This window comes from Bicyclus anynana, chromosome 3 (assembly GCF_947172395.1).
Source record: "Bicyclus anynana chromosome 3, ilBicAnyn1.1, whole genome shotgun sequence".
Classification (NCBI taxonomy): domain Eukaryota; kingdom Metazoa; phylum Arthropoda; class Insecta; order Lepidoptera; family Nymphalidae; genus Bicyclus; species Bicyclus anynana.
The window spans coordinates 9,246,029-9,316,122 of NC_069085.1; the positions used below are offsets into that span (position 1 = coordinate 9,246,029).

General features: G+C 36.0%; 9 protein-coding genes, 1 long non-coding RNA gene and 1 other non-coding gene across 13 annotated transcripts; 6 read left to right on the forward strand and 5 right to left on the reverse strand.

Annotated features, from left to right (window-relative positions):
- Window positions 1-8,614: 8,614 nt before the first annotated feature.
- LOC128199888 (uncharacterized) lies at window positions 8,615-9,910 on the forward strand. The gene is made up of 3 exons (XR_008252410.1): window positions 8,615-9,072; window positions 9,154-9,398; window positions 9,762-9,910. It is a non-coding gene; the product is annotated as an uncharacterized LOC128199888 (long non-coding RNA).
- Window positions 9,911-11,332: 1,422 nt separating this feature from the next.
- On the reverse strand, window positions 11,333-13,384 carry LOC112054299 (uncharacterized). 2 transcript variants are annotated; one of them, XM_024094013.2, is made up of 4 exons: window positions 13,046-13,384; window positions 12,778-12,970; window positions 12,478-12,697; window positions 11,333-11,681 (listed from the first exon to the last, which is right to left on the reverse strand). In XM_024094013.2, exons 1-4 carry the CDS (start codon window positions 13,307-13,309, stop codon window positions 11,594-11,596), a joined length of 765 nt encoding a protein of 254 aa, XP_023949781.1. In that variant the 5' UTR covers window positions 13,310-13,384; the 3' UTR covers window positions 11,333-11,593. The 2 variants fall into 2 exon arrangements, with proteins under 2 accessions (XP_023949781.1, XP_023949783.1); XM_024094015.2 differs by having other exon boundaries at window positions 11,333-11,695; window positions 13,046-13,383.
- A 4,051-nt stretch (window positions 13,385-17,435) lies between these two features.
- On the forward strand, window positions 17,436-18,565 carry LOC112054300 (probable RNA methyltransferase CG11342). The gene has a single exon (XM_024094017.2). It carries the CDS (start codon window positions 17,735-17,737, stop codon window positions 18,470-18,472), a length of 738 nt encoding a protein of 245 aa, XP_023949785.2. The 5' UTR covers window positions 17,436-17,734; the 3' UTR covers window positions 18,473-18,565.
- A 101-nt stretch (window positions 18,566-18,666) lies between these two features.
- LOC128199862 (chromatin complexes subunit BAP18-like) lies at window positions 18,667-20,476 on the reverse strand. The gene is made up of 4 exons (XM_052891082.1): window positions 20,263-20,476; window positions 19,733-19,824; window positions 19,103-19,181; window positions 18,667-18,836 (listed from the first exon to the last, which is right to left on the reverse strand). The coding sequence occupies exons 1-4, from the start codon at window positions 20,281-20,283 to the stop codon at window positions 18,729-18,731; spliced, it is 300 nt and encodes a 99-aa protein (XP_052747042.1). The 5' UTR covers window positions 20,284-20,476; the 3' UTR covers window positions 18,667-18,728.
- Window positions 20,477-21,624: 1,148 nt separating this feature from the next.
- LOC112054298 (nuclear FMR1 interacting protein 1) lies at window positions 21,625-26,079 on the forward strand. Its single transcript, XM_024094011.2, has 3 exons — window positions 21,625-22,420; window positions 24,265-24,532; window positions 24,757-26,079. Exons 1-3 carry the CDS (start codon window positions 22,214-22,216, stop codon window positions 25,614-25,616), a joined length of 1,335 nt encoding a protein of 444 aa, XP_023949779.2. The 5' UTR covers window positions 21,625-22,213; the 3' UTR covers window positions 25,617-26,079.
- Window positions 26,080-33,953: 7,874 nt separating this feature from the next.
- Window positions 33,954-37,707, reverse strand: LOC112054293 (60S ribosomal protein L3). The gene is made up of 7 exons (XM_052890977.1): window positions 37,551-37,707; window positions 37,081-37,273; window positions 36,738-36,906; window positions 35,684-36,006; window positions 35,400-35,579; window positions 35,128-35,306; window positions 33,954-34,180 (listed from the first exon to the last, which is right to left on the reverse strand). Exons 1-7 carry the CDS (start codon window positions 37,551-37,553, stop codon window positions 33,989-33,991), a joined length of 1,239 nt encoding a protein of 412 aa, XP_052746937.1. The 5' UTR covers window positions 37,554-37,707; the 3' UTR covers window positions 33,954-33,988.
- On the reverse strand, window positions 37,342-37,423 carry LOC112054301 (small nucleolar RNA U43). Its single transcript, XR_002887438.2, has one exon. It is a non-coding gene; the product is annotated as a small nucleolar RNA U43 (small nucleolar RNA).
- A 1,868-nt stretch (window positions 37,708-39,575) lies between the features above and the next one.
- On the forward strand, window positions 39,576-40,532 carry LOC112054294 (mediator of RNA polymerase II transcription subunit 11). The gene is made up of 2 exons (XM_024094005.2): window positions 39,576-39,911; window positions 40,130-40,532. Exons 1-2 carry the CDS (start codon window positions 39,836-39,838, stop codon window positions 40,456-40,458), a joined length of 405 nt encoding a protein of 134 aa, XP_023949773.1. The 5' UTR covers window positions 39,576-39,835; the 3' UTR covers window positions 40,459-40,532.
- Window positions 40,533-41,470: 938 nt separating this feature from the next.
- LOC112054297 (protein slowmo) lies at window positions 41,471-43,985 on the reverse strand. Its single transcript, XM_024094009.2, has 4 exons — window positions 43,794-43,985; window positions 43,548-43,713; window positions 43,238-43,432; window positions 41,471-42,397 (listed from the first exon to the last, which is right to left on the reverse strand). The coding sequence occupies exons 1-4, from the start codon at window positions 43,823-43,825 to the stop codon at window positions 42,104-42,106; spliced, it is 687 nt and encodes a 228-aa protein (XP_023949777.1). The 5' UTR covers window positions 43,826-43,985; the 3' UTR covers window positions 41,471-42,103.
- Window positions 43,986-45,418: 1,433 nt separating this feature from the next.
- On the forward strand, window positions 45,419-59,306 carry LOC112054296 (diacylglycerol O-acyltransferase 1). Of its 2 annotated transcripts, XM_024094007.2 has the most exons (12): window positions 45,419-45,720; window positions 45,891-46,038; window positions 46,557-46,685; window positions 47,338-47,435; window positions 48,181-48,233; window positions 48,910-49,018; window positions 51,919-52,068; window positions 52,671-52,697; window positions 54,069-54,207; window positions 54,979-55,144; window positions 55,871-56,143; window positions 56,833-59,306. In XM_024094007.2, exons 2-12 carry the CDS (start codon window positions 45,923-45,925, stop codon window positions 57,043-57,045), a joined length of 1,473 nt encoding a protein of 490 aa, XP_023949775.2. In that variant the 5' UTR covers window positions 45,419-45,720; window positions 45,891-45,922; the 3' UTR covers window positions 57,046-59,306. The 2 variants fall into 2 exon arrangements, with proteins under 2 accessions (XP_023949775.2, XP_023949776.2); XM_024094008.2 differs by lacking the exon at window positions 52,671-52,697.
- A 7,488-nt stretch (window positions 59,307-66,794) lies between these two features.
- Window positions 66,795-68,177, forward strand: LOC112054295 (transcription factor MafA-like). The gene has a single exon (XM_024094006.2). The coding sequence runs from the start codon at window positions 66,913-66,915 to the stop codon at window positions 67,819-67,821; it is 909 nt and encodes a 302-aa protein (XP_023949774.1). The 5' UTR covers window positions 66,795-66,912; the 3' UTR covers window positions 67,822-68,177.
- The last annotated feature ends 1,917 nt before the right edge of the window (window positions 68,178-70,094 follow it).

Sequence of the window (70,094 nt, forward strand, 5' to 3'; positions counted from 1 at the left end):
TCTTAATGTGTATGTGTGAAGTCTGCTAATCCGCATTTGGAAGCGTGATGGACTAAAGCCTAACTCCTCACATTCGGAGAGGAGACTCGTGCTCAACAGTGAGCTGAATATGGGTTAATGATGAAGGCCATATGAAAGGCAGATTCCATATATGTCTGTAATTTTATATTCGTCTTTCAACGTCACAATTAAAACTACTGGTCTACCGATTAAATTTTGATCACGTGGTCCTAAAGTAAAATTCTCAGCCCGGAAAATATGAAGTTGGTAGTGGTAATTCCCATAAAAGCTCCATATCTCCTCTCCTATAATGAGGGAGGTCTGTAGTGGGCCATTAAAATAAGGTGGTATAATATTGAACCACAACGTTTTTGGACGGACAGTTGGACGTTGGGTTGCGTTTTGCGGTGGGACGTTCGGGTCCCAAGGTGCTGGAATGGTAACACCGCACTAGAAAGCGCAGTGTTGGTCGACCCCCCACCAGATGGACTGACGACATCAAGCGAGTCACAGGTATTCGCTTGATGACGACAGGCGACTCAGAATCGTGATGTTTGGAAATCTATGTCCTGCAGTGGACGTCCATCGACTAATATGATGATGATGATGATGATGATGATGATGATGATGATGATGATGATGATGAATATTGAACACACTTAAAAGTCGAAGTCGGCTGATGACAATAAACCGGCATATAAAATTTGATATCTCTACATTAAAGCTATAATAACAAATAAATCTCTTTTCTGCCATATAACATGAAGAATGTAGGACTATTTTTCTGGCAAGTTTCCAATAACATGTCAGTTTTATTACTAAAAGTAACTTACGAGATAATTAGGGAGGGAGATGGCTCGGCGTGCACACAAGACGATATCGTAAATTAGTCTGCCTCCACCACTAGGTATAATACTTACCTTCAAGTAGAACCTATCAAATAAACTTAGAGCCTCAATAGCTCAACGGTAAAACGGTTGAACTCATCACCGAGGGGTGGTGGTTCGATCCTTACCCCGTTGGACTATTGTCGTACCCACTCCTAAAACAGTTTTTCCTGGCCAGTTGGAGGGAAATGGGAATATTGAACATATTTGAAATATATGGCAAATAATCTTTTTTTTTGAAGAAGAAGAAGACACTTCATATTTGTTTGAAACTTCATAAGCGTACCTCTCGGTGTCGGTTTGGTTCTTTGTTCTTTATTCGAACTGTGAAAATATGGAATGGCCTTTCTTATCATGAGTATTTATATAAGTCAAAAGAAAAATACTTTGGTAAGTGCTTTTCACCGAAGGCTGCAATTTCGCTTACCATTAGGCATATTAATTCGAAAATAGTATAAAAAAGTGATATGAAATATGGGCACTTGGCCGGTTTTTTTATTATAGAACTTTACCATTTAAGAAGTGATGTTAACAAATCAATTTTGTAAAAATCCGTTTCATTTTGAATTTTCTTTTGAAATCTAACCTTTTAACCTAAATCGCTGTAGTTTAGTCAGAAATTACTTTTGTGCATTTAGAAAATCACAGAGACTAATCACGAACGGAATGAGTCATTCGATATCACAGACCAGTCATTTGGTCAGCGTCGCAAAACTAATGACACATAATGACGGCCGTACTAACGTTCAGAGGGTGGCGACCAACCAAAATCTAACTGCGACCCAGATGGAGAAATTTAAACCTTATTGTAAAGTACAAAAGGCTTTGAGATGGGTCATGCATCAGTCAAGGTCTGTTAGCTAGCCTCCCAGGGAGGTCTTCGGTCCAGTCGCGACGCGACGGCCACCTGAACACCCTAGCCGCAGCTAATTGAAGCTCCCCACGGTAATCCGGCAAAATATTCTGAAATACGTAATCAAATTCATCCGAATCTAACTCGTCTGTAAAACATGTGCATGCTTTTTGGATAAAAGCATTTTCGTGACACTGCTTTAAAGGAAATGTGTAAAGTTTAATTAGTTTGAAGTAACCGAAGTGTAGGCAGTATTATAAGTGATGAGTACTCATATTACATACATTTTACAATATGCAGATTCAGTGGCGTGCAGAAGGTTTTGAACAAGCGTATGCACTATACGTTTTTGACGGCCTCCGTGGCGCAGTGGTATGCGCGGTGGATTTACAAGACGAAGGTTCTGGGTTTGGTTCCCTGGCTGGGCAAATTGAGATTTTCTTAATTTTGTCCAGGTCTGGCTGGGGAGAGGCTTCGGCCGTGGCTAGTTACCACCCTACTGCCAAATACGTACCGCCAAGCCATTTAGCGTTCCGGTACGATGCCGTGTAGAAACCGAAAGGGGTGTGGATTTTCATCCTCCTCCTAACAAGTTAGCCCGCTTCCATCTTAGACTGCATCATCACTAACCATCAGGTGAGAATGTAGTCAAAGGCTAACTTGTAAAGAATAAAAAAAAAGCATTATTAAGTTTAAGCAAGCAGTGCATTTTTGCATATATGAAGTGCCTGAAGGATGCCTCATAATTATCACGTTCATAAAATCCCTCAAACGACATAAGCTGTATAGCGTGCTCTAGATGTTGATATAGATATACTATCTGATGCAAGTAAATTAATAAAGCCAGTCGTGTGTTTCGAAGCAGCTAAACCACTTATTGATTTTATCTATAATATTTTTTTATAAAAAAAACTGTGCGTGTATCCAATGGAAAGTATAATATTCAAAATACCTAAGTAGGTAGATATACAATAATAAACCACCACACGCGATTTTATCCGCATAAAATGTCTACGAAAATTTTACTGCTTTATATATATTATATATAGTACCTACGATACCAGGGATTAAGTATAAATAAATAAAATAAATAAATATATCCTATGCTACACGCTGATATTGTAGCTTTCCATTCATGAACATATTTTTAACTAGCGGACGCCCGCGACTACGTCCGCGTGGAATTCGGTTTTTCACAATTCCCGCGGTAACCATGATTTTTTTCGGGATGAAAAGTAGCTTATATGTTAATCCAAAATAATATATATTTGCTTATCAAATTTCAGCCAAATCGCTTCAGTAGCCGCATCGCAAAGGAGGAACAAACATACACACTTACACACAAACTTTCGCCTTCATATAATATCTAGATTAATATTATAAAACTGAAGAGTTTGTTTGATTGAGAGCGCTTATCTCAGGAACTACTGGTCCGATTTGAAAAATTCTTTCAGTGTTAGATTAGCCCATTTATCGAGGAAGTCTATAGGCTATATATTATCCCTGTATTCATACGAGAACGGGAACCACGCGGATAAACGCGCGGTGTCAGCTAGTTAGTTATATCAGTTTTAACTTGGTACAGCCAAAATCAAATTTAAAGATGCACAGTACTGGCCCGCACAAAATGTGCATAAAAATATATAATAAATTACCGCAAAACATTAAGAAAAAGGAAAACATTAATGAGTTTTTATTAACATTAAAAAACTTTTTGCTTGAAAAAGTATATTATAAAATTAGTGATTTTTTGACCGAAAAACGATAAATCCGCCTCTCTACTTATCTTATCTTATGTTATGTTAAGTTAAGTTAAGTTTTACTTTGTAGTTACAACACCCTCACAGGGTTCCATTTGTAATAATTATGAAATTTTATTTATGACATGTGGAAATGTAACTTAAATGAATAAATAAATAAATAAATAAATAAATAAATAAATAGTTTAGGCGTGAAAGCGTAAACATACAAACTCGTATAATATTAGTTAGGATTATGTGTAAGAGGATAGTAAATTAATCAGCTAATTAAGAGATGTGTTGAGTATATTGCTGCACGCATGATTGCTCATTAGACAGTGATCGAGTGGCCCACTGATCTTGTTACTATGCGCCAGCGCCGTGCGTGCGCTTGTAGAAAATACACACACTTCCACCCGGCGGCGAAACCGTTAGGATAATATTATACTTATTAATCACCGTTGCAACTAGGTACATTGCAATAATGCATAGAACTTTTGAGTAAATAGGCTAGTTGACTTTTTAAATGGTCTTAAAATAGTTCATTATCGTTCTACTAGATTGAAAAAAAAACCATATTCTTTTGAGACGTGATTTGATATGAAAATTTGAGTTTTTAAATATATTTTTGACGATACGAGCAAAAACGCCTGTCGGCCATGATGGTCTATATTTCAACTGTTTCATGACAAATCTCTTACAAACGGATCGTTTGACAAAAATATTAGTTAACAAATTAGTTTGTCGTTTAGTACATCACGTTATTACGTGATTATCACTTTATCACGTTATGACGTCACAAAATGGACGACAGCGTTTTTGACGTTTGAAAAATTGTAAAAAATACATAACTATTAAATTAAGTTTTATAAGAAATCTTTAACTTTTATTATTATGTCCGAAATATATATTCCGATGTACGAGTATTTCGGACCTTTATTCCATTTACTATGCGAAATTAATATTGTTTATATTAAATTTGATATGAGTCAACTACCCTATCAATAAGGTTTAATAGTAAGTACCTTATAGTTAAACCAAAAACACTATGACCCACTTGGAGAAAAGCCTAAAAGACGTCACAATTCAGGACACTTTCGCTAGGAACACGTGTCGTGCGACCCGAAACCTGAGGTATAATTCATTTCACCACCACCATTCCTTCAAACTGAAACATAGTGGTGTTGCTTTTAGGAAAACCTTAGTTTTCTAGACAAGCTCCTCAAAATTCTTGTCTGAAAATATCTGGATCCCTGAAACCTGCTTCCAAAACCACTACGGTCTGAGAAAGTTCCAACCTAAAAGTAAATGTCTGCTGCAGGCTAATTTATTTATATTTTATTTATATATACTTTATTGCACAAAAGAAAAACAAAGCAAAAAGCAAACGAAAAAAAATAACAAAGAAAATAGAAGAAAACATAGTAAACAAACCAAGTAGGTGCGGCCTTTGCTTAAAGCAATTTTATTATAAATATTATATTTTAAAAATTTATTTTTTTACTTAAAGACATTTCTATAATATCAACAACCATCATTTGGTTTGACACGATCTCTTATATTTATACTTTTTTAACAGTAACTGTAAAAAGAAGAGTCTTATCTTATCTTATCTTACAGGAAATACAATCACAATCTTTATATTTAATAAAACTTATTATAAACTAAATAGTTCCTGCTAGTAGTTAGCAGATGTAGAGCATGTAGGAAACATAAATAAACTATTTAACATACTGTTTAGTAAATACAGTGACATATTAGGAACCCGTTCTTTAACTATTTATTTAAAAAAAACTCTTGAGGAAATATCAATGCTACTGTTTAAGTTAGGCTTGAGCGATTTCAGTTACAAGTTTTCTTATGTTGTATAAACGTTATAATCTACCGTTTATATAAAAAAATGAGTTCGTTTTAATTACGAAATCATAAAATGGGGTAAATGATGTTCCCTATTTAAAATTAAAAGAATGAGTGCGAATTTAATGTGAAAGTACAGGAATAATCGCTGTAACCTAAGTGGTTGCTTACCAAAATTCACTATTCCATACTGTACCTATGCTAGGCTTTAGACTACACTGAGTATGTAAATGTATATAATCAATATGTACTGGGCGGGGCACATAGTTCGAAGAGCCTATGGTGGACTGACGGCATCAAGCTAGTCGTTGGATCCAGGCGGCTCAGGATCGAGATGTTTGGAAGTCCCTACAAAAGGTCTATGTCCTGCAGTGAACGTCCATCGGCTGATATGATGATGATGACCCACATAATTTTCAGTTAGCTAGACCTATATGTCTATACATTACTTATACATTCAAAGCTAAATCTGCTTCCGATAATTTTACTAATATTATTATTAATATTTATTTACGAGTGTATAAACGTTAACCTTACCTTAACATTAACCCAAATTAAATACTCAAAATCAACTAAATTACCTAAGCTAAATTTTATTCTTGAAAATATTTTCATAATCTTAACCTGTAAAAAATTCTTAAACAATAAACTAATAAATTGAACACAGCTAATTAGAACATTAGTGTCGTCATTTGATTTATCATCTCATCAAAGTAAGTTTTTCCTACTGGAAAAGAACGCAGTGAAAGTAACCGACCGACACGCTCGTCTATGGAAATAGGATTACTGTAAAGAACATTTCAAACTGAATAATAAGTGATTACTTTCTAATTTTCACTTTAGAGAAAAATTGGAGAGCTGAAAAATATTTGGTTCAGACAAAACTTAGTACGAGTAGATGTTTGTAAGTTTTAATTGTATTGTGAAAAGGCACAAGAACTGTACGACGATTCGCTATTACCTCCCATACAGTTATTGAAAAGTGCTTATGGTATTTTAGAATTAAAATAAGTTGCTGACGTCTGCTAGTAAAAAAAATCGTTTTTGGTAATATGTATCTTTAAAATTATTTGTACACCATCCTAGCTACTTTTCTTAGATTTTGACATCGGGGGCTGCCCTTAAGATTGTGGTCAGTATATATATGTAACATGGCAATTTGTCCTTTATAGCTTACACAAAATATATTAAATTACGACCATATGTTTTGTGCAACGACCAAAATTTAATCCAGACAACATAGACAATTGTCGAGGGAAAAATAAACCGCATAATCATATAAATTGTGTTAATTTTCCTGATTTTCAGCGGAGGCCACTGCGGTTTGTGTACTGAAATTAGGATGCAGGTGAAACGTGGGCCAACTAGTTGATTAGGTAATGAGAGAATATGTGTCATATTTCCACAGCAACGTGAACTACGGGAGTAAAATTCTTGGGGCGCGGCTTATAAGATACTTTACAGTATTTCACAAATCCCGCTGGGACTTACACACTTAAACAAAAACTTTCGCCTTTATAATATTAGTGTGATATAGTGAAGAAAAATTTAATTACAAGTCAAAGTACGTAAAAGGCGGGTCAGTACATATCAAGTTAGTAATATGTAGCGCGGGGAGAGAGAGCGCTGGACGTGTGCGAAGATAGAAATGAAATTGATGAACTTTTCTCGCAGCAATAATGGCTTTGGCACGTACCAACATAATTCCCAACAAAACTTCCTCACGGCCCGCCCAAACGTGCAGGGTTGTGCATGATTCATTTATAATGCATTTATTTCGACGTGAAGATGTCTGTACCTAACTTCTTTTATTAGAGTAGTAGACACCCGTCGGATTCACCAGTTCCCGTTCAATAAAAATATACTTATGATACTCACAAATAACGCGGCTTTATAGTGGTAAAATAATTTTCAGAATCGGTTCTAGATATACTATATATACTCCTACTTCAACCTCTTTACTTTTACCTCTTCATAATATTATCACAGAAGTATCCACGTCTTACATTTTAAAGAATAGCACCTCAAGCCATGAATTACAAATTACATGGCTAACTATGTATTTAACTCGTATTTTAAATTATTCTGTTAGTTTGTAAATAACTAGAAATTTCTTTATAACTTATTGCAGTCTGCAAGATTTCATATGCTCATTGCTCAGTAATATTATACGAGGATACGCCATATCATGTTATACTTTCTGTTTTCTAACGGTATCATAATAAAGTAGCAAATGGAAAGTTTGCAACATAACCAAACCTGCTCTCAATGTTCAAGGAAACTATACATATAACAAACAGTAAGTATAAGTATTAAGTACCTACAGTGATTAATAAATTCCGCGGTAAATTTAATGTGCACAAATAATAAACTAGCAGATGCCCGCAAATTCACCCGCGTGGATCCCTTCTATAAAAACGGAAAATCACGTCGTGCATTGTTTAAGTAGGTAAAATATCACAAAGGCATTAGGCACTGATTTCGATGAAAAGAATGAAGACTTATTTCAATATTTCCACATTTATCTCGTCGTAACTGATATTATTTGAAACAATTTACACAAGATATAAGTCGGTATTATGGCTTGAGACCTGATGGATTGACGCTGGTTCCCTGGGAAATGTTGTTACGTATTTGTATCTTTTGCCGTGGAGACCCTTCCGAGAGTCGCAGTGCCAAAAAATTTCATCGAATAATTTCACCGGGGCAAAATGAGCCAGCCCTTTTGTCACCAGTCGAGGTCTCAACTGGTCACGGGGTTGGCTCATTTTTTGCGCAAAGGATCAGACTGGCTGGCCATCGAGGAAATTCAGTCAGTATTCTTGCCACAATTTCGCGTGGGCATGATTTGTATTGTTATCTATTAGGATAAGTTAGCATAATTATGTTCCCTATTGTACCTAGTCTTTCTCAATAAAATAAAAATAACAATATACCTAAAAAAATACACAAAACTTTGATAACCTTCCTCAATAATCACTCTATCTTTGCATGAACCGTTCAGTAGTTTTCAAGTTCAAACAGATAGAAGACGCGGTGAAGGACTTTGTAATGTGTTTAAATAATTGAAAGTACAAAATAGCAGCTATAAGCGACATGTGAAAGCTGTTAATGGATTAAGTCTCAGTATACCTAATCATATTAATGCTCGGACGGTGACACTGAAACCACAGTTCTAAATTTCAAAAAAGCCTGCAGTTTTCTTGCTTTTTCCTGAATTCACTAAATCTAAAAATCTTGTACGTCTAATATTTTTCATAATTCTTTTCCAGGCAGCCCTGCGTCAAAGGACAACGGTCGATGGCGCGGCGGCTGAAGAAGGGAGCGTATATCCAATATAAGAAGAGAACAAAATAGGTTTATGTCGGATACTTTGACCATTCGCCCGTAAAGTAACTTCGCTCTACGACTGACGCCCGCAGCCTCATATGTTATATTATATCCTTATCCTATCTATACGATAAAATATTACATCTCCGATGTTCTTCCGGGGATAAAATCCTGTTAGGTATTACATTATTATGTTATTTTTGAGGAAAGTAAGGTAAGGATTTATGTCATTTTGACGAAGGTAAGGTTGCGGTACCAAGGTGCTGGAATAGCGACCCCGCACCGGGAAGCGCAGTGTTGGTCGACACCCCACTAGGTGGACTGAGACATCAAGCGGGTTGCAGGGAGCCGCTGAATGCTGGCAGCTCAAGACCGTGTTGTTTGGATGTCCATTTAGGAGGCCTAGGTATGTCCAGGACGTCCATCGGCTGTTAATGATGTTGATGAAGAGAAGGATGTGTAAATAACTTAATTTACCTTTTTTTAGTTTATGATCAGCTACGTTTTACTTTGCATAGACGCAGGGAGCCACGAGCAGCCCATGGTGAAAAGAGATTGCCTAGAAGACACCCATGTTTTAGGTGGTAGGGAAAAGGGAAGTTGGAAAGGGCATTCCATAACTTCGCAGTGCGAATTAGGAACGATGAGCAGAAACGCTTCGTACAAGTCCAAGAAACATCAACCACGTATAGATGCAGAACTCTACTATGCCTGCGTTCTATGGTAAAAAGGGTTAGTATGATAATGTTGAACTGTTTTCGATCACTACTAAGATGTTAATAGATAACCGTAGCACGGTGGTGTGACTCCACCAACATCCTTACTGCGGACTGAGAATTTATACTGAAAATCTCTTGGAAAAAAGAAAACCTAGTACTTCACAGTTCGACTCAGGACTCTAACCCCTGGACCTCGTGATCCGAAGCCATATAGTCTAACTGGTGTAACGGGGCAGTTTTATAACCATTATAGTAATCTATTTTGAGACATGTTCTATGAATTATTCAATGTTGACGGACGTCTGAACAGAGCAGGTAGTTACGCGTTACTAACAGCTAATGCACCAGACGCCATTGCGCATTCTGTTGTCCTCAGGAGACCTGACACCTACGGTACCTACGTACGTTCATATCGGAAATAATTATTATACACCTATAAATGGAATTCCTCGTCTAACAGACCCATCAACAGTAAATAACAGTAAAGAATTCACTGTATATGAAACTTTTTAAAACTGCACATCGCATCACGAATAAACTCTTTAAAAAACTTTGTATAAATAAACATTAATTTTTTTTTTCAAACAATCAACAAATAATCAATCAACAGAAATGAGGTTGTAGGAAACTAATATTTATAAACGAAATATACGGCTACACATTGTGATCACGAATAAATTCCTTGCGAGAAATACCTATTTACTTTCTCCTATTTAGTTATTTACGGTATTTAGTCATAGGTATTAATAATAACAGTTTAAAGCATTGTAAAAAATCACCTTAAATCAGATAGTTATATGTAGCAGGACAGGTGGCAATATAGAACCTACTGACAATTTACCGTGTCATTAAATGCGAGAGCCTACTTAGCGTAGCTTCGACCTACGCAAACCCATAGCTACGTACACAAAGGCCAAATACTGATTAAACAGGCTGAATTTACTACAAAATTCCGTGAAAGTAATCAAGTGTAACGTAGCTCCTAAAACAGAAATGAAGCCAGCATCACCGCCAGCGTACCGCTTAATCAGAGCTGGACCGCCCGCCCTATATTTGCGTATGCAAAGAGACTAGAGCCGCATTAACTATGCCATATAGCCAACGTACCGTGCAGCGATTGGGCAAACACATATCTGCATTATAAACAGCGTTCGGGCGCACAAACGTGCAATGTGGTCGGCCTTTACCGGGGCCCGACTAATCAACGCGCTGACCTTCCGAAGCCTAACACAGGCCACACCACACTACTCTGCATCAATGCCCTTCAGCACTGATGAGGTGATCCGCTTCATGAGGTGAACATCTACATAATTAGTACGATCCCTTCAAGTTGATATTTATCACACTATCACACTGAAATTTGGAATGGAAATAGATTTTACTCTGGATTAACACACAGGCTACTTTTCATCCCGGAAAATCCATGGTTCCCGCGGGTTTTATGACAAACAATGTCGCGGGTGTCCGCTAGTTTGACATATTTTCTGAAAAATGTGATTTACTCTCACATATTCCTATCTAGAACGAGTTCCTGTGATTAAGAACTTTCATTGATAAAATGAAATTCTGTGGTTTAAATTTCTGCTACTTGATAAAGATTATGCTTATACTAAATATTGAAAATGTTAAACACAGTGGAACAGAAAAACCTAGGCATTCAAGCAGTGTCTATCTGTGCATGCATGTGCAGTGAATCGATTATAACTTTCTACTTTCCACGTTCATAGCCACTGCACCCGCATTAATGGAAAATCTCAACATATTTCTTGACTCTTCCCTACTAGAGCGTGTAAAGAAAGCGGATCAGAGAGTTCAATTAATTTTTCTCATTAATAAGATATTTTACAGTACAGATATGTTGATAAATCGATGTACCAAAAAGTTCGTTAAATCCTAACGAACTTTTTGGTACATTATGATAAGGGTGATGGGTATTCAAAAATAAGACACGGTTTATAATTATTTTTATTATCTCCTAAAATAATTTATTTAACAATTAAATATACCTACAACCGTAGTCACGAATAAATAAATAACATTAAAATATTAACTGACGTAGATTCGAGTACGAAGGTGGACATCGGGTTGTTTTAGAGTGTCCGTTAGGTGGACGGTACTTTGGCTTGAGGTTATTTTGTATGGGTTCCAGCGCAGGGTCGAGCGGCGGCCGGAGGGCCGGAGTAGCGAGGTAGGCGGAGGCTCCGGCGGCTACGCACTAGCGTCGTGGAGCTCCGCGTAGTAGCGGTAAGGGTCGACCGCGCCCGACCTCGCTGGCCTCACCACATATAAGTTCCGCCTTCGAATTAAAGACTAGAATTGAAAAATAGAACAGGGTCACACACAACACCAGAGAGATAAAAAATAAAGATCAACATCATCCATCATCATCATCATCATCAGCCAATTTCAATATGCCAACATCAATTCAGCCAATCAATTCACTAACTTTGACGTAAGTTAGCTACATAATAGAAAAAACATCAAATCATTAACAACTGCATGTTTCGTATTCCGTAAAGCCAAAAAGCCAACAAAGCCAAAGTTAACAAAAATCACATGTCAACTAGGAAATGTCATCTACCTACTCTATAAAATCAATGAAGGGTTGTCAATCAGACTGAGTATTCACCGGATAAAATTTTTACCTTTAATCTCAATTATGATCACTTGGCATTAAAAAAATAATGAATACAAAATCACGTGACTTAAGAATTAAACAATAGCTAATTTCGTTATGTCGACTAATTAACGTCAAGGTTAGTGAGTTGGTCTGATACAACAAAAACCACAATAAAGCTTTTTGTTTTATACATATTACGAACATTCTTGCTAATGTACCTACAATCTATATTTATAAAAAATATATACTCTGGATTAAGTTATAAAGGTAGATTTTAGTTCGTCGTTTCCAAGACTTTTTACGGCAAAAAAAAAATTCCAAAAATAATTTCACCTTATATAAATCCTACGTTCAGTAGATAAAATATTAGAAGAAGGAAAGGCAGGGCAAAGATTGAGGCATGCATAAACGGCTTTCATTTAATCTAACTTTACATGCTCTCGAAGATTAAGGATATCCGATTTTAAATTACCTATGGTGGCCATCGGCGTGAACCTGGAATGTTGTCTCCCCTGTGGCTCCATCATGGCTGAACAACTTTTTCAGGGCGATGATACCAGCGATCGTTAGTGCGACTTTACTTGCGATCAGAGCTTTGCCAGCGATTGCTGCTAAAGTCTTCAGAGCCATTCCTCCGACGATGCTCATAGTTGTGAAAATTCCGAGAAGCATATAAGGCAGAACTTTTTTCCCTGCAAGATATTTTTTTATTAGTAAGAAATTGTTAAGTACCACATCACTTAATAATTCATTGAATTGCTACTACACTCACCTCTACCTCTACCTTCGGAAGCGAGATCCATCGAGATTGTGTGAGTGTTCATTAACTGCTCAAATCGTGTTCGTAACATTGTGTCGACCTTGTCTTCGGTGGACATTCCGGGGAAGAAGCGCGGCTCCGCCACTGCACTTGGCGCGTCGGCTTGTTTGACCAACGTCAGACCATCGGCGAGCTGCACACTCTCCTGCGCAACAACAAAACATTAAATTACAATCTTTTCCACTTTGCACATATCACATCACTGTCACTTTCAATTCACCTGCTCCACCGCCTTCGTCAGGGCCGACAGAGCTTTACCCTTGAGGCACATTGTTAAATGTTTTTGCGAACTGCAGTCGTCGTAAACTTTCTGTAAAATGCCGAACTCTGCTGATGGCCACCACGAGCTTTCGTCTGCTCTCCCACTGTCGATTTCATTATCTTCCACATCCATTCTTCGAGATCTTCGTGGTCCACGAACATTGGCGGAGGCGACGACCACACAGATAACTGACACAACGGCTATCCGGAATGAGGCGCACATGTTTGTATAATTATAACACTAACTAAAATTAAATTAACGTATGTGAGGGTGGCCGAACATCGACTGGTGGTCGAGGGAGCCGATCCGAGCTTATAACGGCGAGTCGCTTCACCGACGAGCACCACCAAACATCCGCCATTCCGCACCAATTCTCCTGCACGCGCGCTTACGTAACTGAACTTGAAATGATTGAGAACAATTTTCCAAGCCAATTTCTCCGATAAAATGTACTACAAAAAGAGAGACGATATTCTATCATTGTTAATGTGTGTTTTAGGTTTACGTGTGAGCATGAAAAAGCATAATTGTGGGTGAGTTTGCGTGCACCGTGAGGATAATTCGGTCCCACATTTCACTCGCGGTCGGCCAATTCAGTATAGTAGTAACAGTTCCACTGAATGCGATTGAAGTAATTTTGTCTCTAACATCCATTGTACAGGGTGCAACGTTTGCGTGTTCATGGTCCACGCAAACGCGTGGCTTGGTTGAGGATGCAACATAAGGAACTACGGATATTTACGATTAAAGGAAAGTAAGAGGCGTATCGAACCGTGTCGAAAGTATCCGTAACCGTTTAATATCATTACAGTGATATAATTTTAAAAAGGCAATCATCAATAATATATTCTATTTAGATTACCTGCCTATTGAAAAAGGAAATGAAAATTCATACTGTCTCGAGTCTCGGAACTTATACGAGCCTGGCAGTGGAACATAAGGTATACGATACCTTACATGTTGTGATCAATATTGGTGGGTACGTTTAGGACAATCCAAAAAAAACAACTTTAGAAATACATTCTCATCCAAAACGTCAGTTATGGGTAGTCAGTGCAATGATAATTATAAGCTATGATCGGTAAAGATCGGTTACGTCCCTACAAAATCACCGCAAAAAGTGATCCGAATAATAAGCTATAACAATGAGCACACACATGCACAATTTTGTCTTTAGTTCCTTAATATATTTCTGTATTTAGTTTTTATACTTCCTGAACACACAACTCGACATTGTAGACGATATTTAGGTATTATTTATATAAATAACGTTCGTTGTTGACCAAAATTTATTGAGTTGACTATAAATTTCCTCTTTTGAGCGCCTCATCTTTCATGCACTAGTAACACACCTATCATGTTTAATTTCATTGAGTCAGTGGCTAAAAAGAACCTTCGCATTTCGAAAATCTGACTATTTGAGGGTAGCCTGGTAGCGTAAATGGGAGAGTTAGAAACAAAGTTGTAAAATAAAACCCTTGTATTTCTTGAAGCAAAGGGTTAGTTATTTTTTTATTAGTAGTTATCTTAGTTGGAGGTGCATGCCCCGGACCGGATTCGAACCCACACCCTCCGGAATCGGAGGCAGAGGTCATATCCACTGGGCTATCACGGCTCCTTTTCTCCAACTTTTCAGTTGTGTGCATTTTAAGAAATTAAATATCACGTGTCTCAATCGGTGAAGGAAAACATCGTGAGGAAACCTGCATACCAGAGAATTATCTTAATTCTCTGCGTGTGTGAAGTCTGCCAATCCGCATTGGGCCAGCGTGGTGGACTATTGGCCTTATCCCTCTCATTCTGAGAGGAGACTCGAGCTCAGCAGTGAGCCGAATATGGGTTGATGACGACGAGTTATCTTATGTAGTTTTCAATAGAGTGAACTGGCAGAAATCGTCACCTAACGATAAACCGTTCACATAAAGTCATACACGTTACACGTACAACCGTTAATCGCTGAAAACGGAAATGATATAAGTAGGTATCACCATTTATTCTTCCTATCGTCTTATCTACCAAATGTAAAGGGCCTATCACACACGCACGAGTTGAGTGGGAAGTAGGCAGAGATGTCGTATGGCTACGCTATTGCCACATTTCATAACGCTCATCCTGCCGCCCCCCCCCCCCCCCCCCCCGCTTCCTTTATGGGTTTTGAGTGAGAGTCAAAGGGCTAGAAGAGTAAAGCAGTGTGTGGGTAGATAGAGCAAAATCGCGGCAACGCGAGCAGCAACACGAGGAGCAACACGAGGAACATGGTGTGGCTGTGGCATAATAAGTCCCCACGACACTCGATTAAGACCATCATGATGTGTCTTGATATATATGATGACAGTGTTTTTAATTGTATAAAAAATAAGACTTATGTATGCTAATGCTAATAAGAGTAAAGCAATTTAATAGAAGTAACAGGGTATCTGCGCTTATTCTCGGAGCTACATGCATTTAAAGGATCATATTTGTGGCGCTGATCATTCAAAAACGCTCCAACTAAATAGCACGACAAAATTACGTCGCTGATACGTAAAATCGTTAGATTTGTATGGGCGGTCAAACAAAATTACAAATATCTTTGTTATTTAGGCGTTTATGTTTATACTCAGAGAATGAAAAAAGTGTGAATGTAAGGAAACAAAAAATGTATGATTTTTTATCTAATTAAAGTTAAAATATATTTTGACTGATTTTGAAATTTTATAATCTGATTTATTTTACAAACTCTCGACAATTTTTGTTTTTATATGTATTAATTAGTTAATATTAACCTTATATAATTGCCCGAATATTTCTTAAAAATTAATATATAATTGAAATCTAGTCAACATCCCCATTCGTTTCTAGTTGACACAGGACCAGCAAGATTTTAATTAGGCACTAAGTAATTTGTAGTAGGTATAATTCGTCAGTAGGTAAGGCAGAATTAGTACGAAATTGCCTATGCCGGCTGAGCAAATGTCAGACGATGACGTCACGTACAATAGCGCGACCATTAGCGGGAGTCGATATTTAAGCGAACTTTGAATGCATGTAAAAACATAACTAATTGGTATTTTTAAATGATACAAAAACTAGTGTATCTGTATATATAAAAGCTCTTAAGTAACGTTTCAAATGATTATTTCGATTTTCTCGGTGGTCTCCATGAAAAGTGTTGGTAAGGTATCCTTCGACATAAAAAGCATGACATGACTTCCTAGGACAGACTGACGGACGATGGACCACTGAGCAAGTAATCACTAAGTTATGGACTTTAATTATTATGATTACAAGATGAATACGCATGGTTGTACGGTTTAGTACCTTTGCCTAAACAAAAAACCATTGATGACTGATACTGATATCAAATGCAGTGTTGCCAGATTGTTGAAACCTTTTAGGTGATTTTTTGACTGCATTAATTACTTTTATGTTACACTATTAAAAAGGTTACTTTTAAGTTATTTATTTCAGAATTTTTAGATTTAACTTATATTTTCTCATTATGTGAAACGGAACCGTCATGTTGCTATGCTTCGTCAGCAGTAGGACCACAGCAGCCCTTTATGAATAACCACAGCCGTCTTTATTGGAACAACACGTTGTACTCTTTCACACTTACACCACTTGTATCTCGCTCACTCGCTCTATTAGTAGGATCCCCTGTATTCTGTCATTCACTTAGGACTGCAACTTGATACTTGATTATATTTGATTGATATTCTATAGTATAGTAGGTAATCAAATGATCTTATTTTAAATAAGATGATCTGTTGAAAATAATATTAGTTTAACATATAGATAAATTAATAAACATATTCTGAAAATTTATCACTCTTTAGCCCCGAGCATCGTGTTATAGTTGATATCATCATTAATTACATTTATTAAAATTAAAAGAAAGTAAATTTCAACTAAATAAATATTTTTTATTATTTTTTGGTAAATTAACTGAATTTCCACCATGATTTTAATAATCTGATAAAACTATCAATAATAATTGGTTGCTCTTTATTGACAGATTTTTGTGACAATGATAGTAAATATGGTGTTGCCACACAGCGAGATTGTTAGTTCCATTTTTATTAACTTCTCTTAAATGTCACACTATATCAAAATGAATAAAACAAGAAATGCGGGCAACTACTCCAAAACTCATCATCATCATCGATGTTTCTGTAAGCCAATACAACTAACATCATAATCTATCAACGTTTAATACCTTTCCAGTAAAAAAAATATGAAAGGTAATTTTTTTTACACAAAAAGGTTACTCTTTATAATATTTCAGGTAACTTCTTACAAGACCCGACTGGCAACACCGGTCAAATGTCAATTTGACAGAAGAAAGCGTAATCGCGACATTATTATACTACTCGGCGACATTTCAAAAATAATTCAAAACTTAACCATCTGCGACTAAAATAAAATAAAATTAGAATAAATTCAAAAATTCTTAATAATTCTAAGTTAGGATATGATGAATTCTCGAAATAATTTAATTAAGTTAATTCTGGTTTTGTTTTGTTTGTAATAACAATTGTATTTTCGTTCATATATTTATTTATGAAGTAACTTTATTACTTCCACTTTTGTCTACTATTAACTTGATTTAATACAAGTCAGTAGAACATTACTTAACATTATTCTAGCACCGTCATCTTAATTACAATGTCGAGGCCAGTTCAGGATGTAGCAGAGCTGACATACAATGGCAACAACCCTGGCGCAGTCAAGTTTGGTAATTTCATAAACTATTACTCGTTTCACAGTTCAAAGGAGAGAACAAACAATTTACATCCAAACATGTTTCCCCTGAAAGATGATGAAAGCAACAGTTTTGTATGTTTAGATATTGGTTGTAATACAGGAGAACTGACTAAAGATTTATATTTTTATCTAAAAGAATCATATGGAAACTTGGATGTCAAAATTTTGGCAATTGATATTGATCCAACTTTAATAGAAAGAGCCACAGAAGACAATGATATCACTGATATAACTTTTGTAACTTGTGATATAGTGTCGGACACAGGTCGCAAACTGATTCAAGAATATAAAGAAGCTCACAATAAACAGATGTACGATGTAATTTTTTGCTTCTCTGTAACTATGTGGATACATATTAACAATGGAGATGAGAAATTGATTGACCTATTAAACTTTCTAAAAGATAATGCGAGGTCATTAATCATAGAACCTCAACCTTGGAAATGTTATAAAAATGCTCAGAGAAGAATGAAAAGGTCAGGTAAAAACTTTGAACTGTATGAATTATTGAAAATTAGAGACAATGTAGATAAGAAAATAGAAGAGATCTTAGATAATAACAGCCATACAAAAGTGTATGAGTCTGCATCATCTTCATGGAACAGAAAAATACAAAGCTATCATTTAAAAATTAAATAGGATTAAAAACACTTATATTTATAATTTATGTTATTATATTTGTACATAATCATGTTTATTAATTTAAAAGCAGAAATATAAGATATTTTCTTACATTTGTATAATTATTAAACAGACTAATTACATCAGGAATCACATTTAAAAAATCTAATTTTGATTCAAAAACATTTCTTAATTTAAATAAATATTCCAGCTAACATTTCTTAAATTCTTTTAATACAATTGAAATCAAATCTTCACAGCTTAATGATTTAATTTAAGTTGTAACCTCTTCTGTACTAGATTCAAACTCTAGCTTTACATCATTACCAAGTCCTTCAACATCCATCTCATTTTCAGAAGCATTTAGCATGTTAAGTGTTACCTGAAAAAGAAAATATTATCTTAATTATTTTTATTTATATTTAATTACCCATAATAAACTGTTTAAAATTACTAGCATTTAAACATAATTTATAGAATAAAGATGCTTTAAATTAAATTCTCTCATAATTGAATTTCTCAACACTGAGAGGCTATTTGTTTTCCTGCCCACAGGACTGACTTCTAACATTTTATAGCAACACAATATAGTACAGAGTACTGGTGCTAACTGCCAATCAGTTTTAAGTATATGAATTTAAGACTAACCTGCCCAGAGCTACTGCTGCTAATGGGTGTCATGCGTTCCTCATGGACCTTCTTTTTAACTGGTGTTTTTGACTGAGAGCTGCAATAAAAATATGCATAACATTTTTATTCATCATCACAATAAGAGCCTATCCACAGGGTAAGGTCTCTCTCATTACACTTATTATCAAACTGCTCCAATAAAGTTTGGCAAGCTACTTAGAGTGATAATGTTTGTCTATCAAATTATACTATATAGCAAGTAGTTTATTCTTCAATAATAAAATCAGTTAAGTTTTAATAATATATATATAAAATATAAAGAGCCGTGATATCCTAGTGTATATAACCTCTGCCTCCAATTCCGGAGGGTCTGGGTTTGAATCTGGTCTGCGTCATGCACCTCCAACTTTTAAGTTATGTGCATTTTAAATTAAATATCCTCAAATGGTAAAGGAAAAACATCGTGAGGAAACCTGCAGACTAGAGAATATTCTTAATCCTCTTGTGTGTGTGAAGTCTGCCAATCCACATTGGGCCAGCGTTGTGAACTATTTGGCAAACCCCTCTCATTCTGAGAGGAGACTCGAGCTCAGCTGTGTGCTGAATATGGGTTGGGGATGGTGATGATGATGATTATATAATTTATACCTAGATTGCTGTTCAGCCATTGGGTGAAGCATCATGGTCATTTCTGCCAATTTATTGAATGCAGCACCAGCCTCAGTAAAAATCTCACCAACCTGAAAGTCAACTATTATTTTTTCATTAACTGTAAAATAGATAGTGCCAGAGGTAAATTTATATTTACATAACTGCCTCTTTGACATACTGGCAAATAGCTTATGATACACATTCGGCAGTAAAAAGTATTCATCACCATAAACCAACCAACCCACTATACATAATGATGTGTGTATGATCTAGCCCCAAAAGTAAGCGTACAGCATAGCCCGTGTTGTACTAAGCTAAAATAGCTGATTTTTTCATAGTCATAGGAATATAAATACTCCATATAAATACTGGATGTAAATACATCCAGACACCTATGCTCGTAACACACATATTTTCTATCTTGTACATGAGGCAAGATGCTGTGCCGGCCCGCCCTCTTCTTGAAAAAGGTTGCACTGCTTGTAATTTAAAAAATAACAATAAATTATTATGATAATATCAAGTACCTTTGCAGCAGAATTATTCATTTTATATATTGACGTCCTTTAAAAGACTTTTCACATAATAGGATAATATTATCTTTATTTAGGTGAATGCTGCTTGCTGCTACTGCAAAAGAAAGTGTAAACAATTTTCCCCGCAAAGTTTATAATAAAAAAAATAACAAAACAGCAAAATATTTTTGAAAATTGAAAATTGACTTTTGACACAGAGAAAAAATTAAAATGATAAATTGAAATTCATCACAGATTAAATTAGTATAAATATTTTTTTACAGACCCTAGATACTACAAGTTGTTGAAAATAGGCAGGCTGATGTCGTATTTTCGTTGATTTCATAGACAAGAGAAATATATTTCTCGTTGACAGTTGACACTACTTTGTAAGTAGTGTCAACTGTCAATGTCAATTCAATTGACAGATGACAATCTCTTCTCTTTGTAAACAATTAACAAAAGGTATGAAGACCGCGTGTTAGAATTAGAAAAAAAATTAACTTTAAATTACTAAACGATTTAGACCTGTGTAATTCGATCGTTTCGTAAAACCCGGGTCGATCGCGACCCATACTCATGGAGATCGGGTCTCAATGATTCGATCATTTCGATCATTCGGGTCACGGGTTGTTTGGGTTTTGTGTATCGTTGCGAGGCGGCTTGAAGTAGGTAGGTATTTGAACTGAACACCTGTAAGACCCGAACCGGAACCCGATCCTTTGATTGACCGCCGGATTCAAAACAAAGTTATGCCTACTATCAGTTAAATAAATATTGTGGTTTGTAATTGTATCGCTTTTGCGTGGTGATACAATAATATTAAATGATCATCTATATTTACATTCGAAAAATGGGAAATTTTATTTTATGTTTTTATGAATGTAGATAAAAAAATGTAAATAATTAAAGTTATTATATATTATATCGATAAAACTATTGCTAAAAGTAATACATACCTACATATATATTTTAGACTTTATTCCTTACGAATTTATCACTCAAGTCATCATCATTATCAACTACAGAATAGAGAATGATATCTTTACAAGCCCCGAGATGAAGCCGATGAAACTCATAAATACAGAGTAATACATATCTTCCTTTACATACGAATCAAAGAGACGACTACAGATTGTACTTGCGAATGATGATTCGACATTATAAGCAATTGAGCCAAATAATTATTTATAACACTAATACAATCAAAATAAAGTTCAATTTAGTGTGGTCGGGTCGCGAGATCGAGTCTATTATATGGATCACCAAACGGGTCTCACTAGATCGGGTGTTTTAGTCGTCCGCGACCCGATTATTCACGAGAACTACAAATTTGAGAGTTATTGTATTAAAAATAAAGTTCAATTTAGCGTGGTCGGGTCGAGTGATCGAGTTTTTATATGAATCACAAGATCGGGTGTTTTAGACGTCCGCGACCCGATTATTCACGAGAACTACAGATTTGAGAGTTATTGTTTTAAAAATAAAGTTCAATTTAGCGTGGTCGGGTCGAGTGATCGAGTTTTTATATGAATCACAAGATCGGGTGTTTTAGACGTCCGCGACCCGATTATTCACGAGATCTACAGATTTGAGAGTTATTGTAATGAAAATAAAGTTCAATTTAGTATGGTAAACAAAAACCTTTCGATCTTTTAATCGAGTCTGCGCCCGGGCGGGTCACCAAACGGGTCACATAAGATCGGGTGTTTTTAACGTCCGCGACCCAATTACTCACGCACAAGTAGTGATCGGGTGTCGGAGATTTGATCATTCGCGATCGACACAGGTCTAAAACGATTTAAGATAGTTTGCTTTTGGTTTTGTGTTATGTTGTGAAAACGTAAACCCACGTGTAGCGCAGAATTTTAACAACAAAATTTTAATTCGTTAACATCAACATTGACGTCGGTTTATGTTGTGAAGAATATATCAACCTGCCTGTTTTTGAAGTTCAATCACAATGCAAAGGTTTTCGGAAAGTTGGAATGTAAGGCGGCCTGAATTTAACTATCAAAGGTACAAGGAAAATGTACAATGGAATCGACCACATTCAATGCACATGCGAGGAAATACTCTACAAAGTTGTGATTACCAACACTGGTGTGAAACATGTGATAAAGGATTTACAACTGCACGTTTTCTTGAAACTCATAAACTACAGCATCAGGTAAAAACAATTAGACTAAAGCCATTTATATTTTTATATTTATAGGGTAACTTTTTCTTTTATTTTATTAAACAGGGTTAAATACAGTTTAATATCATTACTTATAACAGAGTATCACATAGCAAACTAGGAGTTGTTGCCATGCCATTGGCTTTTGCTTTACTCAGTCAAGCTTTTTCAGTAATCAAACTGTTTAAACCCAAACAACTTGACGTCTTGAAGGCAGAGATAAGCATGAGGTCTTACTTTTTATTATCTTGTAAACAGTTGGGAAACTGGAAAATATGTGACCCACTCCTTGCATATGCTGCTCATAAGAAGCAGTAATCAAAATTGGTTTAACAACATTTTACTCATTTATAAATAAAATATAAAATATAAAAATAGCTTTATTTCCTTTTAATTACAGACATTTTTTTGAAAATTATTATTAAGGTTTACAAGTCTTATAGATTGTTAGTAGGTTAGTTGATATTATCTAATTTTTATATATTATGTTAGTAATGTTAATTTTTCATTTCATTATTCTTTTTGTAAGGACTGCATAAAGCAGTGAAAGCCTCCTCCAATTGTAGCCATTGTATTCTGTCTCTGGCTGTTCGTTGCTATGTTTTACCTGCAACCCTGACTATATCGTCACTCCACCTTCTTAATGGTCTACCCCGTTTGCGTTTTGAGTCTCGTGGGTACCAGTTTGTAACAATTTGGGACCATCTATCGTCTGATGTTCTTTGTATGTGGCCTGCCCATTTCCATTTAAGGCGGAGAACATGTCGAGCAGCATCTTTAGCTTGAGTTCTTTTCCTGATGACTTCGTTTTTAACTCTGTCCCTTAATTTTAGTTTCAAAAAACTACGCTCCATGCCCCTTTGGCATTTGCTCACTTTGTCCAGGGTGTTTTTATTTATTGGCCAGGTTTGGGCTGCGTATGTCAAACAAGGTGTAAGGCAAATGTCCATTGCTTTTGTTTTTAATTTTGTGTGTAAGTTTCCCTTGAAAACTTCCTTCATGGCCCAGTATTTATTCCATGTGTATTTTATTCTTCTATCTATTTCTTTTTCTGTGCCAGACTTGAAGGAAATTAAATGACCGAGGTATACATAGTCTTCGACATATTCTAATCTAGAGGATGTGATATAGATAGGTACTTCAACTTTGTTTGTCCATAACCTTTGTTTTGTTTTCATTTACTTCCAGTACCCTAGCCGTACTTTCTTGATTGAGAGACTGTAGCATGCTTTCTAGTTCATTTGGGTCTTCAGAGAGTATAACTAAATCATCAGCAAAACGTAAGTTCGACAGACATTTGCCATTTATCATTATTCCCTTGTTTTCCCATTGTAGATTTCTGAAAACGCTCTCTAGAACAGTGATAAATAATTTGGGTGATAACGGGTCGCCTTGTTTTACACCACGTGCTATTTTGAAGTATGGTCCTGGCTCTTCTAGCTTCACTCGAGCTTTGCTAGTTCTGTAAGTTTCTTTTAAAAGCTCTATATACTCTTCATTCAAGCCCTGCTCGTTGAGTGATTGCCATATAGAACTATGATACAGGGAATCGAAGGCTTTTGAATAGTCTATAAAAGCTATATATAATGGTTTGTTATATTCCGTGTATTTTTCTATAATAGTTTTTAAAGTGTGGATGTGGTCGATCGTTGAGTAGTTCTTCATAAAACCTGCTTGCTCAACTGGTTGGTTTTCGTCAATAATCTTAGTTATACGTCGTAGTAGAGTTGTTGCGAAGATTTTATAATATATTTACTCATTTAGTTACTATTAATTCACAAAACACTTCAAAGTAAGTTTGGTGTATCACTAACTATTAATAAATTGATTTTCAGAAATGTAACATAGATGGATGCCAATTTGTTGCTCATCCAAAAATTATAACAAAACACATACAAATGCAACACTCAACTGGATTGTTTCAAAGAATATCAAAACTAAATAATCCAGAAGACATTAAGAAATGGAGAGAAGAAAGGAGAAAGAGATATCCTACATTAGAAAACATTAAGAAAAAAGAAGCTGAAACCAAGGAGAAAATAAATAGAGGTGAAAAAATGGGATTAAAATTTGACAGAAATAGAAGATATGATAATAAAACAGGTAAGAAACTAATTTTTCATTATATTATAAGCTCTTAAAAACCAATACAAACAGCATGTTTATGAATCTGCAGTACTTTATTCATTGCTCTTAAAACTACATGAAAATAACTGTTACCTAATTCAGTGACTCTTAGTAATGTTCTGGTTAAAATAAGTTTGAGATAGCTAAGGAAGACATTTTTACTCTTCCATACTAAACTCATACTTATTATTGTATTTCAGGTGCACAGAATAGAAATAATCAACAGCATTTACAAACACAAAGGACAAGACACTCTCAAGAAAAATATAATAGAAATGTCACTAATGACAGGAAAAGAGTTGCAACAAATGTAACTAAGAGATCAAATTTTTCTAAAAGAATATGTAAAGCAGTTCCTGCTATGGAAGAAAGCAGAACTTTAAAACCTTTTGAGGGTATCAGGTTGTTACAAATTGATGATGATTTGGATGAAGAAACAGAATCAGAAAGTCCAAGCTGTGTTCCTATTGAAGATGATGAGGATACTGCTGATACAGAAACTAAAGAAGTGAAAGATCCTGCAGTTTGTAGTGCCTTAACATCTTTAATTTGTAATTATGAATCTTCTGATGAAGATGATATTGAAACAAAATCTGAGTGTAAAGAGGTAAAGAAACCATCAAATGACAATAATGTTAAGGCCAAAAAAGAAACAAAAAATAATAAAATCAATAATCAAACTCAACCAAAAGTAAAAGCTGCTGAAAATGTAAAAGTTCAGCTTGAAGTTTCCAAAAATAATCAACCTGATTGTAAAAGTGTTAGTGATGATGAGAGTGGTCCTGAGGAGGTGGAAATCAGCAAAGAAGGAATTAATTTGCCTGTTGATGAAACTACAATCTCTAAAACAAAAGCTACTAAAGAGTTACCTTCTAAGAAATCAAATGTGCCTCTAGTTAAAAGAAATGAATTAAGGAGAAAACATAAATTACCTTCAACACTTTTACAGAAATTGTTACATAAAGAAATACAACATGAACGGAATTTGATTCTGCAGTGTATAAGATATGTTGTAAAAAATAAATATTTTGAAAATAGTTCAAGTTGTAAAGAAATATAATAAGAGTAAAATTTTTCTAGAAAGTGCAAAACAAAGCTAATACAATTACAGTAATATAATTGGCTATTATTACGTTTTTCCTCACTGAGAGCAGGATTTATTAATGTAGGGCAGCACAAGCTTCAGTGACAATAATCTTGATCTAAATAAATAATGTGTCACATTGTTTGTCATTGATGGACTCCTTAAGTACTTAACTAATTTTAATTATCACTGTGTGATTGAACTTGAAAGATAGGATAGCTTAGGGGCAGGAGTAGGATACGTCAGGGAGGAAGTTAGTATATAAGTCAAAGCAAAGCGACTGGGTCAGCCACATTATACATTTTTTTTAAAATATGCCTACAATAAAAAAATATAATAAAAAATTGTCCACTTCACGCTTATGTGCTGCTTATGTGTCAGTGCCAATTTTTAGTAAAAACTAGTGATAAAGTGTGAAAGAATAGAAAACATTTCTAAATTTTTTTTAATTTATAGCTAGTAAGAATCGTTATTATCTCTAGGGGCGCTCTGGCCTCTGCGCATAGGTAGGTATTTATTATGAATAATAGTGAAATGAAATGTTGAAATATTATATTCAATACTATACCTACCACATTTCGGCATTAATTCTGTTTCTTTAAGCGTTTTAACAATATAATTATAAAGGTAATTAAGGTTTAATTGAAACATATATTCTGTTTTCGTGATTACTAACGCAATTATTTACCTATATAACTGACTTGCTATCTGAGAATTTAAAGTTGAGTTTTTATCAATATGGTCATCACTCACATTGATCAATCACTCACTCATCGGTTCACAGTCAGAAAATAGTTTTTTTAAGGCAAGTTAAGATTAACATACTTTTACTATAATGGTGTTAAAATTTTATATCGGAAGCAATTTACTTACTTATTTCTCATTTCTATATATAAACTCGGTATACATAAACTACCTTAAGGCTTATTCTTAATTAGAAATATATACCCTTATCTGTTATTTAACAGTGATTTAGAATATATGTTTTTATTGTGGCCAAAAAAATAAAATTATTAATTTTCCAACTGAAAGTTTTTGGTCAACTTCACTCATCATCATAAAAAAAATCGTTCACTTTACTACAGCCTACTCGATGTGTACCAATTATGTACCAAGTGTGTATTTTTACCAACGCTCGCTAGTCATTTTACTATATTTTAATTGTTTTAAGCTTATGGATGGAATTTATTATCACTCATTTAAGAACAAGTTATTATCTATACTAATATTATTAAGAGGTAAAGTTTGTATGTTTGTAAGTTTGTAACATTCTTTAAATGGGGTAATCTTCGGAACTACTGGTCCGATTTCAAAAATTCTTTCACCAGTAGAATGCTACATTATCGGGGAGTGCTATAGGCTATATTTTATATAGGTATCATATATATTAGCCGAGTTATCACAGTTTTGGTCATACAGGTCGGACCGAAAATCCTCTTAAACAGACTTATTCGCATGCGCTGCCTTAACTATTGTGTAAAATTTATATTAATGTATGGAGACTTTATGTGTCTTTAAAAGTTCTACAAAAAAGTCCGCGACACCATATATCTATCTTCGATATATTAGCAGATATAGTACCTTTTGTGTTTTAAAAATTATTAATTTTATATACTTAGGTTTTCGTCATATATACTTCTATACTAATATTATAAAGAGGTAAAGTTTGTAAGTTTGTAACATTCTTTAAATGGGGTAATCTTCGGAACTACTGGTCCGAATTCAAAAATTCTTTCACCAGTAGAATGCTACATTATCGGGGAGTGCTATAGGCTATATTTTATATAGGTATCATATATATTAGCCGAGTTATCACAGTTTTTGTCATACTGGTCGGACCGAAAATCCTCTTAAACAGACTTATTCGCATGCGCTGCCTTAACTATTGTGTAAAATTTATATTAATGTATGGAGACTTTATGTATCTCTAAAAGTTCTACAAAAAAGACCGCGACACCATATATCTATCTTCTATATATTAGCAGATATAGTACCTTTTGTGTTTTAAAAATTATTAATTTTATATACGTTTGCGTCATTATTTATGCTACTTAACTTAAATCCTTATCAAAATAAATTAGCATACATAACCTATGACACTCGCAAATAACGTAGCTTACTACTGGTAAAATAATTTTCTAAATCGGTCTAGTAGATCCAGAGATTACCCCTCTTTAGTTTCTTGGGAAATAGTCCTTTGGTCATCGCACCACGCTCTAAGGGCAGGACCGATTTTGCTAAAGGTAGGGGAAGGGTAGGGGTAAGGTAGGGTACGAGTAGGTTAGGGTAGGGTAGAGGTAGGGGTACGATAGGGAAGGGTAGGGTAGGGAAGGGGTAAGGTACCAATAGGGTAGAGTACGGGTAGGGTACGGGTAAGGGTAGGGTTAGGGTTAGCGGTTGGGTAAGGGAAAAGTAGGGGCACAGTAGGGTTGGATAGGTTTAGGTAGGGAGTAGGGTAAGGTAGGGGTAGGGTAGATGTGTACATAAATAAAAGCGAAAGCATGACCGCTATCACACTAATATTTTGAAGACGAAAGTTTGTGTGTGTGTGTATGTTTGTTTCTCCTTTACGCTGCGGCTGCTAAAGCGATTTGGATGAAATTTGGAATGGAAATAGATTTTATTCTGGATTAACACATATGCTACTTTTCATCCCGGAAAATCCATGGTTTTCGAGGGATTTCTAAAAAAAACTAATTTTACGCGGACGAAGTCGCGGGCGTCCGCTAGTTAACTATATTTTGAATAACTTAATATTACTAGCGGACGCCCGCGACTTCATCCGCGTGAAACTCGATGTAAACTTTCAACTACTCCTACCCCTACCCTACCTCTAAATTACCCCCTAACCTACCCCTACAATATTGGTTTGCAGTACATGCTATGTATCAGAGATGGCGCTGTATATAAAAAAGACTTTCCCGCTTTTCTGTTGAAGTTTTTCCTGAATTTTCTTTGCTATAAACCTCACGGAGCCCAAACTTTTCCAACGAATACAAAACCGTGGAAATCGGTTCGTGCGTCGAATAGGGCTGTATGTAGTATTAGGTAAAAAATATAACAAGCTGACAACGCACAGGTTGCCTAGTTTCAAGACGACGAAACAATGGGTTTACCAAGATTTTGTATTAGTCCAGTTACTATACATACTACTATGTTTGAAATGCAAAATAACCGAAATAGCTGAATTTTTGGTAAGACGTGGGTGGGTTGACTTCAAATTCTTGATAATTTCCAATGTGCATTTTGAATAAAAGAGATTTAAATCCAATCCAGGTTTTTTACAACACGAGTAACGCTGTTCTCCGTTGTGATACGAAAATATTGATTCTAAGCTATAATTTTAGGATCTGACTCTTGACCCTCTGCTGCCTCCCAAAGCCACCAAAACCTAAGCTCGAGAAGGGGTTAATTGCTTTTCTACCTAATTAAAAAAAAACAAATAGCCATCTGACACGAGTTACTTAAACGTGTGCTATTTTGGCGCGCTTCCAGTGTCGTCACTAGCAGAAACAAAACAAGTGCATATTTTTGGCAAAGGTTCTGTCTATTGTTATTGATTATAGGACAAAGACTTCTGCTGAAGAGCAATAACAATAGCAAAACGGTAATTACCCCCAGGGTCTGTGATAGTATACGAAGGATCGTGAAGTGGTTGCACCCAAAGATTTTATACTATTGGATATGTCACTAACGCATCGAAACTGAGGCGAATAAATGTGGCTAATGAATAATGTTAACTATTTTTAAATGTTAGCTTCCTGTATTGTCCGTTGAAAACAAAAAATACTCGTGAAAGAATTATATCGATACGTTAATTAATTCCTGAGATAAAGTTTTAAAGTGAGCGCGCGGTGACCAGCTCGCGTTTAACGCCGTGACGTAATAAAACAACATTTGCTCGCCAGTTATAGGCAATTTTGTACTTCGGCCTTACCTACTGACGAACTAATGGTTAGAATTGAAAAAATCTTTTTGTGTTGAAAAGCCCGTTTAACGAGGAAGGCTTTAAACTACATAACATCACGCTACGACCAATAGAAGCAAAGCAGCGATCAAAAATGTGGCCAAAACGGGGAAAATAATGTTTGGTCGTCGGCTAGTCTTCATAATATATAAATTCGAAAGGTCATTCTCACGAAATCTCGAAAACCGCTTGACGTACAAAGATGAACTTTGGCGGGGAGGTAGTCTATAGTTATAGTTTCCGTCTGTCTATCCGTCCGTCCGCGGTTTGACGCAGAGACTAATACTACTAGAAAGCTGTAAATTGACATGAATATGTACATTGAAAATGTGAAGTCGTAAAATAAAATCTTGAAAAATATTTTTTTAGGGTACCTCCCCAACATGTAAAGTGGGGATGAATTTATTTTTACTCGTCATCTCATAATGTGTAGTTATCATTGGATAGGTCTAAGAGGAGTCTTCTTCCAATACTTTTCGATTTAGGCATTTGTAAATTAACCATTTTTTTGAGAGTCAGTGTCCCCACCGTCTACCGGGCTCACTCAGAATGGTCTCGAAGTTCGGCAGTCTATTAACAGCGATTTTATGATACCCCCATTCCACTGAAAAGCGCTCATAAATCTTGTCTAGCGTGATACGTTGGTGTATCTATGATAGATACTGATGAATTGGCCTTGGCCCTTGGTTTGGTAAAAATGTTCATAATTTTTAGTTTAACCGGCGGACTGACCATGCTGCTCTAATTTGCAACTTGTTGGGGTCAATTGATTTTTTACTAGAATAAATAGACTGAAGGCACGTGCACCAGTAAATCAATCTCCTGGCTGAGAATTTCTCGGCAGAGCAGGAAAAGCTTAATGAGTTCGCAAAGTCCCAACCTCGAACCTTATTTTTATTAACTAGGTAGTAAGAGGCAAAGCAGATGCCAGTTTCACCCATGTATTTCTCATGAAAATACAAAGATAAAATATAGCTGTTTAATGATTACCTATATCAGGGATAATGAAGGATTGTAAGAGTATTTCAATTACAGTAATGGGGATGATGACTAGGTTTAAATATATTGATTTTTATGATACATTCGGGTAAATAAGGTCAATGTTAACTAATCTATACTAATATTATAAAGAGGTAAAGTTTGTAAGTTTGTCACATTTTTTAAATGGGGTAATCTTCGGAACTACTGGTCCGATTTTAAAAATTCTTTCACCAGTAGAATGCTACATTATCGGGGAGTGCTATAGGCTATATTTTATATTGGTATCATATATATTAGCCGAATTATCACAGTTTTTGTCATACAGGTCGGACTGATAATACTCTTAAACAGACTTATTCGCATGCGCTGCCTTAACTATTGTGTAAAATTTAAATTAATGTATGGAGACTTTATGTATCTTTAAAAGTTCTACATAAAAGTCCGCGACACCACATATCTATCTTCTATATATTAGCAGATATAGTACCTTTTGTGTTTTAAAAATTATTAATTTTATATACGTAGGTTTAAGTCATTATTTATACAACTAAACTTTAATCCTTATTAAAATAAATTATTTAATAATCACAAGGATATTATGGAGATAAGATTTGCCCTTTACAGTATGTTAATTAGTTAAATAGTTTCGGAGATAATACAAAATTTCTAAAAGACGCAGACATTCCGCTATATGACGCCCGGCGCTTTCATTTATGTAGTTCCCGTTCCCGTGTGAATATGCGGATCAAACATAGCCTATGACACTCGCAAATAACGTAGCTTTCTATTGGTAAAACAATTTTCCAAATCGGTCCAGTAGATCCAGAGATTACCTCCTACAACCACACGAACTTTACCTCTTTATATTATTAGCATAGAAGTCTCTATTTCTCTTGGTCATACCACCACTCTCGAAGGACTGGACCGATTTTGCTAAGGGTAGGAGTAAGATAGAGAAATTATAGGGTAGGGTAGGGTACGGGTAGGGAAGCGTAGGGGTAGTGTAGGGGTAGGGTAGGTATAGGGCCGGGTTTAGGGTAGTGGTAGGGTAGGGGTAGAGGTAGGGTAGTGGTAGAGTAGAGGTACGGGTAGGATAGGGAAATGGTAGGGTAGGGGTAGGATAGGCGTGAGATAGGGGTACGGGTGGGATAGGGGTAGGAAAGGGATAGGGTACGGGGAGAGTAGGGGTAGGATGGGGGTAGGGGTAGGATGGGGGTAGGGTGTAGGTAAGGTAGGGGTAGGTTTGGGGTAGGGTAGGGGTAGGGGTAGGGTAGATATAGGGGTAGGGTAGGGTAGTGATAGGGTAGGGTAGATATAGGGGTAGGGTAGGGTAGTGATAGGGTAGGGTAGGGGGAGGGGTATTAGTAAAGTTGACATCGAAATTTACGCGGACGAAGTCGCGGGCGTCCGCTAGTACAAATATATAAAGTAAATTATAGATTGGAATAGTATGTCATTGTGGACTCCATAAGGTCTCCTCTGCAACGTTGCCGAGAGGTTTGGGCGCGCATACGGTCTGCCCGAGGGGGAGGATGTGAACCTGGGACGGGAGGGGCTCGTGCACTGAGCCCTGGCGTCTGTGGGCGCAGCTCACGAGTGCGCCAGAGGTCATCAAACTTCGCGATCAAATGAGGTCACACTCACAGCCTTTGACACCTACTCACAGCGCTGTCTGTGTCTGTCTCTACCTCCAACAACGACAACGTACTGCGCCAAAGAAAGTAAACTTTAGACGTGACACGAGGCGTTGACGTACTGTGATGGGGTGGACTAAAACTACACAGCTTACGTTAGTCAACATCATCATAATTATCAACCCATATTCTGCTCACTGCTGAGCACGAGTCTCCTTCCAGAATGAGGGGGTTAGGCTAACATACTGGCCCAATGCGGATCGGCAGACTTAAGACGTAGAGAATTAAGAAAAAAACCCGACCAAGTGCGTTTCGGGTCACGCGCAGTGTCGGGTTCCGTAGATTGAGTTAGCACTTCAAGCATCCCTTGAGCAATCCCTTAAGCAATGCACAAAAATACCGATAACGATACCCACCACTCACGCTATAGGATAGATGAACCCCAAATTTTTTTTTTTTTAATTTTTCTTTATACCATTTTATAGACGTAATTAATATACACACCCTGACCAAACCTCATCTTTCTAGTTTTGACAGACTCTGAGTTATCGTACTGACTACTTTATCTTTTTTATTAACAACGGAATTGGTATGCAATTTTCGATTTCCAATTACGTTTTTTAAGTTGGTCGACTATTACTCTTTAAATAGCAATTTCTAATTAGCCGTTACAGTTTTCCTTATAATTTCGTTATATAGGTATCCTACTTTCATGAATTTTTTCACGTATCCATAAATAACCATTTAGCCAGTACAGGGGGGGGGGACACTTGACTCTAACAAAAATTAGCTCTTAAAAGCTTTAGAGCTAATTTTTGTTAGAGTCTAAAAATTTAAATTGTTATAGACCACAAGTAGGTACCTACATAAAACAAATGTCAAAACTATACATTTTGTAACTAAATTTAAAGTAGGTATAGGGAGTTGAAATTCCGATAAAGCTGGGCAAAAACTGCGTAATTCGATTCCTGGATCAGAAGTATTTATAACTAAGGGCCGCCCGCGACTTCATCCGCGTGGAATTCAGTTTGTCACTAATCGCACTTGTTCAGTTGTCACTGCCCACATACAGAGCTGTAGGTTGTAGGCACACTCGTGCACATTTGCACCTGTCTGCGAACGTCGGCCGAGGCGTCGAGTACTACGGTTCCTGAGAGTTTCATGAATACTAGCCGTTGCCCCGCGGTTTCACGCGGACGAAGTCGCGGGCGGCCGCTAGTTTATACATAAAAAGCAAAGATTGACTGGATATTTGCAAAATAAATGAGATATAAAAAACCCCAATGTATTAAAAATCTTTTATCGTAATTAGATGAAAATTCATATAGTTCTAGCTTACTTACATTAAATGTGTCATTTTTAAATATATGAACTATAAACGTAAACGCACAAATAACAAAGATATTAATAATTTTGTTTGAACGCCCATAAAAATCTAACGATCATTATGTACCTAGACCTAGTTCGCACCATATTGTATGGGGCGTTTTTCAGGGATCCGCGGCAGCGCTGAAAATCTGACCCTTTAAATCCCTGTAGCTCCGAAAGTAATGATCGCAGATACTGTTCCTTTTACAAAATTGCTTTATTAATTTATATACAATTTAAAAAATCATCCCTATTTCAGAGCCTATTCAATGCAAACAAACAAACCTTTCCCTCTTTACTCCCATAGGTGTAATAGCATACATAAATAATAATGGAAATATGTATATAAAGTCAATAACACAGTAGATTTTATATCAATTTATTCAGGCATTGACAGCTTAGGATTGAGTTGCAGTAGGTGCAGCTGTGGCCGCCGCCTCTTCCCGAATACGATCTTTCTTGAGCGTTCCCATGAATGCAGCCTTGTCAGCTGGTGTCTGGAAGCGACCGTGTCCAAATTTGGACGCTGTGTCAATGAACTTCAGATTGATTTTCTCAAGAGCTGCCCTCTTGGTGTGAACTCGCAGAGACTAAAAAAAGAAAAACCATTTGAAGTATAATATTAACCTTTCTTTATATGACAAATACATCCAGGGGAAATTTAGATAGGGTACAAAATGGTTCACTGTATAAACAATTAATGTATTAGGGGTCAAAGTATGAAATTGTCGATTTGTACTGAAAATCTAAATTGTTTTTTTTTAATTTTTAACAAATTTATTTAATCAAAAACCAAAATAGTTGCCATTATTATCTATACATTGCTGCCATCTAATGGGAAGGTCATTAATGCCTTTGCGATAGAACTCCGACGATCTAGACTGCACAAACTGTGTGAAAGCATTTTGTACTGGAAAGAAAACTTCTTGTCACGTAGATCACATCACGAAAAAAATGGTAGTCTGTTGGAGCAAGGTCAGGTGAATACGGAGGATGACGAATAGTTTCTAACTGCAGTTCCTGAAGGGTTAAAATGGTTTCTCGTGCTGTGTGAGGTCTCGCGTTGTCGTGGAGCAATAATGGCGAAGATAGATTCATGAGTCGGGGCTGTCGCAGCATTGATATTGTGGGCTGTTTCTGCCGCGTTAGTTCCGCGTCGGAACTCGTATTCAAAAATCACTCGAATTTTCGCAGTATCCATCTTTCTTGTCTAAATTGAATTTCAAAAACAATTGAAAGCCACAAAATATTCAAATGTTTCAAATTTTTTAAAAAAAGAACATCATAGAAACCATTTGAAAAGAGTTACATTCGAAAACCTCAAACCATGAAGATTCTATGTCAATTCAAAAAACCTATTGCAATAAAACGGCAATTTCATACTTTAACCCCTATTATAAATAGGGTAGAATATGGTTCACTGTATAAACAATTAATGTATTTATAGATATGCACATTGTAGGTTAATTTGATAAACATGGTTATATTTATTTTTTAATCTTCAAAAATCATATTTTCTACAAAATATGAAACTTACTTTTCTTAAAGTGATGACACGCTTCTTGGGTCCCATGCAACATCCCTTGATCATCACAAAGTCATTATTAACTTCACCATAATGAGGGAAGCCTCCCATAGGTGTAATGGACTTTTCAGAAAAATCATATTCAGTTGAAGCATTGTTCTTTATAACCTTCCCATCCTTGGTGTGGATACCTGAAATATTAAGATACTATTAATACTTGAGTTTTGTTAACTCCATAAATCTTATAAGGAAAAATAATTATAGAAAGAAATATTTTAAAATACCTTGACCAATTCTGTAGATTTTCTTATTCATCTCAGTTCTGTGATGGTAGCCCTTTTGACCAGCACGGGCCACTGTAAAAGAAACTCTTGAAGGATGCCATGCTCCAATACAAGCAACCTTGCGTAGACCTTTGTGTGTCTTACGGGGAAGTTTCTTAGTGTGCCAACGGGAGGTGACACCTGGAAATAATTTTTATGTTAGGACATGTACAAAAATTTGAATTATAAAATTTTTATTTTAATATTAATAAGGACATAATCAAATCAAAATAATAATGGGTTACCTTTGTATCCTTTGCCCTTGGTAACACCAATGCAGTCAATCATCTCATCCTGGGCAAATACAGAATCAATAGGGATGGGCTTCTCAAGGTGCTCACGTGCCCATTTCACCTTATCTTCAATAGAGCCTCCATTCACTTGGATTTCCATGATATGGGCTTTCTTCTGGCGTTGCTTAAGAAGTTTCATTTGTGTATGAGCAATGATTCTGATGACGCTGCAGTAACGGATCATCTTCTTGAAGTCTTTCTCAATAGACTTGCGGCCAAGTTCATCTTGCCATTTCTTGCTCGTCTTGGTAAAGGCCTTCTTCTTGCACTTATACCTGGTTGTATGACATAGTTAAGCGGCTGTAAGAAAGAACCTAGCGGCCTCATCATTGAGCGGAGACCACTTGGTAACAATACGCACAGGGCATATTTCAAATGTTACTCTCATCGTTGGAGAGGAGAGCTTTAAAAATATTTATTAGTAATTTTATATTCTAGGATTTAAAATAAACAAGTATACATGCAATACAAATTACAAGTACTTAGTGAAATATTAAATTTGTCAATGTTAAAAACAGTTCGCAAAACTAAAATTACAAGTAATAAACAGATGGGGTCCTGAAGTGCTGTAATGGCAACCCCACACTAGAAAACGCAGTGTTGTCGACCAACACTGCGCTTTCTAGTGTGGGGTTCCCCCAAAAATTGGACTGATGACATCCAAGCAAATTGCAGGGATTCGCTGGCTGCTAATGGCTCAGTATTGTGATGTTAGGAAGTCTCTACAAAAGGTTTACGCCCTGCAGTGGACGTCCATCGGCTGTTATGATGATGAATAAACAACTACTTCAGATCAAGTATAAGTAACCACATGGTATGAAAATTCAACAGCTTGGTAACACAAATAGGCTTAAATAGAGGTCTTGAGTTCAATACCCATTCATTGCCAAACCCAATCATATCACTTCACATTGTTGAAAGGGAAATAAGAAACTGGTCAGTGGTCATATTATATAGAAAATACATAACAAACTCGTACTGGTATCATAAATAATAATCATCTCACCAGTTCTTGTAGAAGCGACGGCGGCAGTCCTCAGACATGTGTTCAGCCCAGACTGTCAGCAGGGCACGCATACCATGTGGAGTCTCAATGTACCCAACAACACCGACACACACCATAGGTGGTGTTTCTATGATAGTCACAGCCTCTACAATTTCCTTCTTATTAATCTCTGTAAAACAAAATTATTAGGTTACTGATAAAATTTTACACACTTACATTAGGTTTAAAACTCGTCCACTAACACAATAGAAACAAAATTAAACTGAGACGTACACAATATGCATTTAGCAGTCGGTAATTGTACATTGTAATGAATTGTCAATGAAGATACAGGATAACTCACTTGAACCAGGACGGTCAGGTTCACGGACCACGTGGGTCATGCCAGCTTTGTATCCAATGAAAGCCGTAAGGTGTACAGGCTTACTGGCGTCATCCTTCGGGAATGCCTTCACCTTACCACGATGACGACGGGACCTCTTCTTGGGGTAGAATCCCATAGACCCATGGCGAGGCGCCGAAAATTTTCTATGCGACTGAAATAAGAAAAGGATTTTTCTATAAAACAGGCAACTAGCACTAAGAAACTATGAATCGCATGGAATAAATCAGTCCGCCCTAGTATAAATCTTCACATTAGAATTCAGGTTCTAACCGTTTATATTATGATATACTTTTATCATCATGTTCACATCAAAATAAATTGATCTATATAATTTAGCATTAATGTGTTTGACACAGTACATAACTTCTTTAAAAATATTTAATGATTTCCAAAATATTTCGAGATTAAACACGAGGCACAAAACTTACCATGTCGGAAGACTATCGCACCAAAAATGGCCGAAGCAAAAAGAAAGTTTTATTCACGCTTATGTGATTTGACAGTTCACAATTCACATTGACATTGACAATTTGACACTTAACTTGACAAAAAAGAAAAGAGTATCCAATGCCCAGTACCAGTACCTATATTTGTAATTACCCTTAAATCAAAGCGAAATTCCCCAAATTGATAGAGAAACGAAATATCTCAACATAAGGTCTTGTATCTTCCAGTGAAGTCCCATTAAAGTTGGTTCAGCAGTTCAAGGGATATAATAAGACATAATTTTTTAAAAAGCTTGATTATTTCATGGAAAAACACATTTAATAAAAAAACACAGTTATTTTGAAATCACAGACAGACACAGATAATTTTTATCTAAATGATTATTATTTCAGTTTATTCAAGTCAAGTCTCTTATTTAAGATTTTGTGTTGTGTGAATGATAGCAACTGAATCAAAAAATCCGCACGCACAGAACCTATCCCCACAATTGGAGGTTTTCTTTTATTTTATTTTTAATCAATTTTATAAAGTTTTACAATAATATTAAAACTACGTCCCTAAATATCTATAACTACATATTATAAAAATTAAAAAGAAAATATACTAAATTTAAATTATATCTAAAGGCTCAGGCGTCGTAGAATTCGTCCGAATCGAAAATTGGAGGTTGGTTCAATGTTTAATTTCCCGCAATTTGGAAAAATTTTAAAAAAAGTTGGCAACGCTGATTAGCAAGCCTAAGTATTTTTTTAAATTATTGAACCTTAATCAGACTTGGATTCAAGATTTTTAACAGCTACAACAACAGTAGATAATAATTTGTACTTATATTACTTACGGCAAAAGAAGATAACAATTTGTAAATGGGAGTTTAGTAAGTAAATGAAAAAAAGGGGTTAGGTACTTTACTTATTTACGGTAGCGAGGCTTTTTAAACTGTTTATTCTACCTAAAAATAAAATAATGGTCTGCGTGTAAAGAAGACTCCAATCTAAGGAAGACACAAACTTGTGGAAAAACAACTAATAATTTTATAACTTTAGCCCGACTACGTAAAAGAAGGTTAAAAGGACGCAACAAGAAAATATTTCAGATAGAACAAAAAAAATCACACTTACAAAAAATGGTGTAGATTAAAAAAAAATAGTCAAATGTCATTCAAATCGTTGTCAAACTGTCAAAGTCAAACGTTTGACTTGGCTTCATTTGTGGTCTGTGGTTGGCAGTGTTGCCAGAAGGTTACTTTTGTAACCTTTTAGGTGATTTTTTGACTGCATTGGTTACTTTTAGGTTACATTAATAAAAAGGTTACTTTTACGTGATATTTCGGAATTTTTAGAAATAACTTACAATTTCGTATACCTAAAACAGAAAGGTCGTTAAATCAAGAAATACGGACAAGTGCTCAAGAACTCTGGGTCAATTCAACTAACATTCTATTAACTTTTAATACCTTTCCAGTAAAAAATATGAATAGATTGTTAAACAAGGGGCTGAACAGACCCATTGTATAAGAGGTGTTTCCTTTTTGTTCAATCTTCAAAATAAGATCACAATTCTCACTATAAATAAAGATGTCACGATTGACGATGTGAAATAAGTAAGTTGCAGTAACATTGAATTTCTTAAAAAAATCAAGTATGAATTATTATTCACGTCAATTGTTTTTTAAATTCTTGCTGTTTAATTTTATTTTTCTTATTCCATGAGGAAAAGGCAAACAATCAGGACCTTACAGAAGATGATTCTATATTTTAGGAGTAACATCTTCTTCGGTATAAAGTAATTTAGTACTTGTGTAGTGGCAAACTTGGCTAGTTTTCGTAACGGACAGATATTAAAAAAAAAATACTTTAGCCCCTAGAGGCTGAAATGGTGGTATAGCCACGCTGTGGAACGCAAAAAGCAAGAGTAGGTAGTTAGTGAAAAGGTTACTTTTTAGACAAAAAGGTTATTTTTTTTAATATTTCGGGTAACTTCTCACAAGACCCATCTGGCAACACTGGTGGTTGGGCTTGTTGGACTTGGAGAAAAATTTTGATTTTCTGCTGAACTGCTGTGCTGTTTATTTTAATAATTTCTAACTAATATTTTTGGAGTTTGAACATTTCCTCTAACGAATTGTTCATTTTTAAAAACGGGTTTCTTGATTTCATTGCAATAACTTGTAAGTTACACTCCCAAAAATTTGAAATCAAGTGTATTATTTGACTATAAAGCAACTGTTGTTAAAAATCAATACGTACCTTTTATTGTTTTCTTTAACATGGCTGGCCCTATGGAGAGAATTCAGGTATTAGATGATATAGAAAAGGATATTATCACATGCTTACAGTGTGCAGGTTAGTACGAACGACACTTTTTCGTGTGGTATTGATTTTCTATAAAGCTACCTGAAGCCCCTTATTTTTAATTTTTATATAATATATAAAATAACGTGTTTGTCTAGTGTTAAAAGAAATTTCGGAATCGTTTTAGTAGATTACCCCCTACAATACCACACACTTTACCTCTTCACAATATTAGTTTACATGTAAATTTATAAAATTTGTTCTTACAGCTCAAGCATTGTTGGAATTGGGGAAAGAGAAGTCTAGCCAAAAACAAGCTGAAAGCAATACCTCTCAATTTTTAAGAACACTGAGTCAAGTTGAATCAAAATTAAGTGACCAAATAAATTATTTGACTCAAGTTTCTACTGGTCAGCCACATGAAGGATCAGGGTATGCTTCCCAGAAAGTGTTACAAATGGCTTGGCACAGATTAGAACATGTCAGATCTTGGGTGAATGAGCTAGACAGACTCAAAGCATCTCATTTGGCTACTGCAAATAGAACAGCAGGTGTTTCAAATGGCAATATGACATCTTCTGGCACAAGTACTCAATAGCTTTGTATTTAAAAAATAAATTTTATGTTTTAGTGATAAAAAATAAAGTACTACTTTTGTCTTGTATGTACTCATTTGACTAGTTTCATTAATAAAAGAAATTGACAGCAGTTTTTACTAATAAATATTTACTTACTTTATTGAACTTTGTGGTCAATATACCTAATACCAGTATGACTATCATGTGACCTGCACCAATTTGAAATTATTGCAATCTCTTTCGTTGCGTCAGGAGGAAAAGTTGATATTTCCAGTTTAGCGCTATTGGTTGTCATATCATCATGAGATCATGTGGGTCACACGTTAGGCCTACAGATATCTATACAAATATTATAAAAGTACAAATTTTGCGAGGTTGTACTTGTTCTACTTTAAATTCTTAATTATGATAACCACAATGGTATAGATTGTATATTTCAGGAATATTGTTTGGCTTAATGTGCACAGACAGGTGTTAAACAGGTGCATTAGTGTGTGAAAATAAAGTAATATCAGGAATACAGAAACAGGTTATTAAATTACTATCTGTAACAGTAATAGGTCTTGATAATCTGACTTCAATGTCATACACAGCCCCTTCTATCACACAGCATTATTTAACATGAGATGTGATAGCCCAGCAGAGAGTGTAGCTTCGAATCCTGTCTGGGGCATGCACTCCCAACTTTTCAGTTGTGTGCATTTTAAGAAATTAGATATCACTTATCTCAAACAATGAAGGGAAACATCGTGACAAAACTCTTGGTGTGTAAAGTCTGCCAGTCCGCATTGCGCAAGTGTGGTGGACTAAGGCCTAACCCTTCTCATCCTGAGAGGAGACTGATGCTCAACAGTGAGCTGAATATGGGATGTTAAAGAAGATGACGATGACCATTATTTAACAACATGTTTCAACTTTCAGCTGAGCTAACATTCCTTTAGTTTACAACCACAAACAAGCTTTTCCTTTCAGTTTACAACTACAACTTAAGCAAATTACAATTCTATAAATTTTTTAAATTAAATGCATGTAGACAGCCAGATACAAAAATTTATTAAATGAAAATATACATGAAAGAATATAGTGAGCAGTGTTTATGGAATAGTTTTGCTTTTTACATCAATCTTCACAACATCAATTATTTTCCTAATACTGTTTAGTAATTATGCTTTAGAAACCTTTCAATATACAACATATTTTACAATGATACATATCTAAAATCAAACTTCAGATTACTTTCATGTTTTACATAAAAACCAATTATATGTGTTTCAAATACTCTAGTTCAAATACACAATGAAATACTCCACACTGTAGAAAAAAAACACATAAAATGCATCTTTTGAGAAAACTATTTTCTCCGTAAGTAAGCTTGTTTAAATCAGAAATACAATTTGCTATATATACACAAATAAATAACAATAATAAAAACTTAAATACATTCCTCACTATAAATAACGATACACTATGGTTAAGATCAATGGTTTAATGCAAACTAATGTTTATTATAGAATCCTTATGCAGTAAAATAAAAAATAGTAAAGTTGGTGTTAAACTCTAAGTAATAAAATTGTTCACATAAGGATACTTATTTAACAGCCAGTAATCAAGTAAAACAAATTTATTCCACCTCTGTTTTCAAGAGTTCAAGGATCACTCCTCCTTTCAGCTTCGTTGATTAGCATTTGCCTTTCTGAATTTTTCAATGTCATCCAAAGATCTTTTAGCTTTGGATGATATATCGTCCATTGATCTTCGTGCTGTGGTAGTTATATCATCTATTGACTTCTTAGTTTGTGATAGAAGCTCATCTGTGCTCTTGCATGCTGAATTGGCTAATTCTTTTATTTCAGAGTCTAGTTTACCTATAACCCATTCAATTGCTTGACGCCCTTTTCCTGCATTTAATGATATTTTATTTGCTAACAAATCTTCCATGTAGCTGCTAAGTGGCACTCCCTAAAAAAATTTACATAAAAATAATTTATACATTACATTTTACATTCTAACAATGGTCAATATACTGCCAACAAAACTTGAAAAATTACAGACTTATTAAATATTTAACTTTAAATTTTTGAAATCTTAGTTTTATAATTGACCTGAAAAATAAAAATCAGCCATTTTTAAGTTATTTTTTTGAAAAATGGTCTATTAAAGATAATTTTTCACAAATAACACTTGAAAATGGCTGACTTTTATTTTGTAGTCAAATTTTAACCCTTATCCCCTAAGGGGACTTTCCATACAAACTTTTCACTCTTATATAGAGATATAGATATAATAGGATTCCCATTCCCTTTTTATTTTAGGGACAAAAAGTAGCCTATATTCAGTTCTAAGGTCCCATTTATCATTACACCAAAATTTATCTTGTTTGGTTTATATGTGACATTTAACAGACAGACAAACTGTCACTTACATCAACAGTATGGATTAATGAATTAAAAAAACTTTATAATGTGGTTCATATCAGTTAGTGATTGAATTTCAACTTTCAAGATAGTGTAAAAATCAGCAAAATAATCGAACAAATATCATTCTTATCAATTTGTAAAAATAAAGCTTAAAGATAAGACAGTGGGCTCAGGGCTCTGACTGCAAGAGTTGAAAGTCAATTTCAATGTTGAGTCTAGTTTGTAATGATAATAAGAAACAACTGCCAAGTATTTAATCATAGATGAACAAAATTCTATCATAATTAATGACAGTAGACTCGCCAATCATTGAGCAATTAACCTAAATAATAAAAATAATTAAACAAATACTCATCACTGATATACAAATAAAAATGCTTACTTGGACAGTGACCACAGCTTCCTGGGTTAAAAGGGTTTTTGAGGGGTCTTCAGGGTCTGGAGTATACTTGACAGTTTCATCAACAGCAATATATCGACAGAATGATAGATTTGTTGTCTTCAATGTCATTTTCCGTTCGTTTGGGTTCACTTCAGACTTTTCACTGGCATAGCATATTTTGGCTGTGCCAATAAGCTGCAAAGTGTGGATGATATTGTAAAAATTTAAAATTAGCCATGCAATAGTTAATGTATACAATGTATTCGATGTATGTAATAATAACATAAAATTCTTGTGACAAAGCACTTACTGCTTGCGCCCAGCGTGGAAAAAACCACTTTGAACTGACAAGTCTGTGAGTGTGTAAAACTCCATCCACTACTTTTCTGTCGACCACATCGATCCCGATGACGGCGGGATTCATGGGATTAGGATATTTCCTCCATGCTGCCTGAGCGACTGTCTCCCAAGGATGGCTGCATTATAAACGATCGAAATTACATATTATTTTTTATTATCATAGTAAAATACGCACTGTTGCGTCATAAACACTTACTGAAATGTATGTTCAGAGGTCCAAATCTTCATTTTTGAGTAATTCTTTATTTCTCTAATTTCAGTATGTCGAGATATTTACCTTATCTCTATAGACATTAATTTTTTGGAGTTTGAACTACAATCGTTACATTACGTTCACAAACACATTACCTACTTTCATCACTACTTCCGACACAAGAAAGAAAAAGAGATGGATTGGTCACATTGGCATTGGCATTTGACATTTAATTTGACTTTAGCTTGACATTTTCCTAGTCCATATCATAGACGACAAATGACAAATCTAAGTTACTTACATTCGGTGTAAATAAAATAAATTAGTGTCTGTGATAGTGAATACAGATAAAATAAACAAACATACGATTTTAGATTTAAGTTTCCATCGCATTGATGTCATTGTCATTCTGTGCTGTGATTTTAATTAGGGATGGCGATTCTTTCTAAAAACATCGAGTTTTTAATCGATTCGAATCCGGACCTCATGGATTCACTAAAAATCGTTTTTTTCAAGTTTGCTTATACAATAAAAATAAAATTTTATATTATGAATAATAATAGTAGATTGTTATACAAGGGGCTAAAAAGACCCATTATATACGAGGTATTTTTAGAGCCCGAGACGAGACATAAGGCGAGGACCGCTAAATAGAAACCGAGTTTATAATGGGTTTAGCCCCACGTGTTACACTCTGCTTTTCACTACGATTGCGAGAAAACAAAATAGTTCAGTACAATATTCAATGATTTATTTTAATTGAAAATTAAATGTACAAAGTCTACAATTTTGGATATTAAGGGAGATGCTTTTACCCGGTAACATAATTTCCGACCACTGTGAAGATGAATAATGAGTATGTGGGGGAAACCTGGGAGATAATAGTTTAAAAAACTCCTTTCGTAAGTGAATCCATTCGTTGTTGTTTTCTCCACTTTACTTAGGTAGGTATTTAAGTAAATGCGTCTCGACTTTAGTGGTAACAGATTGAAAATTTCATCCATCTCCAAATTAGGATCACCATTCTCACTAGATGAAGACAACAATAACAATTAATGTTGAAAAATATGTAAGATCACAAATTTTAAATGAATTTCTTAAAAAAATCAAGTGCGTATTATTCACGCCAATTGTTTTTTAAATTCTCGCTTTTTAATTTTATTTGTTTCACATGAGAAAAAGGTATTACACCGTACATGATGGCCCATGTCTTCAAATCTCTCTCTATTCGCAACTCAATAAAAATTTAATAAAAAATGAACGCATTCCACAGATAAGAACGCTGCATTTCATTCCAATTTAAAGTTTTTTATTTATTTTTCAAAACAATCAGGGCCTTACCTATAATGATTCTATTTTCAAATAAAACCTCCTCCGTTTTATAGTAGGCTAGTACTTGGCTAGTACTCGTAACAGACAAGAATTAAAAAAACAAAATTACTTTAGCCCCTAGAGGCTGAAATGCATGTTTAGCCCCGCTGTGGAGTGGAAATATGACAGTGTTTTTGAGCAAGAGTTGTGAAAAATACATAACCCGATATCCCAAAAAATTTGGATTTAAAGGATCGATTTTGATCCGATACTGAATCGATATGTAGTAGTATTACTACTATATTATACTACTACATATCGATTCAAACGATCGATTTTTTGGCTTGAAAAGTCGATTCTTCGATTAAACGATCTCAGACCGCCATCCCTAATTTTAATTTTTAATATTTTTTCTAGTACGGTTTTCACAATTTTCCGTAATTCGTTTCGCTGCTTTTCGGCATTTCGGCCGCTGCCCGCTTTCGCAATTCGCCTTTTCAGTTCCACTCAGTTACTTGTCTTTCTAAATAATTTTAGTGATTATAACAAAATTAATGATGCGTTGTGTGTATTAAATTGTATCTTTTGAAATTTTTAACAAGTAACCTTCACGGAATAGGTAAGTTAATATGTGTTATTGTTTTTACATAATACATATAAAAAGTACACGATATATCCCTTTGCTCGTTGCTTTAAAATTTTCTTATTAGGTATCGTAAAGTATTGCTTAACTGAAAATTAAGACTTGTGTTTAATATTTATAAATTAATCTTAAATTTTTATTTACAGTTCTGGCTTAAAAACATAGATTGAACTTAACTATGTCTAGTAAGGCGGAGGAAAATGCTCTGCGATACAGAAGAGCTCAAAGTGTAACAACGGCAGAAGAAATCACAGAGAAGGAGAAAAAAGCTCGAAAATCACAATTAGATAAACCGTAAGCCGTTTTAACTATAACAGTCTAATTGAGCACATGTTCTCTCACATAGATTTTAAAGTCTGACAACTTTGCTACAACATTATGTGTATTTTAAATTTGGATTTACCATATCCACACAATTTTTTCTTAGTTATAAGTAGAAGTAATCATTTCCAAGATATTGTTTGTGTATTGAAATAATGTCTTAAGAATATACTATTACTAGTGGGCCCGCAACTTCATTAGTGTGAAATTGTATTTTTACTTATCCTGTGGGAACCTTGGACTTTGCCGGGCCTAGGTTCTGCATCAAGATATATAGATATAAATAGGAATTTATATCTAGACCAAATTTCATCCAAATTGGTAAAGCGGTATGGCCAGACAAAGGTAACAGACAGACATAAATACTTACTTTTGCATTTATAAAATTAGTATTGAAGTATGGCTAACACATTATATTATTTATCAATAAAAATAAAAAGTATTTACTTGAATTAGTTTTTGTGTAACAACCAGAATAATATTTTTTACAGAATACACAAACCTAGAGATTCACTATTTTCATGGAGCTCAGAATTTACAGACTTCACTGGATTAGTCAATTGGGGGTTTCTCCTGCTGACAGTGGGAGGACTTCGACTGTGCCTCGAAAATTTTATTAAGTTAGTACATTAATTTTTTTTTAAATTTATTATTCTACAAAATACATTTTAAAATTAAGCCTAACCATGATGCAACACAACCACAGTTGGTTTTACTGTGTTACATATACAATAATAACAAAATTAAAAAAAAAAACAAAAAGAGAAAAGAAAAAAAAGAACATTGTGCTACGCTATACAGGCTGTCCGTTTGTAAATATATAGTTTTATCTTGTAGAAGATTTTTGTCATAATATTTTTTTTTTACATCTATTGGCATTAATTTATTCCAGTACATAATTTTAATATTATATTTATACAGAATAATTTTGGAAATAAAACTTCATTATGCACTCTTAACTTGGGGAGTAACTGAGTATGAAAAGTATCATAGATCAACATCCATTTCCTTTGATTACACTTTTTAAGAGGAGGAGAGCTAAAGAAGTATTGATCACAGTTCCATGCTTGTATTACTATCCAAGCACCCACAATGTTGCATACAGATTAGAACATAACTTTCATTCAAAATAAATCACTGTTTCTAAGGATTGAGACAAAAACTTCAACAACTTTTGTGTTCAACAGGATACTTAATTATAAATTGATCTATTAAAAAGAATGAAATAATTTTGAGTTTAAAGATATTAATTGTGAATTGACTTTATTACAGATATGGCATCCGTGTGAATCCTATTGAATGGCTAATTGTGTTAACTGGCTACAATGAAGGGGACAATCGCCAGTATCCCTCTGTTATATTACTGATATGTGAGTAAATACCTGGTTTCTGTTTGTAGTTGTTAACATCTTATCATCTTATAATACTACTGGATGCCAACAACTTTGTCCACAATATGTCTGTCTGGACCATCAGGTGACTGGACTATCAGATGGCTACTTTATCTTAAGAAGGTGTGGAGGTATCAAGTTTAAATTAAAACCATAATACTCTAATAGGTCTACAGTCCCTTGATATTGTGAGAATATTAAACTTCCAAGTTAACTTATATTAAGAAACAGCGGTATAAAAACATACAAACTGAAGAGAATCTTGATGAGCTGTGATAGCCCAGTGGATATGACCTCTGCCTCCGATCCCAGAGGGTGTGGGTTCGAATCCGGTCCGGGGCATGCACCTCCAACTTTTCAGTTGTGTGCATTTGAAGAAATTAAATGTTAGGTGTCTCAAATGCTGAAGGAAAACATTGTGAGGAAACATGTATACCAGAGAATTTTCTTAATTCTCTGGTATACAAATACAATATGTGTCCTCTATGAAGTCTGCCAATCAGCATTGGGCCAGCGTGGTGGATTATTGGCCTAACCCCTCTTATTCTGAGAGGAGACTCAAGCTCAGCAGTGAGCCGAATATGGGTTGATGACGACGAAGGGAATCAAGAATTTTAGGGTACTTTCCTTTGGTCTAACTGGAATTTGGCTAGTAACACAGTATTCTAGTACTGGTAAAGGAAAAAATCTAAATAAAAAAATATTGCTTTTCTTCTTGTTGCAGTTTGTGTGGTGCCTGCTGTAGTGAGTTTATTAATCGAGAAAGCTATAGCAGTGGTAAGATAATTCAAGAATGTTGTAGTAAAAGTTTCAACTAAAGTATGAATACTCTAAATTGTAATAAAGCAGCTACCACAGCAATCTCTGTCTGTCTGTCTGTCTGTCTCAACAAAATTAAAAAAATAATAAAATTTTATGATAGTATTGTCATCTCTTGATTGAAAAGTTTAAAGCTAGGTTTCCATTTTGAGCGAAGCAAACCAAGCTTCGCCTTCCCAAACAATGGGTATAGCCTGACCTCATACTATAGTACAGGAAATCCAGGAAATATGACTACAAGAATTACATGACTCGAGATCTTTTAACCATTGGTAGGGAGCAACCCAACAAGCTTAACTTAAGTACATTGACCGCGCTCAGAAACTCAAAAAAGTTTTAGGGTTGCGTTTTTCTCCTAAACTATGAGTTCATTTGTCATTGAGGTACTTACATTGTAATTGCGTTTTAACTTTTGCGTTGTGTTGGGTTGCTCCCTACATATGATAAAAAATCTCGAGTCATATAATTCTTGTACAAATCTTATACGATTTTTTATAGATTTCCTGTACTACTATAGCATTGAATTGTGTTATACTATGACGGCCAATGCTGTCAAACGGACCACTGGCGCTAGAAGTATGCAATGCTCTTTCATACTTAACAATCAAGATTAAAACATTCTGTTGCTTTGCAGGGTATCATTTCACCGAAAATTGGAGTTGGGCTGCAAATATTTAATATTGTTGCGGAGATAAGCCTTCCTGTGATAGTGCTGTATATCAAAGGGTTGGAATTCAGTTTTGGTATGTATTTGAATGTGGAAACAACAAATCAAACCTATTTTTTACTAGCAGACGCCGCGAGGTTCCCGTTTCCGTAGGAATACTGGGATAATATAGCCTATTTTTTTTTTCGTGTTGTGTAAGTGCCGATGGCTCCATGTGGGACCACTACGGCGTCACCGGGGGGTTTGAGCGAGCGCAGAAGCATCGCCTGATGAGACCCGAAGGCTGAAATAAAGATAGAGGACGTAACGGCTCTCTAAGGGCGTCTCCTATGAGACTCGGACCTCAGCTTAGAGGGCCATTCGGGAAGGTGTAACCGTGACCTGAGTGAATCAGTCCGGACGCCCCCGAGATCGTGAGTTAGAAAACCCACGTACGGGTGATGTTAGATACCGGGGACCTCGTATTCGCCGGCGAAGACGCTGTGTTGCTTGTGATTGTGTTGCCCGGAAAATATAGCCTACAGCACTCGGGGGCCAGCGTGGTGGACTATTGGCCTAACCCCTCTCATTCTGAGAGGAGACTCGAGCTCAGCAGTGAGCCGAATATGGGTTGATGACGACGATGACTCGGGGGATAGTGTAGCTTCCGAACAGTGAAATAATTTTTTAAATTGATTTAGTAGTTTCGGAGCCTATTCAATGCAAACAAACATATGATCAAATCTTTCCTCTTTATAATATTAGTATAGATAATTTTGAATAGTGATTTGTATAGGTTGACCTCTGAAAACGACGAGGTCAAAACGCAATGTGTACAATGCTGTATTATGGTAATAAGTATTAACTATTGTGTTGAACAAAGTGTAAAGATATTTTCCTTAATAATATGTTTATTAATAGTGCTCATACTTACGTTTACTTTTTTACAACATAACATTGAAATCAGATGTTAAGTATCATACACCAACTAAAAGATTAAAGTGTACTGCGTAATGCCAACATTGATGTGAAATGTTTATTAATAAACAATAAATTTAAGAATGAAGGTAGAAAACGCATGTCATTTGATACCATCTAGTTTATTTAAGACTAGCAGACTGCTGTAACCAAAAACAAAAAAAATCAAAATAAAATCTTTATTAACCAAAAATAGTTACAAAAACCAAGTATTCGATTGCCTGTGGTCTCCACACAAGATTAACCATTTTCTAGTAAAGAAAAAAGTAGCTTAATACTCTTAATATGTTTGTATCAATGTATGTAAAATGTACATACATTACTTTAATAAAGACATGTATAATGGTGAGACTCAAAAGTATCTCTGTATTTCGAACTAGCGGACGCCCGCGACTTCGTCCGCGTGAAATTTAGTTTTTCACAAATCCCACGGGAACCATGGATTTTTCCGGCATGAAAAGTAATGTGTTAATCCAGAGTAAAATCTATTTCTATTCCAAATTTCAGCTAAATCGGTTTAAAATTGACAAAGTTTCATACAAATTTTCATCCCCTATTTTATCCCTTGGGGGTAGAATTGATCAAAATCCTTTCTTAACGGATGCCTACGTCATAAAATCTACCTGCATGCCAAATTTCAGCCCGATCCGTCCAGTGGTTTGGGCTGAGCGTTGATCACTATGTCAGTCAAACCTTTGAGTTTTTAGATTCTAAAGTGGTAAAGTTTGTGTGGGTAATTTCTGGTTCTGTGATTTTGAAAATTCTTTCACTGATAGAAAGCTACGTTGTTGTTGTTGTTGCGAGAGTCATAGGCAATTTTTTACTCTGTGTTCTTGCGGGAACAGGAACTACGTGGGTGAAACCGCGGAGCGTCTCTTAGCGGCTTTTTTGTGTCTTTTAGAAATTTTAAAACTAATATGACTAATTAACATACTTTGAAAGGCAAATCGTATCTCTATGATATCCTCTTAATTATTAAGTAATTCATTTTGATAAGGATTTAAGTTTAGTTGTGTAAATAATGACATAAACCTTAGTGTATGATTTAATTAATTTATTAAAGTACAAAGGGTACTATATCTGCTAAAATATAGAAGATGGATATATGCTGTCGCGACATGTTTTGTAGAAAATGATGTGTTTTGCAAAGTTGTAGTACATTATTTTATTCTAACATGAATACTTTTTGCAGCGCACGCCATGTAAACAATACTTTTGTACACCTTGGGTTACATTATTGGAGTTTCAGGAAGGATCCCAATTTTTTTTAAAATATAATATAGCCTATAGCCTTCCACGATAAATGGGCTATCTACCACGGTATTTTTTAAATCGGACCAGTAGTTCCTGAGATTAGCGCATTCAATCAAACAAACAAACAAACAAACAAACTCTTCCGCTTTATAATATTAGAATAGATTTTTCATGAAGAATCAATGAATTCATTATAGTTTTGCATATTATATTTTAGTGGACAGGTGCGTGCTTAAGGATTTTGACCAGGGTAAGAATAAGGATTTATTAACTTACCACCACTGCACTGCTACGCTATGCGGGAGTTTTTGTTTTTAGAAAATTGTTATTATTATACTTAGTTGATATGAATTTGTATTTTTGGAATAAATATATCCATTTAATGTTAATAAGTGGAAGAAAATGATTGAATAATGAAGGAATTTGGCCAGGGTAAGCACAGCTTTTGGTCACTATAAATAGCACGCCACTAGTAGTGGAATAAGAGATACACTTCATATGTCGCCACTCACAAGTACGTCTAGCAAGCGACAACGACTTGATTGTCTTGTGAAGAGAAATAGACAAAATGTCACAAATGGCGGCGGAGTAGGCCCTGTCCCGTATGTTTCGTCCTAATGCAATGAAAGAAATATTTCATTATATTTCAGGTTGCGCCGCTATGGTTGCCATTTGTCTATTTATCTTTACTAGATACGTCGTTTGGTCGCAATTTAGACCAACAGTTGACTTATTTATCTAATAAAAATCATTTTCTCTTTTCAGTTGGAATAACGACCGTATGCCTAATATATTTGGTGCTATTTTTGAAACTTTGGAGCTACGTACAAACGAACCATTGGTGCAGACAAGGGATGAAAGGGAAGCAATACAAGAATACTTTACGACGACAGAGCCTATCAGCACCTAACTGGAGTAAGTAGCATTCCATTATTTGTGTAAAGGATTTTGGCCAAAGAATAAATTAATTCTTTTTTTATTGACTGGGTATATATTACAAAATATCGATATTTCGTTACTGTAATCATACTATCAATATTTAGAAACAACATGTACGTTTTACATCAACATAAATTGATCGATATTCAACTAAGATCGATATTTAGATATCAATTACTATCAGGTTTTAACGAGTTCCCTCATAAAATTTCTAGTCTGCTCGGAAGTTGCAACACGCCTAATAGCGTATGTATAATAGCCCCGCCGGGACATGTTTTTGATCAGTGCGCAGCCATACGTCTCGTATTCAGAGCGCTTTGACCAGATTTGTGACGGTGTCCACGCTGCCTAACAAACAACTGAGCTCAAGTCATCAAATACCCTCTCATTTATACCAACACTGATAGCTCCCCTCCACATAAAAAAACAAACTTGTAACTTTACTGAGACATATTCTTTATTAATTGCAAGAATTTATTTAAGTTTTAACTGTGTAATTAATTAATATTATTTAAAATTGTTTTATAGGTAATGATTTAAATTTGCTTTGAAATGAATACTATGCGTTATATTTGCAGATAACCTTGTTAACGCAGTACAGGAGCGTAAGTTAAAAGCAAATATGTACAGCACTTGAATAATATTTGCACCTTTTTGTTTTGCAGTACTTGTATTTTTTTCACGCTGTGTAGTGTTTTTATGACTATTCGCTATTCTACCTCTTTTGTGCTTTGTGTATTTTTTGTGACTAAATTATTAATAGATTTGATTTAGCATTTTTCACTTGCCACTATCAATCAGAAGTGATTTAAATCGCGCTAATTTTTAGAGCTTTTGTAAGCAAATTGAATTTAACGTAACTATTGCTTTTGCGTAATATTTGGAGATCAATTCAATTTGAATAATATTACCAACACTCTCAGATCTAGAAATAAGGCTGGAATGTTCTTTTGTCTTGTTTAAATATTTTTAAATTAAGCTCCTAGTTCAAGCTAGCTCCTTAGTTCAAGACGAATTCACCTAGCTGGTTAATTAATGAAAAGTATTTTATATGAAATGAAATGTGGGAATAAAAATATTGCAAATTAATTAACTAAAAAATTTGACTCCAGGATATGATTATGATGATGTCCAGAATTCAGGAATAATTTATCGCAGACACAATCATGAAAAATTTTACTACAAATTTCAAGATTTAAAAATAAATAGAGAAAATAATTTTCAGAATTTTTGTAACCCGCATTAATAAGTTAAACATTTTTTTTGTTTCGCTCCCTTGTCTATAAATTAAACATAAACAATACAGTAAAAGTGTTCAAAACTGCCAATGAAAACACCTGGAATTTAATTCATATACGGTGCAAGCTGTCAATGTCATGTAATATTGTCAAATGTCAATAAGACAAGTTAAAAAGAAACATTATATTGTAGACAGAGAAGCATTAAACAAAAAATCCTGTATATTGCTTTATAAGCGCCTATACGAACGCTACTACGCGAAGATGACTCACAATCTGTCAGGGTGTTGGTTACAAGCATGTTGCCATGATAAAAATTCTTAATAATTGTTGTCAGCTAATGAAAAAAGTACATTTTATTTAATGAATTAAAAAAAAATGCGGGTTCTAAATTTTTTTTTTTTTTTTGGGTTTTAAGCCCTATATTTTATGTTCTTTCAAGATAAAAATTAATTTATTCTGCTTAGTTGACACTCGGAATAAAGGCCCAGCCTCCATACAAAATTGGGATGTCTTTTTTTTTAAATTTGCCCGGCGATTACAGTTTCTACTTACAGTAGCCAAACTCTAACAAATTATGCTTTAGCTTAGTGTGTGTATTTTTTTCAAGCCAATATTAAGAATTTTCTGAATCACAAAAACTATGCTTACGGTTTGGTGAAGTGTCTCATTTATTATATTTTTGTTATTATCATTGTGTTTCTAATTTAGCCATTATTCGCATGTGCTTGTCTCCAGAAACGGTAGAAGACGAGAAAGCGGAAGGGAAGTCGTCTACTCTGGTGAAATACCCCGATAATTTGAACCTCAAAGACTTGTTTTACTTCCTTTTGGCTCCCACCCTTTGCTACGAGTTGAATTTCCCTCGCACGACTCGGTGAGACCCGCACGTATGATATAGATTCTAGTTCTAGATAAATCCTAAGCATGCAACTATTTTCAAAGTGACCCGCAGCGTTAAGATTTTTTTTAGGGCTAGAGGCCCTGGATGATGCAGGCGGCTCAGGATGTGCTTAGAAGCCCCTACAAAAGGTATATATCCTGCAGTGGACGTCCATCGGCTAATATGATGATGATGACGATGAATAGTGTATAGCAGTTTAGTAGCAGTAGAGCTTTTTGTGATATGGCTCGTCTGGGGAAGTATTACCGCCTTGTTCTGCCGTCTAGTAGCATTGACTTGTTCCGTACGGAAGAGCATGGTTACCGGTGTAATTACAGGCCCATGGCTTAAAACCTACGAATTTTGATTTCCTAGAGAATGTGGAAATATTGTGACGTAAACGGCCGTATCTTTTTAGGTAACTTGGAATCAATCTGTCAAAGAAGTTTAATTTTTACAGGTTCAAGGGTCTATAAAGCTGAATATATGATTTTAATTCCAACTTGATATTCAAAATTCATTTATTTCAATTAGGCTTAGTTTACAAACACTTTTGAAATGTCAGGATTATGTCATAATATAATACATCTACCTACCTCTACGCATTCTACACATTCCCGAGATAAATGGTCTTGTCAAAGCGACAGTGATCTTATATGGGCTCCTTTTTTCCTTTTGAGGAGTGGCTATGGATCCCTAAAAGTATGAAATAGCTACTTGTTTACAACAAGATATAGGAATATATAAAATGCTCTGATGTTTCAGTATCAGAAAGAGGTTCCTAATAAAGAGGATCATTGAAGTGGTATTCGGCGTGAATTTAGTGCTAGCCTTGTTCCAACAATGGATGATTCCGTCTGTCAAGAATGCGGTAGATCCGTTCTCACAGATGAGCGTCATCAAGATAACCGAACGCTTGCTGAAACTCGCCGTAAGTTACGCATTCTGTTCATTAGTATCCATTGTTTAGTAACACTGAAAATAAGTTAACTTGCCATAATTTTTTTAATGATTGTATAAATTTTACGTTATACCATCGATCTCCTATTAAAAAGTGCAGACACGATCAGCGACCAAAAAACGTCCCCACTCAATGAGTGCTAAACACAACTTCTTGGCACTCAATTCAAGTAGTCGCAATTGCAAATTCAACCTTAAACTCAATTTTAAGGTAGAATTTGCTGTGAATTTGGGATTTTATATAATGTTGGACTATATTTAAAGGTTCTTTACCAATAATTCTAAAACTGTCAAAGCAAAATTGGCTAGTTTTTAAATGAAATTTTCTACATGATTGCACCTTTTTGTTTACATTTTTATTGCACCATAATAAAAGGACGCACCTTTTATTATACATTATTTGACGAACGGTAGCAATAAAAGATTTTTATTTGTTGATGCAAATTTCATATGGATACTAATATGTAGTTGTTTAAAATTTATACCATCGTAATTTTTTTTCATTTATTTCCCACCCACATATATGTGCCCTACGCAATTCTGCGGCTTCGGAGGCGTCTCAGTTCAATTTAATTGTAACAAAGCCTATTTTATACCGCATTTAAAATTCACTAATGCGATGCATTTAAAACATACATTTGCAAATGCGAGTCCATCAGAATGAGTAATTTTATGTATAGAACAATTTGTTTTACAGGTGCCAAACCACTTAATATGGCTGTGTCTGTTCTACTTGAGCTTCCATTCGTTCTTGAACCTGATGGGCGAGCTACTGCACTTCGCGGACCGCAACTTCTACAACGACTGGTGGAACGCTAACAACATCGCACAATTCTGGAGCACGTGGAACATGCCCGTACACGTGTGGGCTGTGCGCCACGTGTACATCCCTATCACCGGCCTGGGCTTCAGTAAGGCCTCCGCCAGTATCGTCGTGTTCTTCATATCGGCCTTCTTCCACGAGTACTTGGTGAGTCATTTGTTTTTAACATGTAACTGAGTCCTCACATGCGTGGTACAGGGGTGCAGGATATATATAGGGGAGCAAATGTGTAGATCGTAACTTCTAGAACGACTGGTGGTTTTCTAACAACGTCGCGCAGTTCTGGAGCACGTGGAACATCTCCATCACCGGCCTGGGCTTCAGTAAGGCGTTTTCTTCATATCGGCCAGTTGCGTCTCTGCCAACTTACCAATAATCGATGGTGCCCCTTGTAAGTTTAAACCGTGTTTCAAGAGTATTTTCAATATTTTCGTAATTGTTCATGTTTCTATGAAACAAAATAAAATCCTTTTATCTCGGAGAGCACGGTAAGCCGTCGGTAGGAGTTACTATCACACTGTCCGTCCATCCGCATTCGAGCACTGTAGTGGATCTAATTTAATTTTTTTTTAATTTCTCTAATTCTATGACTGCGATTTCATCTGGTGTTATTGATGATGCAATCAAAGACAAGGTTTAATTCTTCCCATACCTGACGGTTTTCCGCGGAACGCTATATCGCTTGGCGATACTTCTTTGTCGATGATAATTAGCCGCGGCGTATGATACTACCAGACCAGACATGAGCTAATTTAGAACTTTTAAAACTTCAGAGGGAGAGAGATCTCTTGCAGTGGTCAGTTAAAATGTGTACATGATGAAGAAATTGTTTCTAGGTAAGCGTCCCGCTGCAAATGTTCCGTATATGGGCGTTCCTGGGTATGATGGCCCAGCCTCCGCTGTCGGTCATCTCGAAGCTGGTGCAAGCGAAGCTGGGCGCTCGCTGGGGCAACATCATAGTGTGGAGCTCCCTCATCCTGGGCCAACCGCTCGCTATCATGATGTACTACCACGATTATGCGCTCCTACATTTTGCGCCCAAACAATGATTGCATTTCTTTTTTATTGCGTTTCCTAATAGTTTTAAATCTTTATGTATAACCTTAACATTTTATACTTTGGGATATCTATATCTATATACTGTTGAAAATAATCGTCGTGTTATATTCGAAACACATGAATTTTAAGCGCTTTGGAAACTTTCAAACTTTTTGTTTAATCAAACTTGTTTGACAGTGAATTTGAGGTTTTGTTTGAAGTGTTTGTTAAACATTGTTTAATAAATAAAAAAGTCAAGTTTGACAAGCAAGTTTTTGAAGTTTGTCAAACACGTTTGATCGTTTTCAGTGACTTTTATGCAAGGTCATTTTGCGAACGACTAGTTAGCCTTTGATTCTTATACCTGGTGTTGAGTGACTGTCTTCTAATATCGTAGCGCGTTAACTGGGAAGGAGTATTTATTTTTAATCCACATACCTAGTTTATATGATACTAGGTACGGAAAGCTAAATCGCTTGAAGCCGTATTTATGTTTGTCTGACGTGTCGTGTCGTGACGCATTAGAACAGAATCGGTATCATGTATCGGTATCATCATGATGTGCCGCATACAAAATGTGTGATACCGATTCTGTTCTGTTGCGTCACGACACGACACGTCAGACAAATTTAAATCCGGCTTGACGGCCAGTTTGTCAGAGGCAACTAGTCACAGTCAAAATCATCCGACCAAATCTATATCCAAGTAAATTTTTTTTAAAGACGTCATACAGTCCTATTGTGCTTCTTGCAAATGAGCATATTTATTCTGTTTCTTTTGCATTATTTATTTTAATTTTTTTTTATTTTATATTGGCTGCTATAACTTACTAATTAAATTTTAGATAATCAGGTGGTTTTTGTGTTCCAAAGAGATTGCATGACAATTTAATATGGCCATAATTATTTGTACTCAATCATTGTAGTTACTATATGCATTGTTGAAAGGTAAATTATTTGTTGGTTGTATTTCATATTTTATAAGTCGTTGTTGTTATTACTTAGGCGTAAGTATTACATTTTTTTATAATATTTACAAATTTTGAGGTGCCGTATTTAGAAAGACTGAGATTTTAAGAATGGGGATGATGACTGGGTTTGAATGTATTGATTTTTATGATACATTCGGGTAAATAAGGTCAATGTTAACTAATTTATACATAAAAAGCAAAGATTGTCTGGATATTTGCAAAATAAATGAGATTATAAAATTTCAAAATCTGTTAAAAATCTTTTATCGTAATTAGGTGAAAATTTATACAGTTTTAGCTTCCTTACATTAAATGTGACATTTTTTAATAAATGAACTATAAACATAAACGCACAAATAACAAAGATATTAGTAATTTTGTTTGAACGCACTTACAAATCTAATCATCATTACATTAACTACGTCGTCATTAGTTCGTGCCATTTTGTATGGGGCGTTTTTCAGGGATCCGCAGCAGCGCCGCAAATCTGACCCTTTAAATCCCTGTAGCTCCGAAAGTATTGATCGCAGATACCCTGTTCCTTTTACAAAATTGCTTTACTATTAGCATACTCTTAATTTATATATAATTTAAAAAACTGTCATCATCCCTATTTAGAAGATTTATTAATATTTTTTGACTGTTTCTGAGTTTTCCATAAGTTATAGTTTCGCAAAACGAACAGTAAATGTACGTTGTTACGTCCACGAGGCTATTTCTGATAATTAAAAATAAAATAAGTACTACATAATTTTGTATACCTCGAAGTTGAATCTTGATGTAAGAAGTAATAACAAACCTAACAACATACATTCCTATGTAGGATTAAAGAAATATATTTACATAATTTTTCATACGAATTAAATATTTATTTATACTTTCTACTTAAGTCATTATTATTAATGTAAAAATCACAAATGATGTGTGAACTTTTTATATAAAAGCATTAAATTTTAAGAAAATATTTTTTTAGAAAATAATAGAAATATATAACAATTAAAAATGGCGATAGATTTAATTAATGCAATATGGATATATTTATATTTGGAATTTTGATATTACTGGGTCTTAGTATTAAGATTTAATTTTATGTGAGTGCCTTAAATAGATAATAAATATATAACTACAAGCGCCAAAAAAACAAGAATTTAATGAAGTGCAAAACACTGTGATATGCATTTTAGATACAATGTCATTTTATGTATTTTTATATGTGATTTTATACGATAATACAGCAATAATGATTTTTTATAATATTTCCACCATTACTTTTTTCAATAAAAGCATGTTTATTAATAATAATGTTTCATTTACTTTTCTTTTTGACCTGACCAAAATAATAAAAACCTGCAATGTTGAGTTCAACAAACTTTTCTTACCCGGTGGCCAAAATTGGAACTAACATCGCGGCAGTCGCCATTTTGAAAAATATTGTACTAGAGTTCGCGCAAGATAAGTCTGCGCGAGACTGGCGGCGTTAGTGATCTCTTTCACCCGCCAAGAGATAGATAGAGATAGGCGATAAGATGGCAGCACTTTTGACTAGTTCCGATTTAGGCCACGCACAAACTTCTTGCGACAAACCAAACGATAGACAATATTGTTGGTGAATTTGAGTGCTATACAAGCCCAAAGTTAATTGGACTGAGTATAATTAATTACTCCTATAGACCGTACAAACGTACAGTATTTCGGACTACTTTAGTATTTTAGTCGAGTAAGACCAAATTTTGGATTGGATTGGATTGGATGGACCTACGAATTTTTGGTTCGTAGGTACTCGACTAAAATACTAAAGTAGTCCGAACTAGGCCTTATACTCAGACCAATTAGGTACCTTTAGCTTTTTAGGTATATTTCTGCTTTAATATATAATTAGCCACATTATTTGTCAGTGTCATGGATATTTTATTCCCGTATTCCCACGTGAACGGGAACTACGCGAGTGAAACCGCGGTGCGTCTGCTAGTTTAATAACCTACAGTTCTACTTATACATGAATTATTTTGTTTTATTAATTTATATATTTAGGAGCCTCAGGTATATGTGTCATACACAATGATTATAAAAATAAATAAAAAAAAATAAAAAATAAAAAAAAATAAAATAAAAAATAAAAAAGCCTTTTATTTCCAGTACAAACATACATATACAATTTTGTGAGAAATACCTACTTTTAAAAATTAATATGTAACTGTTCTATGGTATTTATTTAAAGAACTATATTTTGCTGGAACCCCCCTCAGGTAAAGGCCTCCTCCAAAGATTTCCATTTTTCCCGGTCTATAGCGATTTGAAGCCTTTGTGGGCCTGCAATTTTTTTAATATCATCGTCCCATCTAGAGTATGGTCTTCCTCTGTAGCGTTTGCCCGCTGGACCTTTCCATGCACAACACAATGATTATTTTATACTATAGATATGTTACGTGGCTACAAAATCACCGCAAAAAAGTAATCCGAATTTAGCGACTCCACAAGCGCACACATACACAATTTTGTGTTTACATAAATTATATATAGTTTTTACAATTCTTAAACACACAGGTCGACATTGTAGACAATACTTAGGTGGTAAGTGTTTAAATAACTTTCGTTGTATTAAACAACGAAAGTTATTTTATAGCGACTAAATGAAGTAAAGTGAATTATGCCCATTTGTCCGCCTCAGATTTGATTCGCAAGTGTCCTATCTCTAGTATAAAATATTATTGGTCATACACAATTATTATATTGTATTTATTAATCTGGTATTAGTAGGTTTGCACGTGGAACCTCTGACTTGGCAAGACATGTGTAGAAGTCAATGAACGATAATCTGATTGTATCGAAGGTCACCGCATATCAGTACAAGATTTCTTACAATGTACGCGTGAGATGGAAAGTGCATTATTGTTTTATTAACCTAACCTTGACTCCTATTGAATTGTGTGCCATTACTGCAGTTGCCGGATGGTCTATATCTTTAATCTTCTTTTAGATCTAGATACTCTAAGTAAGTACCTATCTAAGTTTTTTTACTATCCTGTGAACATTAGCTTACAGTCCAGTGGGTTTTTTAAATAAAACTCGTTTACGTTTTGAGATATTTTTGTAAAATGATTAGTGGAAAATATTAATAGAAGGGAGTGAAATAGGGTTAAAAATTCTACATCGAGTTTCACGCGGACGAAGTCGCGTATGTCAGCTAATTAATAAAAAATAAAAAAAAAGTTTCTTCGCAGTGAACTAATGCGACATGCGATATTATCGCAGTGAACTAAATACTAATGCGACATGCGATATTACACGGTTTACATCGTCGGAGTTATCTTTACTTCTGTCAGCCTTTAAAATTAAGAATGTGTCATCAGCAAACAGTACAATCTCACAGATGCCGCTGAAGTTGTGTGGTAAATCGTTTAAGTAAACTAGGAATAGAAAAGGACCCAGAATTGAACCCTGTGAGACGCCCATCGTGGTAGAAAAACCGCGCGACTTCATATCACTTATGCATACCTTTGGTGTTCTATCACTGAGGATCTTCTAATTAGAAGTCCGTCATTAGCCCTGTAATTAGTCCCCAGGATAGTAGCCATATTGTTTACTATCAAGTACAATTGATTACTATCAAATTAATTTTCCATGGGTAGCTTCATCTTGATAAGACGCTTAAATACCAGGTAATAAATATTTCTTAGCGTCGGAACTAGATAATTTTGAAAAATTGTGTATAACTATTAATTAAGTAACAGTAAAAAAAACATCTGGTTATTAATAACTTTTGGTGAACTCCCCTCCTCGGATCAATAACGAGATTATCAAAATTTGCTACTAACCAGCCGTTTTTTTACTCTTCAACGATCAGGGATCGAATCCATGGACTATTCAAGTTCCCATAACCATCGAGTTAGGAGAGATTCATATACAATGCAAATATTAATAGCACAGACACAGAGTCGGGTGTAGGCGAGGGCGGCAGACGGCAGATCAATTGATGAAGAGGACTCGATAGTCGCGGAACGTGACCGCCGCCGGGAGCGCGCCACTCCACGCTATCGCTCCACCTGTGACGCTTCGCCATTGTTACATCAAGAGATACAACGAACAAAAAACGCATTCGGGATTCTTTTTATCACAAAAAATATGTAGGTAATTTATCATAACGGTGTACCACTCTACGTGAATGAATGTAGGTGTAGGTAGGCGTACCTATACTTACATACTGACCTCAAAATGGCGATCTTCCAGTTTTGACTATCATCCTACGTGCGATGAGATTTGTGCACTTCTTCCATACCCTTACCTACCCTACTATTACCCTATCCCTACCCTACTCCAACCTTACTCCTACTTTAATTTTTTCGTTCGTATTTTTCTTTTGAGGCCATCATCATAATCATTAACAGCCGATGGACGCATGGATGGACATAGTCCTTTTGTATGGAATGGACGGAGCCGTCAGAATCCAGCGGCTCAAGACCGTTGTCATAAAAAGGAAAATATAAAAAGTAAAAATTCCATTTTCAAAATTATCTAACTTGCAACCTAATTAGCGGGTCGTGAAAATTGGGAACAAACAGAGGTATTGTACGTGTCGGTCGGCAGTGGAGACTGGAGAGGGATGCGCGCGCCAGTAATCGTGTAATAACATTTGCGGAGCCCCGAGCCGCTAACAATGTTGACCGTGGCGAGCAAACAGCGCCGTCAGCCCACGGCTCGCCGCACTCGCACGCCCGCGCCGAGCGCTCCGCGGCGCTACGGTAATGCGAATAACTAACTAACAGTGGCGTGCACAAGGGTATTAACTAGGGTAAGCACTACCCTACCTCTGCCTCTGGTTTCGGATCACGGTTACTTAGGATCATAATTAAATTCGGTTTCTGGGTGTACCAAAAGCACTCACTGTTGAGCACCAGTCTCCTCTCTCTTCTGTTAGCTAGTGATCGATAATAATGTTAGTTATGACAATAATGTCACTTGATTTTATTGAGATAGAAAACAAGAGTGAATGTAATGAACACGGTTGAACAATGACTTCCGGCCACGAACAAACACCAATAATGGCGGCAGACGCCATATTGGTGTTGACACAGAGTGGGGCTATAAATGACGACGCTGGCTCATGGCTGTCGTGGCGGCATTCTTTGTTCAACTGTCTTCGCGAGAACACCTATCAAGTTTTAGTAAGTATGTATTGCAATATTGCTAAAATATCAAAATATCAACTAAATAATCAATGTATGTAAATAAGTGTAGAAATTATAGTGTGATAAATTTGTTTGTTCACTTCACACACAGAATTAAGAAAATTCTTAGGTATGCAAGTTTCCACAATGTTTTCCCTTACCGTTTGAGACACGTGAGTTTTAATTTCTTGAACACAACTGAAAAGTTGAAAGTGCATCCATCCCCAGGTCGGATTCGAACATACGCCCTCCGAATTGAAGGCAGAGGTCATATCGACTATGCTATCGGGTCTCATACTAGGTACAACACAATAAAAATTATGGCTCTAATTAACAGTTCATATAGGCTTTTAATTATATCGGATGCGGTAACAATAATGGGCGCATCGTTTCAATTATTTGCGAATAATAAGGAAGGGTTAAATGTAGAGAGCGCAGGTCGGCGGTTAAATGTAATTCGGGATTACGCTGACTTGTTAACCCCTCCGGAATCAGCGACGCGTGAAATCACTTTGTTCTAATGTTAGCCACATAACTGCCACGGTATATTATGGACCCTGAACAGTGATTTATTAAAGTGACATAATTAATCTATTTAAATTTCAATCTTTTTTATTAAAAATGAATATTTGCAATATCTTTTAATATGACCAATATTCCCGTTCTCGGGAATAGTTAGTCGGAAATGAATTTTAGATTAAAATATATAATTCAACGACATTTAAAACCTACTATAGATATGTTACGTGCCTACAAAATCACCGCAAATAGTGATCCGAATTTAGCTACTCCACTGAGCGCACACATGCACATTTTGTATTTAATACCATTTTAACAATGATAAGCCACACGGTGCGGTGCGGCGCCGAGCGGTGTCGCTGCGGCGGCCTGCATATCAATATCAATGATATGCCACACGGTGCGGTGCAGCGCCGAGCGGTGTCGCTGCGGCGGCCTGCATATAAATATCAATGATATGCCACACGGTGTGGTGCGGCGCCGAGCGGTGTCGCTGCGGCGGTCTGCATATAAATATCAATGATATGCCACACGGTGCGGTGCGGCGCCGAGCGGTGTCGCTGCGGCGGTCTGCATATAAATATCAATGATATGCCACACGGTGCGGTGCGGCGCCGAGCGGTGTCGCTGCGGCGGTCTGCATATAAATATCAATGATATGCCACACGGTGCGGTGCGGCGCCGAGCGGTGTCGCTGCGGCGGTCTGCATATAAATATCAATGATATGCCACACGGTGCGGTGCGGCGCCGAGCGGTGTCGCTGCGGCGGTCTGCATATAAATATCAATGATATGCCACACGGTGCGGTGCGGCGCCGAGCGGTGTCGCTGCGGCGGCCTGCATATAAATATCAATGATATGCCACACGGTGTGGTGCGGCGCCGAGCGGTGTCGCTGCGGCGACCTGCATATAAATATCAATGATACAGGCACACTTTCTGCTACGGCGTCGCACAGCGGCTTCCATCTCAGACTGCATCGTCACTTAGCATCAGGTGAGATCGCAGTCAAGGGCTAACTTTTTAAATAAATAAAAAATACTTGTTTTTTTACCACACCAACAGAATACAAAAGTTGTCTAATTGGCACTACCTACATTTCATTAGTTTTCTTTAATACTTAAAAAATAAAGACAAGTTTGTCGTCTTGGTAGTAGAGTCGATGATAGGCGCGATTTACATGCAAAACCGGTGAAGTACGAGTCGGTTGCGCATAGTTTTCTATAATTCTACAGGTTTTGATTCCCTTACGAGAACCAAATATAACCAAGCAGCGGTGTCGTTTAACTGCGTTGAAAGTTTGATTTTTTACTGCTTCACAGGATTGCAGACTGTAGTTAGACTGAAAATTCATTTCAATTTTCTTTTCCTATTCCACTTCTTACTAAATAGTTAAATACGAATATTTTTTTTCCTTATTATTAGTAAATATACAAACTCTTTGTAAGATTTATCTACTGTTTAAATGCTTCTAGTTAGGATATTAGCGTGCACAGGCAGATGATGTAGAGAGGGACCGGATTTTTAGTAAAATTTTTATTCAATGGCAACTTAGGCCTTGACTGCTATTTTACCTGATGTTAGGTGACGATGAAACGAGCCTAGACGAAAAATAGAAGTTTATTCTACCCATACCTCTGACGGTATACATGCGGCATCATGTTGGAACGCTAAATCGCTCTGCATCACGTCTTTGCTTGTAGGGTGGTAATTAGCCACGGCCGACATCATTCAATTTAGAAAATATTAAATCCTAAACAGACCTATACAGAGTTAGGAATCGAACCCTGCATCACCTCTCTGTTGAGATCCACAGCATTATAACTGCGTCAAAGAGGTCGAAACCAAAGAATAATGAATTCCTGGAGTTCGCTTCTGTTATTTTTAGTTTACTTGAATGACGTGATAGCCCAACGGATATGACTATTCAGTTCAGTCAGTTATGTGCATTTTATGAAATTAAGTATCACGTGTCTCAAACGGTGAAGGTAAGACATTATAAGGAAACCTGAATACCTGAGAATTTACTTAATTATCTACGTGTGTGAGGTCTGCCAATCGGCATTTGGCCAGCGCGGTGGATTAAGGCTTCAGATTCTGAGAGGAGACTTGTGCTCAACAGAGAGCCTAATGTGTCGTTAATGATAAATTTTAGTTTTGAATCCTCCGCACCCGGCGTGTCTTAAACGAACACACCTATATTTTTAATTTAGAGTTGTTTATTCTTTACAGTTACTTATTACGATTATTTTATTGACACAGATATAAAGATTTCTTTCAAGAAAGTCCCATTTGTCAATGGTGATCTTCTGTTTTTTGAGAAAATCTAATTTATATTAAAAGAAAATAGACTTTATTAGAGCTCATATAGACCAAACTTTAGTTAGTATTTAACTTGTTTAGGCAAGAGTGCTTTAGTACCAAATAATGTTTACTTTATGAAACCGTTAAAGCCTCGTTTTTTATAATACAAAAAGAAACGTTAGCGTACGTCTGCATATATGGAGATACGCGGGCCTCGCCTCTTGGTAAATCGTTATTGCTAAAACGTTAGCTTTAGCTTTCTATGTTTTGTGGTGGTAGAAGTGTTCGCCCGGGTTAAGTATGCCACGTAACTGAGTACTTTGCTGTGTTCCAGTGTGAAGGGTAGTGTTAGATACAGACAAAAGCAGGTTGAAGATACAGGGCTGCCAGTCTTTGTAAGATGTGTTCTTTGCATGCTCTCTGAAGTTGCTCTGTTTATAGGCGATGGTTTTTCATTTACCATCAGATGGGATAATCAATTATAACCATAAAATGAAATTTTATAGTTTATTAGAAACTTGACCAATATACATACACGTAGGTAAGGAACATGGATATTGGCACAAAGAGCGTATTAATGCAAGTGAAGCTCTTTGCTCACACGATTACGAATTATAAAGCACAATTAGGTAAACGTAAATATGTACCTACATGGAATGTTATATGAGTAGTTGCTTACGGTAGGTGTAAGGTACCCTATATACCTACTAAGTAGGTACCTCATATATGCTGACTTGTAAATGTGTGCTGTGTTTATATTGTGATGTCTTGATGTTAGCGAACTTATGGCAGTAATGATAAAGGCTGTAGCAAGCGTTGCGCGCGTCGCATAACGTCATTGGAGTGGAGGGCGGAGTCTCGTGCCGCCCTGCGTCGTGGCGGCAGTCAGTGTCCGGCCGGCGCGCGCCCCGTACGGCTCCATGGTAGAACACACGCAGGCGGACTGCTCTCAGGCGGGTGCCATGCAAACTCTAACCCCTCAGCCGCATCGCGATGCCGACGACGACCAGCTCGCCGACGAGTACGTACAAAACTTCGAACTGGATCATCTGGAAGATAATCATTTCGTGAAACGCGAGCCACTGAAAGGCGGTTGGCGCGATCTCGTAGAATCGCTGCCCGCCTGTGCCCGCGCTTACAGACAATGGCCCGACGCCGGCCCTTATCCGCAGCCTCACGTAGCGATCGCAGTCGATCCCAGCACGCCGCCGGAAACGCCGCCCGCACTCGTAGTCCGCAGTCCCTGCCGCGCTCAGCCCGGCGACGACATCGTGTGGCTGCCTCACATGCGAGAACCGCTCGACATGCGCACCGTTCCTTGCGGCAGCTATGAGGAGTGGGACCGGCGCGAGTGGAGAGAGCAGGACCACCACATACAGCAGGTGGGCATGCGCCCGCCCAGCTCGTGCTCGGCCATCTCGCCGCGCGGCCCGCACCCGTCGTACCAGCCCTCGTCCTGCGGGGACGACCTCATCAGCGACGACATGCTCATGACCTTGAGCGTGCGCGAGCTCAACAAGCGCCTGCACGGGTTCCCGCGGGACGACGTGACCCGCATGAAACAAAAGCGCCGTACGTTGAAGAACCGCGGCTACGCGCAGAACTGCCGCAGCAAACGGCTGCAGCAGCGCCAGGAGCTGGAGCTGGCGAACCGCTCGCTGCAGAACGAGGTGCACCTGCTGCAGCTGAAGGTGGCGCGCGTGTCGCACGAGTGCGACGTGCTCAAGCAGCGGCTGGCGCTGGCGGAGCGCGAGCACGCCGTGCCGCAGCACGCCGGGCACGCGCCGCCCACGCCGCACGCCTCGCCGGAGTTCTTCTCGGAGCTGTGACGGCAGGGCGCGGCGCCGCGGTCCGCCGCCGCCTCCGCCTCCGCCTCCGCCTGCGCCTGGCAGCGATACTGAACCACTGCGATGACGGACTGCTCGTGCTTTTGTTAAGTTTGAAAAGTAAATCATAATTATAATTATCATCAGTTCCAGTTTTATAGTTTTTTAATGGTGGAACATTGAAGCCGTCAACGAGACGGCTATTCAAACACCGTGTTAAATGTATGGTTGTGTCGTATATTCATAGTTCGTTAAAGTATATTATGTATTATTAAAAATTATACATAAGTTAACATGATGCAACTAATTAATCGAATAATTGTAAATAGTCACATAATTAATATCTAACGAATATTAACTTTAGGATTTTTGTTTTCCTAATAAAATATTCTTAAACAATTTTGTATTTTATTTTTAACACTAATTCTTAACACAATATTCTAACACAATATTCCTTCGCTGGTTTGACCATTCCTTTTACTGGTTACATAGTTACCTGATTTGTTTAATTTTTTATTAGGTAACTAATTCGGAGTAGAATATAACTTGAAAATATATATTTTTACTATAACATATTGGAGTTGAAATTGCAGAAAAAACCGTTATCAGATCTTTAGTTAACTGCTCACATAGAAAGCTCACAAGGCAGTATCCAAGTTCTAAAAAGAACGCAGTGACGTACCAGCATTGAGTTTATGATGGGTAGATACATCAATTCGAGCTAATTTCGATTCCTCTGTAAATTAAAACTATGTATTAGTATTTACCTACCAAGTACCAATTTTTAACCGACTTCCTTATTGTCTAGTATTCCTTTCAAGGCCTAGAATCCCGAAATTCATGAATAAATGATAATTAATTAAATTAGAATCTAGAACTCTCAAATTATGGGCATAAGGAATCGCTATTGTCGCGTTAGGGATATCAATATAAGAAATAATTAATGTGGCTAAATGTTTCGAAAGAATAACACTGGGTTCTAGTTTTGTTAGAAAAAATATAAATTTGAATTAGTACGATTATAGGGATGAGTTCTAATGGTTGCCAAGTTCCATAAAAGCTATTTAGCATTATAAACAGCACCTCGCTATTGTAGCTACGTGGTGAGTCCAGATTTTGTAAAAAAAAAAATAAGCTGACAACGATTACCTAGAATTATAAGAACATACAAAAATAAAGATCCATATCATCACCAGTACAAACTTGATACCGTATCATCATCAGTACATACTCCATACTGTATCATCAGTTGCGTAGTCTAAAAGAAATAAGATCACAAACAGAAAAATATTCAACTTTGTACTACGTAGATACTAAAATATATATTATACGCATGTTATTAAAATGAATTTATTACATTTATAAATTCCTTGTTATTCTAAGTCATAACATGATAATTACACGGGGATAATTATTTGCTCGACTTAGTGCCGACACTGCAATGTCCCCTGATTAATTGAGAATTAGGGAGTCTAAAATAGTGATGAAATCTTTATTTTTAATTTCTTCTTTTTTTATTTACTCCTACTTTAATGTCACAAAATCCCAAACTTATTAGTAGGAATAGTAGGAGAGGCAAATACGGGATTTTAAGAATTCACTCGAGCGCTACAGATAGGATAAAAATAAGGGAGGATACGTTGCATGTCGTTGAATACCTCCATCAAGTAACAGCCCTTGTTATAGGGTAGGTACCTACGAGTACGTTTACTGCATGTTGCAACCCAAAACAACGATTATCAGAAATATCCAACAACTGCAACAGACGGCTCGGTTAGTTATTAACTAAAAAGTATGCATTTTCGAAGGCATTTCGAATAATATTATAATAGAACTGCTGGCAACCCTAGCTTCAGCGTATGCTAACGGAAGACTTTCGCAAGTGCTTCGCCATAATTACTTTTAAGCAATACTCAGGGTACTCAGACAAAATATTCGGCAAAGACGACAGTAACAGTGAGGTCTGTGCTGTGGCGTGCATTTCATAGATGCCAAAATGCACTGCATGTGTCTGCCCTAAGGGCTCATGACGCAACTGTATTGGTGAAGGAATTCAAAAGGTATTCCATTTTGTGTAGTTTATTCGTATAGTGCCAACCCTATCTAAAAACCGTGTGTACGCTTCTAGGTCTTTGAGAAAGTAATTTACTATGATTTTCTATTGACTTACCATCAGGCTTCATCCACATATCAATGGGTACCGTCATTTTGCAACACGTGTATTTAATTAAAGGACAATCAATACACCTACGTAATACAAAGTGGTAAATCAGACC

Excerpts from the sequence above, each read along its gene's own strand:
- LOC112054299 (XM_024094013.2), bottom strand. The coding sequence starts at position 13,309 with ATGTGCGCCTCATTCCGGATAGCCGTTGTGTCAGTTATCTGTGTGGTC. Across the intron at positions 12,698-12,777 it reads TTCCGAAGGTAGAGGTAGAG|GGAAAAAAGTTCTGCCTTAT; the intron begins GTGAGTGTAGTA and ends AATATCTTGCAG. Across the intron at positions 11,682-12,477 it reads CACGCCGATGGCCACCATAG|GCGGAACTTATATGTGGTGA; the intron begins GTAATTTAAAAT and ends TTTAATTCGAAG.
- LOC112054300 (XM_024094017.2), top strand. The coding sequence starts at position 17,735 with ATGTCGAGGCCAGTTCAGGATGTAGCAGAGCTGACATACAATGGCAAC.
- LOC128199862 (XM_052891082.1), bottom strand. The coding sequence starts at position 20,283 with ATGAATAATTCTGCTGCAAAG. Across the intron at positions 19,825-20,262 it reads TGAATAATTCTGCTGCAAAG|GTTGGTGAGATTTTTACTGA; the intron begins GTACTTGATATT and ends GTTGACTTTCAG. Across the intron at positions 19,182-19,732 it reads ATGGCTGAACAGCAATCTAG|CTCTCAGTCAAAAACACCAG; the intron begins GTATAAATTATA and ends TTTTTATTGCAG.
- LOC112054298 (XM_024094011.2), top strand. The coding sequence starts at position 22,214 with ATGCAAAGGTTTTCGGAAAGTTGGAATGTAAGGCGGCCTGAATTTAAC. Across the intron at positions 22,421-24,264 it reads CTCATAAACTACAGCATCAG|AAATGTAACATAGATGGATG; the intron begins GTAAAAACAATT and ends ATTGATTTTCAG. Across the intron at positions 24,533-24,756 it reads AAGATATGATAATAAAACAG|GTGCACAGAATAGAAATAAT; the intron begins GTAAGAAACTAA and ends ATTGTATTTCAG.
- LOC112054293 (XM_052890977.1), bottom strand. Across the intron at positions 36,007-36,737 it reads CGTCGCTTCTACAAGAACTG|GTATAAGTGCAAGAAGAAGG; the intron begins GTGAGATGATTA and ends TCATACAACCAG. Across the intron at positions 34,181-35,127 it reads GTGTCATCACTTTAAGAAAA|TCTCTGCGAGTTCACACCAA; the intron begins GTAAGTTTCATA and ends TTCTTTTTTTAG.
- LOC112054294 (XM_024094005.2), top strand. The coding sequence starts at position 39,836 with ATGGCTGGCCCTATGGAGAGAATTCAGGTATTAGATGATATAGAAAAG. Across the intron at positions 39,912-40,129 it reads CACATGCTTACAGTGTGCAG|CTCAAGCATTGTTGGAATTG; the intron begins GTTAGTACGAAC and ends TTGTTCTTACAG.
- LOC112054297 (XM_024094009.2), bottom strand. The coding sequence starts at position 43,825 with ATGAAGATTTGGACCTCTGAACATACATTTCA. Across the intron at positions 43,714-43,793 it reads ACCTCTGAACATACATTTCA|CCATCCTTGGGAGACAGTCG; the intron begins GTAAGTGTTTAT and ends TTTATAATGCAG. Across the intron at positions 42,398-43,237 it reads AAGCTGTGGTCACTGTCCAA|GGAGTGCCACTTAGCAGCTA; the intron begins GTAAGCATTTTT and ends AAATTTTTTTAG.
- LOC112054296 (XM_024094007.2), top strand. The coding sequence starts at position 45,923 with ATGTCTAGTAAGGCGGAGGAAAATGCTCTGCGATACAGAAGAGCTCAA. Across the intron at positions 52,698-54,068 it reads TGTTAACGCAGTACAGGAGC|AAACGGTAGAAGACGAGAAA; the intron begins GTAAGTTAAAAG and ends GCTTGTCTCCAG. Across the intron at positions 55,145-55,870 it reads AACGCTTGCTGAAACTCGCC|GTGCCAAACCACTTAATATG; the intron begins GTAAGTTACGCA and ends TTTGTTTTACAG.
- LOC112054295 (XM_024094006.2), top strand. The coding sequence starts at position 66,913 with ATGGTAGAACACACGCAGGCGGACTGCTCTCAGGCGGGTGCCATGCAA.